Source organism: Dicentrarchus labrax, unplaced genomic scaffold (genome assembly GCF_905237075.1).
Source record: "Dicentrarchus labrax unplaced genomic scaffold, dlabrax2021, whole genome shotgun sequence".
Lineage (NCBI taxonomy): Eukaryota > Metazoa > Chordata > Actinopteri > Moronidae > Dicentrarchus > Dicentrarchus labrax.
This window is the reverse complement of record NW_026136714.1, coordinates 29712370-29782723: the sequence shown is the minus strand read 5'-3', so window position 1 is coordinate 29782723 and position 70354 is coordinate 29712370. Positions and strand designations below refer to the sequence as shown.

The window sequence follows — 70354 nt, the reverse complement described above, 5'->3', positions numbered from 1 at the left end:
CAGTGCTGCAAGGTTTTGGCAGACAGATTTTTTTCTTGAACAAATTTCCAAAGTAAAATGTCGGACCAAATAAGTTGTGATCTTTAAGTTTTATTCCAACTACTCGGAGAGCAGGTCAGACAAGCTATGCAACTTTCATGGGTTATTAAAAAATGAAATGTGTCAGGGATGTATGAGAGGAGAACAATATGAAGGTTTAGTAGTACTGACGAGAACTTCAATCTACTTTCCGCCCTGATTCAGAGTAATCATGGCTTAGGGAGTCTCTTCTAGGAGCTAACCTTTTCACCAACTTTTGTCTTTTTAACAAAAACAAAACAAACTGGACGCAGTAATGGTGACCAAACTCACTGTGATAACATCAGTCCTGCTCTTTGATTGGCTGTAGGCCGGGGAGGATGCAGCAGACCACAGCGGAGGGTCTGAAGATTGTTCTCTGGAAGGGAAACATTCAGGACCAGACTGTGAGTACTCACCCTGTGGTGCTTTTGAAATGAATATTTTGAATAAGGTTTATAATACACTGCCTGTATCTCCCCTTCTTTTACATCATTGTTTGTCACATATGAGAGCACCACATACTCCAAATACAGTTGGGTCCTTGCTTTTCTTACTGTAATTTAGAAGAAGTTGTTCATGACTTGATTTGCGTACACGGTAACACAAGCATAATTAAGAGATTTAAATATTATTGACAAACAGTGTGTGTGACCAAGTACCAAGACAGTCAGTCATACAATCACATTATTTTATATTGCTTTTCTCCCTGCGCAGACTCAATCAGTCAACAATAAAAGCAACCTTCTTCAGTTATTCTGAAGCTGTAAGCAGCATATATTTGAACTTGAGACATTAAAAGAATAATCAGTTGTCTTAAATTCCATCCGAAAGTGTACGATGCTATGACTTTGCTCCACAGATTGACGTCATCGTCAACACCATCGCAGAGGACATGAATCTGAGCCAAGGCGCGGTCTCCAATGCGATCCTGGCGGCGGCTGGGCCCAGCCTGCAGGCGTCTGTTCGGTATGAAGCCGGGGTGGCCACGCTGCGGTACGGCGATGTCATCGTCACCGACGGCTTCAACCTCAAGTGTCGGAAGATCTTTCATGCTGTTTGCCCTCATTGGGACAACGGAAGGGGCAAAGCAGAGGAGGTGAGACTTTTGTGATAATGACTTTTTAGTTCGGGTTACACAGTCCAAAGAAACTTATGTGAAGTAACTACAGTAGTGGGACAAACCTCATCATATACTCACCTGCATCTGTAGTCTAACAGAGAGTCTAATCTAATATTGTTTATTCAATATTTCAGGTTTTAGTAGCCTTAAATGAACACCATTTCCCATAAGCCCAGACTGTCTACTGGTCAGCAGCTTGTTTACTCGTCTTGTTTGTTGTCTTTCTTTCTCAGGAGTTAATATCCATCATCAGATATTGTCTGGAGGAGGCTGAGAAGTTAAACATGACGTCACTGTCCTTCCCGGCCCTCGGTACGGGCAACCTGAGCTTCCCTAGAGACGTGGTGTCTAGAGTCCTGCTGAGGGAGATCCACTCATTCAGCCGCACCAGAACTCCTCGCCACCTGAGAGAGGTTGCCATTGTCGTTCACCCGACTGACAGCCAAACTGTGGATGTGAGTTTTCGTGAGAGAGGTTACCTCTAGCGTCTGTTTTAAAAGTGCTCTATAGATAAAGATCATTATTATGACTATAACTATTATTAGTCATGTAAACAGCTCTAATATTATTTTTCAGAATAAGGAATGAATAAAATCTGTTGGTGTGAAGTTAGAAAGAAGTGAGATCTCTGTAGCTGCTCCTCATCTCTGCTGCAGGCTACGTTAGCCACTGCTAGCACAACACACTGCAGTGTCACACCGAGCTGTCGGTAGTTGAGACGCTTATGAAAAACACAACGTGTACTGCCAGAAAAATAACATTAAATTCCAATGTATTGTTTGTCAGTGTTTCACCAGGGAGTTCAAAGGTCAGACTGGTCAAAGGAACATCCAGCATGAAGCACGAGAGTTTAATGAGTCACCAGTTGGACAGTCACTCAGCCAATCACAGCAGTCCTCAGGTAAGAAACTCCAACACCTTTCATTGAAACCTTCATTAACTCCTGGGTGATCTGATCACACGTGGACAGCTCTAAGTCCAGTGTGCAGTCACTGTGCTCTCCCTCAGTTTCTCAGAGCTTCGGCTGCAGTTACTGCGGCTTCACTGTCTGTAAATCCTGAACTCTGGACAATTTCAGGACAATGTGGACATTAAAACAAAGGGAATCTTCATGTTCTCCACTGGGAACACATGGGAGCTGATTGTAGCAGATGGAGATAATAGTTCATATTACTGTGCTAGGACCTGACAGGACCTGAGAGTACACTGACATTAGTTTACAGACTGACAGCTCCCACTTCTCTCACTCTCTCAGATATGTTTGTGGTTACAGGGAACAGATAGTAGAGCCATTATCAGATACACAATTGTTATTTATATAACTCCCATTTGTAATCTATACAGCAAGAATTGCAACCATTCTAATGTTGATTAACCTAAATTTGATATGTATACTCTTTCTAAAAGCAGGTTTATACACATTTTACAATTAAAATAAAAGTCAAGCAATCCTCACAAAATAATACTTAAATTTCTTAATTATTCATCTGTTTCAACTGTTTACACATGAAACAATAAGAAATACAGATTTAATGTAATAAATTAGATGTTGTCAGGAAGAAGACAGTCAGACTGTAGTTGATGCACTCTGTCTTTGTGCTACCTATATATCCGTTTATGGGTCAAATGTCATATAACTGGTTGTGAATAGCTGTTCAACCTAAAACACTTTTGTAGCAATTCTTCTCTGTTTCGTTGTTAGTGTAGTTGCTGCGATTAGCCTCTGGAGGGCAGTACAGCTCACAGCTTACTGGTTTCATTTACTTACTTCTGTCCTCTGCTGTGTCAGAGTTTAACAATCACCAGTTGGTTAAAATGATTTAAAGCATCTGCATCTGAATTAGAAAGTTTGTAATCAACATAATACCTCATCACACATCGTGTGTGTGTGTGTGTGTGTGTGTGTGTGTGTGTGTGTGTGTGTGTGTGTGTGTGTGTGTGTGTGTGTGTGTTTCAGCCTCCTTCAGTCAGGTGTCGTCCCCCTCCCTCGGTGTGTATCGGATGCAGATGGGCCGCCTCACCCTCGAGGTGTTGTCTGGAGACATCACCAAGGAGGCCTGTGATGTCATCATCAACTCCTCCAACCAGGATTTTAGCCTTCGATCAGGTGACTATCCGTCTGTTAGTCTGTCTATCATAATACAGTTGTTCAATGTCCCTTCTGACTTATTGGACCTGTTGCTCTCCTTTTATTTCTCAGGAGTTTCCAAAGCGATCTTAGACAGCGCTGGAGCAGGAGTTCAGATGGAGTGCTCACAGATCGGTACGTTCAGTCGTTACACTACTAGTAACTGGAGAAAGTAATATTATTACTGTAATATTATTACTAGTAATGAACACTGGTCACATTACAACTCACAGAGATGATTGTTGCTTCTTTAACAGATATTGCAAACACTCTAACTTGAGGTTTATAAAGGTTTAGAGTCTCTGTTAATCGTCAGCCGCACTGTATCTGTATTGTAAAATGTGACTTCCTATATCAGTTATTTATGTGTTGCTCTCTGTAGTGAATTCTCCGGGTTACCAGCCTCGTCCGATGATCATGACCTCAGCTGGTTCCCTGCCCAGCAGACGGATCATCCACGTCGCCGGCCAGAACGACCCCACAAAGATCAAGGACATTGTTTACTCAGTGCTGAAGTTATGCGAGGAGAATAAGTTCAACTCCGTCGCCTTCCCCGCCCTGGGAACAGGTCTGTGCAGACAGAAACTATATATACTGTATACACTGTTATTTGAACCTGACACCTGAATTATTTAAGAGAACTTAAATGAGGTTTAAAGTCTGATTTCTCTCAAACATTTCCTTATTCATCTTTGTGTTTTATTTATTTGTTCATTTAGTCATTTCACTGTTTCCGACCTGTGTGAGAATAGAGAGATTTCCTGTCTGTTGACTTTAACCTATATATATAAACAGGATTTCCATCTTGTCGCTGTTAAACTGTAGAAAATGAATGGACATCCAGTTCTCAATATCCTTGATGCATTCTGATTGTTCACGTCAAGGGACAGGGAAATATATAATTGCATGTCGTCAGCATAATTATGATAACACACATTGTGTTTCTTGATAAATTATGTAGAAAATAGATTCAAACCAACAGCAGTCCCTCCAGGATTTCACAGGCTTTGTTTGGGATTGTTACGGCCTAAGATACCTGATTTTACACCAGCTTTTCTAAAACATTGCGATGCAATTAATGGACAGAGCTTCCTGGTCTGTGAAGTGAAGTGTCTTAAACTTCTATTCTATGTAATGGCCAGCAGGGGGCAGCTCCATTGGCTGCATTATAAATACTTGCAGTATAATAGAAAAAAGCAGACTTCTGACATGATTTATTATCTCAGTAAACCGTTTCCTAATGAGTTTATAGTCTCAGTCTCTAGTTTCAGCCTTCGTCCATACAGCATGATGTTCATTCAGTAAATGATGGTCCCATTTAGAGTAAAACAGACCATAAAGCAGGGTATGCTTTACTTTCATATTGTGGCTGTAATGAACACTGCAGCCTGCAGGGGGCGCCACAAGAACTTTAGACTGTTAGACTGTCTGTAGTGTACCACCAGGTTTCACAGACCCTACCAATCAATTGTTCCATCTTCACTGCATCATCATCATCATCATCATCATCATCATCATCATCATCCTCATCCTTGTCTGCCTGTTAGGTCTGGGAGGGGCCAGCCCGTCGGCGGTGGCGGACGCCATGGTGGACGCGGTGGTGGAGTTTGTGAGGAAGAAGCATCCGAAGTTTGTTTGCAGCGTGAAGATCCTGATCTTCCAGGCGGTCATGATGACGGAGTTTCACAAGAGCATGAAGAAGAAAGAGGGAGAGGAGGTGGAGGAGAAGAGCATCCTCACCAAGATCAAAAGTATGTTAACAATTACTTTAGTTGAAAACGCCACCTGCTGTTATTTTTATTCTTTCTTCCTGCTCATCTTGAATGAGGTTAATATCTTATTTATATTTTTCTTACATGTTCCTGTGAATGAATGTGTGGTACAATAAAATGTTCCACTAAAGCACAAACTCACACTTGATGTTGTTTCAGGCTCTATTACTTCATTATTTGGCTTTGGGGAGGAGCGGCCCAGCACTAGTGGATTGGTTCTGGAGAAGGAGGAGTTTGAGCCCACAGTGTTTCAGCTGTGTGCTGACAACGAGAAGGTGAATTTATTAACTTTATATTTTACCTCTTTACTTTAAAAGGATCCAAGCTTTCTGGATGTGAGTCAGCACTGATCAGCATTTCATTGAGCTGAGTTATATTTGAATGTGATTTGCAGGAATGTTCAACATTGTCTGCTTTACCTCCCAATTCTGAATTAAGATCATTTCAAGAAATATTTCAAAATTTTGAGAAATTGTGTTGAGTACAGTCCTGATGAAGAAAGTGGTTAGCCTAGCTTAGCATAAAGGCTGAAAGTAGTTGGAAACAGATAATGCAGCTCAGTCCAGAGTTCAGAAATCTGCCTCCCAACTCCTCCAAATATCAGTAATTAATAAGATTTGTTTTTCCTTAACTTTATTTTTGTTTATTTATTTATTTTTGACAAAAATGAACAACGGTAAGATGAAATGTTTGACATTATATAGAAATAAAATAAAAACGAGACTATTTAAATGTCAGCGAGTCCTTTAGCTCATCATTGTCAGTTGAAATCATCAAGGTTCTTATGATCTGTGGTTTTAGCTCATGCAAAGCCGAGGTGTTTTTAAGGGGGTCTAAGGTCTTTTACTCATTCATAACCAAAGGTTATTGTGTTGGTCTTAGTACAGTAATAATAACACAAAGTTCTCCAAATAAATATAAAGTAACACAATCACTTAAGATTCAAATAAGATTTCCAGTATTTATAAATTTTTTTGGTGGCAGGTCTCAGGGAAAAAGTCAGTTGTTCCAACTAACATAACATAAATTTCCTGAATTATTTCTGTCCATCCATTCCGTTTTTTTCAGTCTTTTCTACCTGCTAGTACTATTTGTAACAAATATCTGTCCTGCTTTTTCAGCCCTCTATCTTGTTTTTCCATTTGCTGGTGTCAGTAAAATTCTTGTTTTTACTGATGGATGAAGTTTTTATGAATAAAACTGAGCAGAACAGAAAGACATACAGTATGTAGAGTTTGTGGGTGTTAATAATGCAAATATTCTAATTAACGGAGGCTCACCTCCTCATGGACAGGTCATATTCATCAGGTCGAAACAAACAATTTATGACGAGTTTATACAGTTCAAAGGGTTAAATCTGAATCTTCAAATGTCCCCCCCCCCCGCAGGCTGTGAGTCAGGCAAAGAACAGGATCAAGGAGCTGATTGTGGCTGAGCAGGCGGAGAAAACCATCACAGACCAGTATATCACACAGCTGTCACAGGCTGACGTGGACCAACTGAGGGACCTGCAGAGGAAGCTGACCGTTAGCATCCGTCTGGACAAAGGGCAGGGGGGACAGGAACCCAAAATCCACATAGAGGGTCTGACCAGGGACGTCTTCACCGCTGAGTCTGCGGTCAGGTCAGCAAATTAATTCATGGTGCATTAAAGCTTGAGTCCAGATAAACAAATGTTAAAGCGTATTCCTTTAAATGTTTCTGTTGCTGACCATCAGGGACATCATCCGAAAGGTGGAGAGGATGGAGCACCAGAGGAGCAAGGCCTTGCTGGTGAGTGGACTGGTGGAATGGCAGTTCCAGATCCACAGTGGAGTGATAGTGCCCTTTGACATGTACACCAACCTCAGCCTGGAGGAGGCTCTGGAGAGAAAACAAATGGTGACGATCAGTATCAGCAATGAAAGATACGATGCAGACGCAATGCTGAGGAAAGCAGTGTCAGTGAATGGGCGTAAACAGGTGGAGCTTCTGAGAAAAGACTTGAAAGGTGAGTGATTGTGTTTAGTTATCATTCAACATGTCTAAATGAAAGTATGTTCTTATGTTGAGTAGTGACCAGTCCATACAATCCCCCAATGTTTTAGTTCAACTGACTGAATGGTTCTTTTGGGCTTATTTTTTGGAGTTGGTTAAAAGAATTTAAATCTTATTTCTTTGTGCACTTAGAATATAATCTGATTATATTCTAAGTCTACATTTAAATCATCACCAAACACTAAATGCATTTTTCTAGAAATAAAACTTTAAAAAAAACATATATTTTTGACTTGATGCAGTCTGTCCAAGGTTTCTGCCTCTTAAGAGAGTTTTCCTTTGCTGCTGTCACCAAGTGCTTGCTCATGGTGGGAACTGTTGGGTCTCTGTAAATCAAATCATTTTATAAGGACCTACTCTGTTTGAAAAGTATACCTTTTGTTATAACTTGGTGCTATACAAATAAAACTGAATTGACATTGCTGTGAAATCAGGTATTTTAGGCGGCAACAATCCTTCAAAAAACCCACAAAATCATGGAGGGAGTCATTACAGATGGGATATTTCATTTTTGCAAGACATGAAAACCAAAGTGTAAACACTAATATGAATGAATTATGGCCAAAAGTATAAAATAAGATCCAGGTTGGAAAACTGTACCTTACCTCTAAAACAATCATTCTCTATGCAGAAGATACCGCTCTGCCGTCACATTGGGATGACATGAAAGGCGACATCCTCAAACTGTTTCCTTTGGCTGCGAGATCCAAAGAATACAACGATGTGGAGACAGAACTTCAAAAGACCGGCCTTTCTGCAAACATCATCAGTGTACGTTTAATCTCTCATAATCAGAAGTTGGCGTTTAGCCACAAGATCGGTTTGAGTTTGAGTGTGTTTTAACTGTGTTGGCAGATTGAACGGGTCCAAAATACGACTTTGTGGCAGAGCTACCAGCTGCTGAAGAAACAGCTGGAGGTGAAGAACAAACACACAAACAACGAAAAGCGTCTCTTCCACGGCACCCCTGCCAAATCCATTGACCTCATCAACAAACAAGGCTTCAACCGCAGTTACGCAGGAACACAAGGTAACCACGCACTCTTAAAAGAACACGAATATTTACCAGTGTGGGATTAAACACTAGTTATGACTGCATGGGACAGTGCGTCTATTATTTTCTATTTTTAACCCCCACATAGACGCGCTGACCTCTGTCACGTCACGCCACTGTCGTATTTCGAGCGTCACCATGCCTGAAAAAACTCTCCCTGCTTGTACATTCTGGCCTCTTCTCTGCTTTTGTGACAGCTCTACTCTCCACTTGCTATCGCTTGTGTGTACAACAACAGATGAGGAGAGATTAGTTGTTAAGACTGAGAAATATCCTGAGCTATACGACCCACAATGCCATTATTATAAAAACAATGGCAAAAAAGAGCCGTAGCTCTGGAGATTGGCTCTTCGGTGAGTTAAAAATAATAAAACACATGATTTAAGGTTAATGTCTTATGGCTGACATTTTATTAGTGCCGGTGTGCCAAAACTGAAACATAATGGTGGGTCACAGGCCACCTATTGTATTGGCCTGACTTCGGGCAGCCTTGGTATAGTGTGATCAAATTTAGTATGAAAAAAGTGAACAGTGAAAAGATTCATGTTACATCCTGATAAATGGGACAACACTGCCACCTGCTGTTGTAAATGTGTAACAACATTGGGCACAAGCCTGACCAGCTCTGGGAGGATACACGTCCTTTCTGTGCTAGAAGCAACAATGACGCCCTTATGATGCGCCACGTTGCAGTGGTGGTGTGTTAATACATTTTTTTCTCTTCTCTCTTAATACACTGCTCACAAGTAGTATTAACGTCTGTGAGCAGTATGTAGTTTTCTTGCCTCGTGTCTACCAGCAACAGGCTGCGTTTTCACTCTGCTGTTGTCTGTCTGAACATTTAACTGTAATTATTTTTTTCTTCAGTAGGTGCAGCGTACGGCAATGGCTCTTACTTTGCTGTGGATCCCGCCTACTCAGCGCAGGGCTACGCCAAGCCTGATGTCAGAGGGCACAAGCGCATGTACCTTGCGAGGGTCCTGGTCGGAGACTTCACCCAGGGAAGCCGTGGTATGATCGTCCCTCCTGCCAAGGGCTCTGGGAGTGCTTCAGACCTGTATGACAGTGTGGTTGATAACACCGGCAATCCAACCATGTTCATCATCTTCAGTGACATCCAGGCATACCCAGAATACCTGATCACATTTACATGAACTGCCATGATCCCTTTGAGCAACAGTTCTGATAGAGTACCTCTATTGTTCATGTTTAAATCCATAGTCTACAATCATTTTAAATGATATAAGATCTTTCTTTAAGTGACTGTACGTTCCTGTTAGGTTCCCAAACACTGAAAGCTTCACACTGAATGAGTTTGAGATTTCAGTCAGCTTCCTTCATCTGGCATTGGTCACATTGTATTTACTGTTTTGCTTTGCACTATAGTCTGAAATACTGTTAATTAAAGGAGCACTGCAAATATTTTGTGAAAGTTTCATTAACTGTTTGATTCAGAGTCAGATTGGAGTTGAATATTCCTCCCAGTTTCAGCCCTGTACAGAGAGAGTCAATAACCTGTTCTGCCAACTGAGATCACGTGTGGTTTTCTGTGGTGTATTCTGTTTCATACAATAGACATGAACATTTGACAACACTTAAACAGATTTAAGGAAAGGGAGCTGCTGTATGTGTTTAATAGAGTGAGAAAACACTGCAAGGACATGAAGGACGTATGATGTCCCTGGAGATTCAGGTCTCTGTTGTAGTGTGTGTTCTATCATCTGCTGACACTTTGTAGTTTTTATAGTGAAAAGCTGATCACAGAGAAGCAACAGTATCAACAGTATGTGTAAGTATATTTCCTTATATAATGATAAAGTTAGTGCCTTACATGGGATTAAAACATTTCAGGAGGCAAATCATTTAAACATGAAAATATACAAGTTAAAGAATAAAATAGCCATTGCTAACATATGATACGAACAATAATACTAATCAAATATGAGACATTAAACAGAGTGCTAGAAGACATAATGTGATTTAAAAGATGAAACTGACTCAGAAAAACCTCTTACCTGCTGCTGCTGCTGCTGATGATGATGATGATGGAGATCAGAGCTGTATGCACCTTGAAAGCTATGACAAATACTAACATATTCATGGTTTCATATCCAGGTGAGCTCCACATTGATGGTTTTTTTTTGATGGCTTGTACTGTCTCATCCAGGTCTTCCCAGAATAACAGAACGTAAATAAAGATTCTCATATGATGGTTTCTGTTTGAACTCTCTTTCAGTTGGAACATTGGGCTTCAAAATTACAAAGTAATTAAAAACATGAGTAATTTGCTAATTAACCAGGCGTCAAAATAATGAGTCACTTTCTCAATATTTGACTTATATCATATTATTGAGAGAAAGTTTCTCATTATACTGACTTAAAGAATCCTTTTTTTCTGCCACATTGGCAGAAATGGGCTTCCAAAGGTGTCCCACGCTTTTTACGCACAATTTAAATAAAAAAAAAAAAAAGGAAAAACTTTTGTGAAGCGTTACTTTCACTTTTGACGTTGGCTGGAAACGACGCAAGAACTTCGGGTGAGCAAATAAAAATATGATCAAATAAGAAATTGGAGGAAGAGTGGAGGAGGAATGCGGAGAAGGGTTCGAGAGAGAGAGAGAGAGTTGATGTACTTCCTAACGGCTGGAACGACCTGTTGGTTTATTATATGATTATGGTTGTGGGGCAGTTGGGACGGTGGTCTGATCCCCCACACGCTTTCACTTTCCTTTAGGAGGGTTGTTCTCGCAAATCAGTCAGTTGGGCTCCTCGTAATGAGACCTGAGCTCCCCTGAAAACATGATTTGTGAAATTTGGCGGGGGGTGGGGGGGTCTTTAATTTTGCCTATATGCTGTTTCTCCCTTGCATTTGAGAAGCTCTTAACTTTAGGAAGCAGATGTAATTGTCCATAAGCATGTTAGTATTAAAATGCCAGATTTTTAAATGGAGTTTGGTCTTGTTGTTGATGTTTTAGTTTTAGTTTTTTGTTTTTTTTAAAAAAAAAAGAATAACTCGCTTTTTTATATTTCTGTATCTTCATCATCTTGGGTCATAAAGTTAGGCTATTATTGATGAATGGTTCAGTATTGCAGACAGGCTAACCAGCCCTGGTTACTGGTTTTCTCCCTTTATGTGTTGTATGCAACTTGCTCTTGTCATATAGCAACCTCTGTTTCCATTGGTAATCACAGCCCATCTCATTACTGCTTTTTGTTTTACTTCCTCCAACATGTGGACATGAATGTTTTCTTCCTGATTTCCTCAACAATCTATTCTGCATGCTATACCACTGAAGCAATGCAGCACAATATAATGAACTCACTCACTTTAACTCAGATATCAGAAAAAAACTAACTTAAGTCCCACTCACCATAATATATATACACTTTGGAGTCAGCCACCTCATTTTACAATCTGTAATCTATAGAGGAGAGACAGCAGCAGGTGGTGGAGATGTGCAGCACTGAATGACACATGAACTGTCTGAAAACAGTGTGTGTGAGTGAAAGTAAACTAACAATAACACAAATAAACTGATAAATAATAATAAAATGAATATCTGGTTTTAACTCATATGAAGTAGCGGGATGAGTATTGTAGTTGTAAAAGTGGGAAAAGGACTTCTTTCTTTTTCTAGAAACAGAAAAAGTAAAAACATTCACTCATAAAGCACATAATACATTAAACAAATTCATCATCATCAGAAATCAGTCAGGGCAAATAAATTCATCATAAAGGTGTTATTTATGAATTTATTGTAATATGTTGCAGTGTGATGGCGGCTCAGATGAAGAACTGGAGGACACTGAGGCTCCTCATCCTCTTCAGCCTCCTCAGCCTCACTGAACTCTTTGGTAACTCTTCGATGTCTTTACATTTATAACCCTTTAAGATTCCGTCCAGTTTAATTTGTTGATACCTGTGGTTACCATGGCAATGTTACACCTCTGAAAAGAGGAAGACGCCACTTCAGTGAAATCAATACAGCAACTGTCTTCCTGAGTGCTCCCCTACAGGCTGATTACCAGGAATCGCTTTTACTCATTTAAGTACAGAATTTCCCCTATTTGTTTGAACCAAAAAACATTAATGTATGTTTTATCCCAGATAGCAAAATGTGATTGAATCAACATTGAGATATTGTCAGGCTGAAGGTTCAACATTGATGTCAGATATTGAAATATACATTGAAAGTGCTGGCTATGATCAACATTGAAATAACGTTGAATTTCCAATCAATTCTGACAATCAATCAACCTTGATTCAACTATATATATGCACTGCATTACAAGGTTATTATTAAAGGGCCATTTCAACACTTTTCCACCTTCCTTTGTATGTTTTTAATATGCCTCATTAAAAACCCCATTAGATTGGCTATTTCAATTCTTTTTAATAAACCAAGGTTGAGAACAGCTGCTTTACTGCATGCTCTATGAACAAAACAGACCATTATTCAATAAGTTATTTATTAAATATTCAAAAGCAATTACACTGTTGTACTTTTTTTTTTTAGCACACACCTTTTCATCTTGTAAGGTTTCCTGCCTGGCTTGGGTGGAGAATTATCTATTTGCCCTGAAACTCCAGGGGACACAAACATGGCAAATGTCCTTCAGAAATAGGACCACAGTTCAACATGAACTGAACATAAAAGCATAGTAGCTTTAAAGATTCAACTCATTGCCTTTTCTTTTCTTGGTACCCCGCCACTCCTCTCAGGTGCACCCCTGCAGTGCACTCCTGTATTGCAATTCTGTCAACTTGCGATCAAATTGATGAGCAGCTGCTGTCACAAAAAGAAAGAAAAAAAGTGTTGTAAAGTTGTAAAATAAAAAATAGGATAGCTGCAGTTCTGCATTGCTAATACAAGCAACACACTCCGGACTAAGTTGCCACGGAACAATAATTCACCAAGTTAACATTGAGTCAAAGGATGACAGCCATATGATGGTATCTGAATGGGGCAATAAATGATATTCCAGAAGGATTTACCAGTTAGTCTCACACGCAGAAGGACGAAGTTTATCTGCCGTTCTGCGCCCACTTGCCTCCCGCAAATGCCCAAATTCCCGCCACAGTTTGAGCTCAAGTCCTGTGAGATCTCGCTGGTCTCGTAAGCCCCCCTGTTCCCCCCTCTCCTCCCCGCACCCCATCAGCACCATTGAAACGATGTGGATTCATTGTAGGGCATTTCAACATTGAAAAATCATCATCTATACTACATTGATTCAACAACAGGTTTTCAAACGTTGAAATGGTAACTATAATTAAACATTGAATCAACATAGATTTTTCAACCTCAGCCAAAAATAACCAATCTGACCAAAATCCAACACTGAATTAATGTCTTTTGCTATCTGGCATGTTTCATATTATCCACTACAGTAACAGCAAGTGTGGTTTGATACTACAGGAAACACTCACTGAGCAGAAACTGAACAGAAGAGCAACCAAACTCACATTTTAACAAAGATGTCAGTCAATAAGCATGAGCATAAGGAACACCTAATACATTTGTGTCATGTGTGACTCTACTCACTTCAAATCCAGCACAATTATTTAAGCTCATGAATGAGTTTGGCATCTTTTCAGGATATAAAGTAAATTGGAGTCACAGTGAAGACTCCATGTTGCCACAACAAATCAGAAAAAAAGAGAGACGTAAATATCTTCGTATGAATGTAATTTCAGAGCAGAGATTATCATTTTATGAATTTGGGAAGTGAGGAAATCCAATTGTTTTTTGTTTTAAACTGACTAAACAGTAATATCAAATAATATTAGTAATAATAATAATCATGATTATGATATTAATAATAATGAAATGTTTCACAGAGGTGAGAGAGGATGAGTGGGAGGAGCTCAGACCTGATATCGCTGCACTGCACCGCCTCAGAGGACTTCCTGAACACATGTTCCACGAAAGGCTCAAGAACTCAAACCAAAGGTATCTTAATAAATGTTTGGTGTCTTCATCTGTTATGGTATTGGTACATGCATATATGTATATTTTAGGAAATATATTCATATCATAGGGACCCCCTGGTGCATTATTTTCAGTAATTAAAGAATTCATTAAGACGTCACCAAAGAAATGTGCACTGAACATGTAACATGGACTTTACTCCATCTTAGGCACGCATCCATCCATGGGGCCAGAGGTAAAAGATCCAGTACCAGGTAATGAAGTATTTACTCTGCTCTCAACTGAGATTGTTGGTGCCATCATGGTGAGAGTACTTTCATTAGTTAGACAATTAGTTGGACAAAACAAGACATTTATTAGCTACAGCTCTGAGGAATTGTGATGGACAGTTTTCTTATGTCCATTGATTGATAAACTGAAAGAATGATCTCAGATTAAGTGATAGGAAAAAAAGAAAGAGGTACTGACCATGGTATTGATTTGGCTACTTCAGCCATTTATTCTGGTACAGGAAGGTCTTCAAATGTCACATTACTTAAAGATAATGAAAATGAAGACATGTATGAGTGACCTTTCACCTGGAATAAGCCCATAAAGATTAAGTCTCAATGTGGATTTACAGTTTTATACAAATAGAAGCAAAATCTGTTCTGGCTGTCCTTGAGGTCTTGCTACAGCTTTGCAAAATAGTCAGATTAACTTTTCATGTGGTCTTTATCAGGTTTTACTAGATGTGTGTTGTTTTTGTGATAAACATGTTAATGTTTATGTAATCTTCTAATCTTTTAGGGCGGACATTTACCAAAACCCACTGAGTCTGTTGAATGATTTGCAGGAGTGTGAGAAGAATTTCACAATGTGTGTCATTGAGATGGGACAGGTTGGTGGATTTTAGAAAATCAGAAGCAGTGCTTAGTTTAGAAGAACTGAACTCAATGTAACTGGACCCAAAACCTGTCCAAAGAATTCACACATCAGAATACACAGATTGAAATACACCGTCCTGCATAGACAGTTATCTTGATATAATTGCTCTCTGATTATCTGTTGTATTTTTGTATGTTAATTTTATTTTCAATTGCTTTCCAGGATTTCAACAGCTTCTTGGGAGCTGTTGATGAACACAAGATACAAGATTGGCTGCTCAGTGCTTCAGAGCTCTCTCACAGCTACAGCCAAAGACTTCTGGTCATGACTGACAAAGAAAAGTCAACAAATGAAAGAGTCCAACAGGAATACAGCATGGATCCTCATTACTCAGTAATAGTCAGCCTAGAATGCCTGCACAATGCTTCGTGTGTACCAGAAGCAGACGGCTACACTGTAGTGAAAATATTTGGAAGTGTTTCAGAAGATGGACAATCTGTGTCTGGACTTTCTGGCTCATCGCTTGCAGAGCTGATGTTGAAACATTCCCTGGAAGCCGTACCGGTGTTCTCCTTCGATGGAAACACAACCACAGACTTCCAACATAACTTCATTCGGGTTTTTGTGGTCCGTGGCATCAAAGCAGTCTTAGAAACAACCCAGGAGAATCACCAGATTTACCAGGTCATGAACCAACTTGACTCCGTTTCACACTACGAAATTCCACAAAGACCGGTTGATCACAGCACACAGTATGACCACCAGCAGATCCTCATCATGGAGGACGACCCTGTTGTCAGAAAAGCTGCTGTTTATCTGTATGAGAAACATCCAGCCGTTAGCTCTGTCTACGTTCTTGATAAAAACCAAAAACCAAAACTGATTCACGGTGACTCTGTGCCTCTGACAGAGGACAGCAGACTGGTGCTGGTAGGCCATGGTGTGACAGACAACTCAGGAGAGACGAAACTGGCAGGATTCAGCGCACAAGAAGTCTCCAAAATCATTCAGCAAACCCCCAGGCTTTCTGATAAAATCAAAACAACGAGTGTGGTGGCCTGTGAGGTCGGAGCAGATAAAGCTTTTGTTGAAACCCTCCTGAGGGACCTCCATGAGACCGCCGGCATCAAGACAGAGTTACACCTCAGGGATGCTGTGCTCCAGGTCAGACACACAGGGGAGAAAATCACCCAAGACATCTCTACAGAAGGGCTGCAATGGCGACATAAAGATGACAGCAAGAAAGTGGTGGCGACCCTTGATAGTAATGGAGACGTTGTTATTAGAAACGAGCCTGGCAGTAAAGGAAAGGCAATTTTTACTAATGAAAGAAACCTTCTAATGCATCCGAGAAAACGTTTTCTGACCTATAGAGACAGTTGGCCACAGGAGCCTAAGAGACATATTAGCCAGAATGTTTTGGAGAAGTTGAAGCATTCTGACCAAAATAAGTTTAATCAGATACATTCTGCTTTTGATGAACTTGAGGCTGTGTCCTGGGGATTCTTCCATGGAGACCTGCCCCTTCCACAAAAGATTAACACCAATAACTTGCAGCAAAAAGAACAGCATTATGTAATAATGAAAAAAGAAACTGGCAAATCTAATAATAAGATAGAGTATATAGCAGATGAACAGATACCACAGGATGTTCTGTCTAAGTGTTATGAGATTAAATCAGGAGACGATATCAGAAATGTCATCCGTCACTATGCAAAGACCGGGGAGAATGAGGACACATACCTGATGGTCAAAGACTGGATATACCTTGTTGATCATAAAAGTCTGTATGTGTATCCAGTTGGAAAAAAGCTTGACAACAATCAAATTGGAAATGAGGACAAAATTAATGAAATTAAAGCCTGCATTTTTAAACAGATAGGCAAAGAAAAATATCCAGACATGCGAAAACAAATTCTTGATAAAAATATAAATAACCCAAAAGAACAATATGTTAAATATGTGAAAGATATTTTTCTTGGAGAGCACACAACTTACCTACCACTACCCACTGAGGCCTGGTACACCACATATTTCACTGCATCAGTTATATCTGAATCTGCTAGAAACTTCCGGACATTTCCTCTGACTCTCATGGCCCTGGATATGGTTGAAAGCAAAAACAACAATATCCGAGAGAAAGGACTGAGGTTTTTTTTTGAAGACCATCCAATGGCAAGGGGAGGTAGTTGGGTTGACCCAAGCAGGCGAGGATTTAGTGGCTCAGCAACACCTGAAGGTTCTAGCAAATTACAAAATCGATACCCTCCGACAGAACATGATTTAAATTTGGCACTCAAAGAAGTCCTAATAAAAGAATTCAACCATTACAAATTATGGGTTGGAGAGAATAAAAAAGATTCTCTGTCTCAAATATTGAATGTTGTGGAAAAATACAAGATATCTGAAAGTAAGGAAACCATTATTAAAGATTACGAATTGTTCAAAACACAAGATAGCAGTGAACCGCAAGCATCCGGCGCATTAGGAGGCTACAATGATGGCCACACAACATCCCAAGACCTAAAATCTGCCAGAGAGTTGGAGAATTCCTTCAAACTTGAATCATATTTCTCCAGGGCAAGAGCATTATCTGCTGAACAAATCCACAGTCAGATAAAGGCAAAGTATGGAGAAAGTCTGGCAGGGTTGCACATTCAGGAGAGCAGTGCCATGATGGAGAATGGACAGTTCATATGTAACGTTGTGTCTGAGGGTGCTGATGTTGAACCTGTTGAGTTTAGGGTTGCGTTATCTCCAGAGAGTCAACACTACAATGAAAAGATGTTGAAGGGCATTGACACAGCAATCCATGATCTGGAGAGTCACGGTTCAGTCTCCTCCCATAAGGTCAACAAGTTTGTAGAGCACAGTGGGAGTGCTGTTGGGGTGTTGGGTCTCATGCTGGGGATGAAAGGAGCTGTTCGTGCTTTTGAACAGGGTGATGTTAAAGATGGTGTGATGGGAACGTTGCAAACGGCTCATGGAGTGACAGCAATGACAACGTCTGTTATTGCGAGACAAACTCTGTCCTCAGAGGCAAGAATCGCCAGAGCTGCAACCCCTGTAATGAAGGGCACAATGACTGTCATACCAATAGTGGGGATTGGATTTGGGTTATACAATTTAAAACAAGATTTGGAGAGAGGTGACACACTGGGATACATTGATGCTGCCTTAGATGGTGTTATGCTTGAACTGGATGTTATTGAAATTGTTCAGCCTGAACTGGCACCATTTATAATGCCTATAAACCTCGCTTTATCAGTAGTCCGGATGGTCATTGATGATTTTTATATGAGTATACAGAATGAACTAAACAGCCTCCCAAAGGATGCTGGAGTTGCACAAAAACTGCTGGCTGTTTTTCGTGGCTTTGGGAAGGGGATTTTGCACTTTGTAATTAATGTGGCAAGTTTCTTTTACGATTGGCATTACGATGAAATTGAGGAGGGACACCGACTTGTTGCACAGATATCAGACTACCAAAAATATTACAAAGTTACAAAGGAACAGGATGGAACCAATGCCATTGATTTTAGTGGTGGTGGCTCTTCTTGGAATGGTGGAGGTATTAACTTCTGCCTGGCTGACCAGGGTCAGTCTGAGCTCTGCATGGACTATTTTGTTTCTAGCGAGTATAGTTTTGGAAGGAGGTGTTGGAAGATTGATACACATGGAAGCCAAGATATTATTCTTGGCCTGGGGGAATCACATCAGTTAGAGTACAAGACACTACAGAAGAAAGTACTCATGTTCATACCTGCCGGCTCTGTGACAGTGGTTTCAGGTTATGAAGCTGTATCTAATTCCAGATATGGGATATACAAAGGAAATAGAGATTCTAATCGTTTCTTTGCTATTCAGAAATCAGACGACCAACATATGATTGAAGTGATGTTAAGTTACTATTACGAGCTTTACGGTGAACCAGGTGATGACATATTCTTCCTCGGTCCACAGAGAAGTTACGTTAAAGGCTCTGGTGGGAAAGACACATACGTCATTCCTGAAAATGGAGGGAAAACCATTATTAACAACTACGATCCTTCCAAAGCAGTGGACACTCTTCACTTCAGTGTTGATTACACTCACATTTCTGTGTCTAAATCTGGAGATGATGTTGTGTTAATGTATGAGGGCAGTCATACGGTGACCATAGAAGGATGGTTTTTAGGGGAACTGTATCGTCACATGAACATGATGTCAGGAGACGGAGTTTTATTTGAGATTTCCTCCACTGTGGTTTCTTCTGTTCGGCTGGTGGCCACAGGAATTAACATGATGTTTAAGACACGTGGTGAAATTGTGAATGCATCACAACCACTTTTAAGTACAGTTACAAATATCTTTGGGTCTCGATATGATGACGTGCTCATTGGGAATGGAGAGAAGAATCTGATGGATGGAGGAGGAGGTAGAGATCGTCTGACTGGGGGTGAAGGAGAAGACATGTACATAGTGAAAGACAGACAACAGTCCTCAGTGTTGATTGAAAATTTCTCCAGGGACAATAAAACAGACCTGGTCATAATAGAAGCAAATCTTCATACTTTTAATGTCAAGGTAGAAGGTGATAATGTTGTTCTGAACGCTTTCCATATGAATATAGCCATCCATGTGACTTTAGTGAGGTGGTTCAGATCACCAGCAGACAGACACTTGCTTGTTGTGACAAAAGATCTGATCACTTACACAATCTCGGATAACAAGGCTGACTGCCAGCAGAAGGACCCCTTCACCAAGTGCATAAAAAGTCGCAGCATTGACTACAGCAGCTCTCCATCTCATCTGGTGGTGGACCTTCAGGAGGATGAGGCTTTTCACAGTGTGACAGAGGTCCGCGGGTCAGCATTCGATGATGACATCAGAGGGAATAAAGAACACAATGTTTTTGTCCCGGGAAGTGGAAATGATTTTATGCAAGGTAGAGGAGGAGAGGACTGGTACATTATCACACCAGGACAAGGAATTAAAACCATCAACAATCAATCCCCAGATCTAGCCGTGGACATTATCTTCCTGAAAGAAGAATATCAGCACATCACATGTACGTGTGAAGGACAGAGCATCATAATGTCAGTATACGGCAGAAAATATGTTATTTTACAGAACTGGTTTAACTCAAAGAATCATCAGCACCTGCAGATCAAGACCAGTGACGGAATAACAGCTGGACTGATGTCCAACCGCAGCAGCTGTGACAAGTCTTTATTGGAACCCTTAACTGTTGACTATAGAAACCAGAAACCTGAACCACTTCAAAAAATTGAGACATCAGATGAGTTATTTTTATCTATATATGATGAGTGTTTCAGATATAGAAGAACACATACAGAAGACAGACTCTTCTGCGACTTTAAAGGCAAAGTGATGATGATGAATAATATGGATTCAGTGAAAGAAATGTATGGCTCCACAGGTTTTGACATCATGGTTGGGAACAGCAATGCCAACCTGCTTGATCCTTACACCGGGGGTGCACTGATGTTTGGAGGTGAAGGAAAAGACACTTACATAATCAAACATGGATATGGTACCAACTTAAAGATTGATAACTTTGCAGAAGATCAGAATATTGATACTGTGATGATTGGTATGGATTTCCTTGCTGGCAGTCAAATCGCACTGGATTCAAAAACGCGAGATCTTGATGTGCTGATCACAACAAAAGAGGAACAATTAAAATTCAGTTTGCTCAACTACAATAACGGTGACCAACATCAGCACCTAGAATTCCAGAGCTCTGACGGAGTGAATTTTAAATTGAAATCAGTAAACTCAGCTGGAGACGACTCTTTCTTTAACGTTGAAGCTTTCAAAGTGACTCTGAAACAATCGCATGTTGACTGCCGTTTGGACCTCAGCTCTCAGAGGAATCTGTCCAAGGTCCATACAGTGCATGGCTGTTCCTCACAGTCCAATGACATACTGGGTAATGCTCAAGACAATGCTCTAATTGGTGGATGGAAGGATGACGTGTTGGAAGGAGGCGAAGGAGATGACACATTGATAGGAGGGAACGGAGATGACGTCCTCGTTGGTGACTTGGGAGACGACACTCTTTATGGTGAGGATGGAAATGACACTATGATGGGAAACTCTGGCCGGGACATCTTCATTCCTGGACCTGGGGCCGATCTACTGGACGGAGGTCCTGGCAGAGACACTGTTCTGTACCGGGGTGATCATGACACGGGTGAAGGGGTTTATGTTAACCTGCTGACTGGACAAGGCCGCTATGCTGATGCTGAGGGGGACGTGTTGAAGGATGTGGAGACGGTCATTGGCACCATCTATTCTGATATCTTGGTGTCTGGTTATGAAAGTTCTCTTCTCAAAGGCTCAGACGGCAGCGACATCTTGGTGTCCACTGGTGGTGATTACCTGGAAGGAGGTGAAGGAAATGACATTTACATGGTGGCTTTTAACCACGGTGCAGTCACCATAAACAACTGTGCAAAGGACAACGCCACAGACGTCCTGTACTTGAGCTCACGGTCAACACCATTATTTGACTGCCAACTGTTATCTGACAGAGTTCTTCTGATTTTCTTTGGACAAAACCAAACTACTGTTAAAATTAAACTTGAAGGCTGGACCAGTGATGATAATGAATGTGGTCATTTGAAGTTGGTTTTCAGAGACGTGGAGGTGTCAGTGGACCGGCTGCTACAAGAGTGTCAGTTAAGACACAAGGAAGCAGTTTGGTCTTCAGCCATAAGTTGGATTATCTGCATCAGTCTCGTCCTCTTCCACTGTGTTATCATTTTACTGACATGCAGAAAATCACTTTTAAGGAGAGAACAAGAAACACAGCAGAAACCAACAGAAACAAATGTTGAAGGAGAATCAGATTCTATGATGGCAGATGCAATGTAGAGTTCTGTGAGGCTGCAGTTGAAATTTATCTCTGAACACAAGGAGACAGTATCTGAATTTCACTGAACATTGGTCATTTTATCTTTTTGTGGTTTGCAGTCGATTGTAGTTGAGTTTACTTTTAAAGCTCATGACAGGTCAGGGCATTTTGTGCATCATTGACAAACATCATTTTTTTTAGTTAGAAGCATGGTGTCTGAATGGATCATATTTAGTAATCAATCAACTACATATTGAGGAAAGACTGACTTATATCATTATAATAATATAATTCATCCTGGCTCTTAGCTTGGGGACATATAGATTATCATAACATTGGATTCATCGCTGACATTGTAGAGATTTTGGACACGATCAGACTTTATGTATTGAATGAAAGTAAAGGAAATTTCTACTTTAACAGCAACCTGTATTTATTATTACAATATTATTAATTACTTCACATTGTGCTTTGATTTAAATGTTTTGGACATTTTTAACTCATCTAACTGTTACTGTACTCAAATGTTTCATAATCATATCAAATCATATGTGTCATTTATTTTAATTCCTTTCTCATTTATTCTTGGAAATAAAATCATTCAAATTATTATGTGTGCTGAAGATTCATTTTAAATGTCCTTTCTTCTTTAATTCTTACTAATAGTTTGGGTAAAGTAAAAATACAGCTGCATGAAGAGAAAAACTCTTCAGTTTTTTAATGCAAATAATAACATCTGCCTCCAAAAAACCCACACCTACATGAATTATTTGATATCACAAAATCACAAAATTAATTTAATTGCCACTATGCAGAACCTGCTTGATTAACAATATCATGAGGAGGAATCAGTGTTAAGCTGACTTAAAGGACCCGAATTACTCTTGTTGAATTAATAATACATATTGTAAATAATTCCCATACTAACAAGAACACTGAGCAGCAACAGGTGAATGTTGGTTAGCTTTGAAACCTGCACTATAGAACTGATTTTACTGTTTAAGATTTTATCATTTCGTCAGCCTCTGCTTGGCGTCTGGAAATGTGCACATGCCTCTGTGATTATCTGACACAACGAAAGTAACATCACATTTCTGCTCCAGGTCGCCGGAGTAGGTCACTACTCACAAATCAACATCCACCATTTGGCTCCAAGGATGAAATCAATCTTTTATGTTCATGTGGTTGAAAAAGCAGGAACAGAAACATGAGCAATCAGTGGCAGATTACGGGAGTCATGGGCTCCTAGGCTACCGTTGGTGTGTGACAGCTTTTGTTTTTCTGGCAGAGAAGTATGGAGCCAAACAGCAAAACCTGTATTGATTTGCAAATGTATAGAAATGTGTAAATGTGTCAACAAATCTGTAAATGAAGCCAACATTAATGTCAACACCTGCAGTGAAAACTGTGAGACTGCTGATGGTTCATTTCAAGCAGATAGGAGTTGGTATCACCTTCCGCCTTCACTCCACCTCTCTGGGGTAAATATTAAATATATAAAATAGTATATATTAAATATGAATAAGTTTTACTAATCTCAATCAAGCATTACTTCATATTAAATTAACCACAGAATTGTTTTATTATTTTTCCTAAAGGATGTGGAGATAGTTCAGATGAATCTTGATTATAAATTAGATTTATCGAGCTTGTTCAATAACTAAGGAATTAAATATAAGCGATTTAAAATCTGGATGCATTGATGATGATGAATGAAATATATGTTTATCACTAACACATGGCTTCTTTCCAGATTGAGCTCTTTAAAACCCAAAACTGTGAGTGAAGAGATGCCTCAAAGCTCTGCAGCGGTTGTGACAATATTTTTATTTCTAATGTTAAAATTTGAAATGTTGAATTTTACAGAATACTCAGCCAACATTTGAGAATTAACTGTTAGTTAAAGCCGACCTTACAGAGTTAAAAGACTCTACTGAACTTAAAACTGAAAATAAAGAGAACACAAACGTTTCAAGATCCTGGTGCTTTATTTTGCTCAATTCTGACATTAACATGAGTGAGAAGCAAAGAGAGAAGGAATAAAAAACAAAAGATGATGATTTCTGATACAGAAAATACTGTTTATGTATTTTATGGAATGAGGATGAACATCAAACAGATTTACTCACCAGTGTTCTGACTTGCTTCTGAAAATATAATGAGGTGAATATTGACATTGTTGTGTTCAGCAGAAACAGCACGAGCAGTTGGTGGTTTAGTCTGACTTTGAAGTTTTAGGCCGTATGGGCTAAAACTACCTGGAAATATGTCCCATCATCTGAAAACAGTATACACTGAAACAAATAATAGCTGGAGAAACCAAAACAATGCCACCGTTTCTCTTAATCATCATTTTCATCCACACTGGGTAAATACGGTCAGAAAATGGAAATATGTTTAATCAAAATAAATATTTATGAGCCACAGATGCTGCATCATGAAAGCAAAACCATTACATTTCAAAAACTGCCTGAAATTAATCCAACATCATATTAAAAAGAATGCAACCATGCAAAAACTGTATCTTGACAGGAGTTTACTCAGAATGTACTTTTACTTTCAGGCCAGAAAGTAATTCAGAAAATAAATTCTCTTGTCAGTTTGTAAGAAAAAACAAAGACGAATAAGCTCAAACATCCTAAGAATCCAGTTTAATAACCATGGAATGATTTTTAAACCTGCAATGAGTCGACCTCAGTTTGTTACATACAAGCAGATCAGTTCCGATATTTGAGACTTTTGCACTAATTATCATTTAAAACCGAGAATGAAACCAAGAACAAACTGAAGAGAAACATAAATCAGTCGGTTCTAAATGGAGGAGTTCCTCAGGGCTCAGTATCAGGCCCATTTTTTTATTGTTTTTTACATAAATTAAACATTTATTTCATTCACTCTTTTCATTAATATTGTTTGTTTGTGTTGTTTTTGTTGGGAATAATTGTATTTCCATTGTTCTTTCCAAACATTTTATGTAATTATTTACAGATCAAAATTCATTACATGTCAAATATAGTTGGTCTTTCCTGCATCCATAAAATATAACGTTTTACTGTTACTGTAGTTGAAAGAGAAAATTCATCATAATTACACTTGTAATTTCTTCTAAAAAATGGCTCAAAATACAAACAAACTTGGTACGTTGTCAAACAAAGAGCTGAAGTAATTCGATTCATCTTTAAGGGATTTTTCAGAAAATTTGCAGCTTTTCTTTTGACGTGAACTCAATATGTTTTGAGTTTTGGAGTCACGTTCGAACACAACAAGCAGTCTGATATCATTTTTGACAAGAAACTAATTGACTTACTAGAATTAGAATTACTGATAACGAAAAATCATTGCCTGTTGTGGTTCTACTGAATATCTTTTGGACTGTAGTTTGGATAAAAAAAAACTTGAGAAGAAGTCCCTCAGGATCTCACAGGCTGCAAAAATTGTGTTTAATGTTGCAATGTTTTTAGGGATTATTTTGCAATGAAAACTGAAATGAGTGAAGTGAAACTTGCAAAAATAGTGAGAATAAAAATCAAATCTATTCTCAATCTCAATTTGCTACAACAACTACAAGGATCAGTCAGAAAAGTTGTGGTGATTGGACGAGATTGTGCAGAATTCACAGGGATTGGTTAAATCTGTAACTGTTGTGCTCGCAACTTCCTGGAGGGACTGAAATTTGCCTCAACTAAGTGATTAAATTAAAGAATCGAGGGATAATCAAAGAAAACAATCTTTAGTTGCAGCTGCATTCAGAGGATGCGTTGTTTTAATTTGATCAAATTTTGACAAAAAGAGGCCTTAAATGTAATCGTCAGTGCACAAATCTCAAATATGAAAATGTCTACATGCGACTCAAAGTGAGGAAGGTAATGAATGTCTAACACACACAAACACACAAACACACACACACACACATCAGCTATTAATTACAGTTCACTGGAGAAATAAAAGATGTCTGTGGATGAATACTTGTCTTTTCACCTCCAGGTTTCCGCTGATTCTGGAGATTATTTAAACAAAATGGAGACAAAATGTTTCTCGCAGTATAAAAAAGAATTCAAACCAACCGTTTTATTAATCGGAGCTCCTAAACAATGAACAGTTCCTGACTCGTTGTCGTCTAAATATTAGCGGTTTCTCTTTGTGTTCGCTGGATTAACGTCAGAAAGGAAACAAACTGGACTTTTACGAAATAAGTAAAATAAGAGCTTGAAAAATTCAGGACATTTCCAAACACGTTGCAACCGATCCAGGAGTGGAAAAAGTCACCAGGAGGTTACCATGACAACAGATGAAATACCTGGGAGTCCCTCAACATCCATACAGACCGTTTCATCTCCTGTACCTGGTTTCTCTTAATGCACCAAAAGGGGGAAAAAATAATCCATCACTTTCCGTTTGTTTACAGGCTGCGCTCAGTCCACGAAGCTCGGCTGAAAATCCTTCGAGCAGATCCAGAAAGTTCTCGTCTGTCACAGTTTCTAATCCAGAAAATCTTTGTGGACGTTTTAAGCAAAAGAATACCAGAGTCGTCCGTCTGCTCAGCAAAATGAAAACATTCTCGGGCGGTAAACGAGACAGACCTGAAGAACCGGGACGCTGCTGATGGGAGGGTCCAGGGGAGGCGGTGCTGGGGGGGTTGAGTCTTTGGATGATGCAGGTTGTTTATTTCTCCTGATATGAAAATTGCCCTCATGTTAAACCTCGTTCGGAGTCCCTCACAGTGTTCGCATAAAAGTCTCTCTAGATTGTCCGCCGTTTTGCCTTTGACATCATCATCAGTTTGTTTTAGTCTCATTGGTCTTTCCCACCAACAGGGAACCGGCTCTGTTCCGGTTTGAAGCACCTAGTTCTGAACCGTTGGGAACATTGAACATGGAACCTGAAAAGTTGGTTCCTAGCTGGCACCAAAATACAGCCGGTTTACCTCGGGAACTGGAGTGGGCGCGTCGTATTCTACAGGTGGTCGTGCAGCGCCCTTCGTTGATGATGCATCCTTGATTACAATGGTTCCCCTCAAAACTGGTGGATCACGAGATAGCACCGAGGTTCCAAGAGTCCAAGAACCGGTTCAAGAACCAGAGCTATCTTGGTGGAAGAACACCATCAGAGTCCGGTCCAGTTGGGGTTCTGCTGAAGCGTTCTGGATCAGCAGTTCATGATTAATGGAGACGACTCAGCTCCAGACCAGTTCTGACCTCCACAAGCCGAAAGGAAGCGACAGTTCAGTTCCTCGTTTCGCCACAGACAGGAAATGGAGAGTGAAGTCGTGATCACACAGGAAGCCTTCCTGTTCATTAGGTTATCAAACGTTAGTGGTAAGTGAACCTGATTGGGTATTAGACATACAGTTATCCTCTCTTGTCGCACCTGAGTGGTTTATCGTTATGCTCTGACAGCACGTACAGTAAATGGACATTAAACTCGCTGTAAGCAGCACAACAAGTCTAGCTGCAGAAAATGTTTAAAGTCTGAATTTAGGAATTCTTTTTGTTTCACTTTTCTAATTTTCCAGATGAAATGAAGAATGCCTTTTTAACCCTTTAAGAACCCTCCAAACGCTCTTTCATTGTAGCGACGCTCAAATCCGCCAGAAAAATGAACAATAAGGTTCCTGTGTGATCCCGACCTCGAGTATCTGATCTCTGATGAGAGTAAATCACAATGTATGTTGATGTTGCATAACTGAACTATATTTTCACTGCAGAGTTTTTTTAAATCAGGTGGAGCTGCTGACAGGAAGTAAGAGCTCCATGTAAGGACTTTAACCTTTGTGATCTGCAGCACCAGGACTGTTTATAGTCTTTGAGACAGACTCCTGATGTCCGTCCCGGACGTCACTATTGTGCTATCTAATCACAGAGCTTTGAATGTGTCGTGTGGCCCAACCGGCTTGTGTTCTTGGGGAGGGGGGTCGAGTGTGTAAACGAGGTCTCCTGCTGGTCCACGGTGCCAGTGTGGATCAGGAGGCGGGTCACCGTCTCTGCTGGCTGTAGACGGGGAAGGCCAGCGTGACGTTGAGCGAGTCGTTGTGTTGGACCAGCGATGTGTGCTGGTAGTGAAGCACCAGCTCCTTCAGAGAGCCGTACAGGTTGTAAGGCTCCGCGAAACCGAACCCGGTGCTCGTCTTGTTGATGACGCAGTGTTTCACCTCTCCGTCCACACTGAGGAAGAGACAGAAGAGAGATTAGATAAAGAGACAACTACAGGACATTTTCAAAACAAAAGCATCAACTGATCAGTCAGCAGGTAGAGGAGCAGATGAGTCTTACACCACGGAGCAGGCGTAGCAGCCCGGCTTGCTGCTGTCCCGGACCAGAAAGGTCCCGTCTCTCTTCCCGCGGAGCAGGGACTCGGCCTGGTTGCGGTTGATGTTTCCCAGACGCCACAGACGCTCGTCATGGTGAGGAAGGTCCTCCTCATCCTCCACCATGCTGTACTCACTGAGGACGGAGGGGACACACACAGAGCATGTTAGCAGGGTATCACACTCACACACTGGGATTACTGATGATTACTAAGAGCCTGGTTCTCTGTTGTGGAGCTGCTCTGTGTTTACAGGTTGAAAGAGCAGACCAGTATCAGAAAAAACCCAACCCCTTCCACTGGGGGGGCAGCGTAGAGCGGATCAGACTTACTCCTCTGTGGTTTCGTTCTTCAGGCCGAGCCACTCGTTCAGTTTCCTCTGACGAACTCCCTTCTGAGTCAACCACCTGCCACACAAACACAGCAGTTAGCGTGGAACCGCACAGCTTTGATTCCATCTGTGTGTGTGTTTCTGAGTGTGTGTCTTACATGAGGTACTGGTCCCTGGTCTTACGGAGCTGGATCAGGTCTGGTTTGATGCTGTTCATCTTCTTGTCGATCTCTCTGTAGTCGGCCGCCTGTTTCTTCAGGTCGACCTCCAGGTGGCGCTTGCTGTCCACGATCTCGCTGATCCGAGACTTCAGCTTGTCGTAGTTCTCCATGATCCTGAGAACAGAGGATCAGGTCTTTATTTGAACACAGTGATGTGTATTTCTTGTTTTGGTGTTGTAGTTATTGTAGGTTATTGGTTGTGTCACATTAACTCTTTAAACCATGTTTCCTCTCGGTTTCTGAACACAATAGTAAAGGGTCGTCCACACCAATACGGATAACTCCAACTCTGTGATGTGTAACGTCTTTTTTTTTTTTTGGTTATATAAATATAATAATCAGTATGTTTCATGCAGTGAACTGTTGTGCATTACATTAAAACAAAAGCCTAAAGACTTATTATGGTTGCGTGTATTTACAATTAGCTTAAAATAGAATTTGCAAATGAACAATATTACTGCACAGCTTTGGTGCACATAAATACCAAGAGGACTGTAAACCCCACCACAGTGACACACACTGTGGTTGTTTTTAATCCTGTTAGTTAAACACTGTATATTCACATACTGTTGAGTAATCTTCCTGCCAATCTGTGTGACTTTGTGCTGAACGCTGCTCCCTGCTGACCAACCACTGAATTACAACAATTCCTGAACACAAATGACTTTTTTCAGCTTCACACTAAATTTACCAGCAGGTGCTTTTCCTCCCACAGCCTCTGGTACCATGGCAACAAGGGCTCCTTCATATTTCTGTGTGTATTTTTTTTTTTTTTTTTTTAAAAGGTCTCCCTCACAGTTTCCGTGGCAACAGCCTACCTCTGGATCTCCTTCTCGTTGCCCTCTCGACGAAACTTCTCAATGTACTCTTTGCTGAAGCGCTCCTGAGTCTGACACTGCTCCTCGAAGATCTTGATGGTCTCGTTGAACGCCTCGATGGCCGTCCTCTTCATCTGGATCTCCTGAGGGACGAAGAGGAGGGGGGAGGAAGGGTGTGAGGGTAGAGAGGAGGAGGAGGAAGAGGAGGAGAAAGGGGACAGGTGAACAAAATCAGAGGAGGGATTGAAGAAAAACAAGCATGCATGCTGCATCCCAACATGCTGCTCAGTGAGTGGCGCCACCTTGTGTTGTCTGTCTGTTACTACAACAGTGTTAACAATAAAAACTGCACCTGTGCTGAAACCATCTGTGTTAATAAGGACGCTCGAGGTTACAGTGGACACTTTGTTTCTCATTTCACTCTCAGAAATCTGCTCTGTGTTCTCTGTTTTTCTTCTGAAAGTTTGACGTGTTGTTGAGGCAGTTTACAGCCAGCTGATGATATTACTGATCCACAAACTAACAGTGGTTGTTTTTAATTTGACCTAATTCAGGCTTTTTACTATGAGTAAAGTCTCATCAGCCACTTTATACTTTTACTCCACTACTCAGAGGCATATATTGTACTTTTTAGTTCAGTACATTTATTTAATAACTTCAGTTACTTCGCAGATTTGGATTAATGACACAAAATATAACTAATAATTAATGACATTTTATTAAAGATTAAATTGAAATTGTATTGATCCAAAGTAGGAAATCCACAAGTGAATTAATTTACGTGGAACTATCAGGACATTATAAGGAATATGGTCTAGATCTTTTATGATTCGGTGCTGAATCAAACTGTTTTGAATGAATTAGAATCCAATATTAGAAATATATATTATTCAGCATAATAAGAAGTTTTACTTTTGGTACTTTAAGTATATTTTGATGCCAATACTAATATTTTACTTAAGTACAATATGTGAGGTTCTCTTCCACCACGGCTGGTTTTAAAGACTTTTATAAAATGGCTTCTTTATTTTAATTTCTTTACTCTTTTGATTTACCTGTTAGTGTTTTATCTTTATTATGTATCCAGCCAAAGTGTACCTGAGAGGTCCTGGTGTACTCCTCATACAGTCTGTCGTACTCTCGGTTCTTCTCCTGGTACTGCAGGTGGTACTCGTGGAGCTTCTTCCCCACAGCTTCGATGCTGTCCTCCTTCACCACCTGGTCCTGAACACAACGACAACACGTCCAATGAGACGACTCAACAACAGACAAACAGACACCGTCAGACCACCATCAGACGGTCTACAGACCTGCTGGTGTTTGGAGACGGGGTAGAGCAGCTTGACGTCCAGTTTGGGGTTGTACTGGGCGAGGGACTCGTGGCGGTAATGGTTGATGAGCTCCACCACTGAGCTGAAGGTCAGAGGGTCGGAGAAGCCGTACTTTCCCTCCCGATGGAAGATCTTTATCAATTTGTTGTTGCCTCCTTTCCTGAAGGGGGTCAGAGAACATACGACCATTAAACCAAACTGGTGTCAGACATTTTACACAGTTATCACACTGGGACCAGAACCACAGAGCCAGTAGTACCACAGACAAACTACTACTGGATCACTCTCTTCTGTTTGCACACAACAACTAATCATGAAAGATCTCCTAATAATTAGGTGTTTGCAGTGATGGATGATGTACTCATATAGTTAACTGAAACATAAACAGAGTAAAGATACACAATTAAATATTAACATATGTATTATCAGTGACATTTAACTAAAGCATTAAAAGTAAAAACAGGGTTTCTGCTGGTTTCAACAGGTTAAATTGAAGTATTGTACTTTAAAGATGGACACAGATTACATATAATAAGTAATATATTATAAATATAATATCAAACCAATATGTCAATAAATGAATGATTATTAAATCCATACATGAGCAGACAGGAGGTTTATGTTGATTGAGCAACATTTATAAAAGTTCACTGTAATCAAGACCATTCAAAGACGTAAATTTCGACAGAAAAGACTCAACTGTTGGGACCGGATCTATAAAACTGATGTGCTTTTGATTTATTTTTGGTTGAAATAAATGTTGTCATTTCTATGTGATGAATTTAAAGCTCAAGCCCGAGCAAGCGCTGTGTTGTGTGTTTTAGGAGTCGGTGCTGAACGTTGATTACTGGTGTTTAACGGTGTTTACTGGTTTACCTCAGAGTCAGGGTGTAATCTCCATGCATCTTTGTGGAGGCGTCTCGAACCAGGAACGTACCGTCAGCTGTGTCCCTCAGCTTCTCATTCACCTCCTCTCTACAAACATAAAGCACATCAAAGGTCATCTCGCTGTCCTACAACAGCGTTCTTCATCTGTCATCTGCACCAAGGTTCTCGCTGCACCAGTTTCAAACATTGATACAGTGCTAGTATAAAAACACGATACTTATGATCCCATGGCAAAGAGACAAAAAACTAATTAAATAATAAAACAAATTTCACAGAGCTCTGTGGTTTTAATAACATTTTAGTACTTTGAATATAATGGAAAGATAGTATCATATTAAATGTGGTGCTACTGAAAAAGTATCAATACTTCTGACAACAGAACTTAAAGTGGATCCTGACTGGGATCATTTTCAACTGTCAGTGTATGAACTGATTAATGTACTGATGGTTTCTGCTGTATAAACGGTTGGTAAGTTCATTAATGACAGAACATCAGATGTTAGAAACTCTTCATGTGTTTGTGTGTACAAATCTTCATTCATAGAAAACTGTCAGACAAATGTGATGCAGTAAAAAGTACAATATTTTCACGTAGAGGAGTACAAGTAAAATACTAGTTGAAGTACCTCAAACATGTACTTTAATGAAGTACTTCTTGTTCTGTGTGTATATCACTGTTGAGTGCAAACTTGTTCATGCTATAAACTCTGTGCTATGCTTGATTCATGTTATATAACATTAAATCAAATAAATGACAGTATGTAATGAACCCAAACTGGCTGCTGGGATTATAAACTCATCATTAATTCTTTGTAAATGTAGTTCTTGAAATGTGTCTTTGTCTATAAACCCAGTTTGAACCAAAGACTCGCAACAAGACATGTTGAAAATAAAGCTGAAATATAAAATGAGGATAGTGAGAGCGAGTTACTGTCTACAGCTGCATTTTATTGATGAAATTAGTGTCCGAATTTGTGCAGTGCAATTTTAAGGTTCATGTTGGACAAATTCATTACGTGATGCTCTCTTTCTCTGTCTATAACTCTGCCATTCAGACCAGCTGACTTCGCAAAGAGCCGATTGGCTGTTAAAGGGTGACAATGGAGATTTGATAAGCTGAGTCACAGCAACGCAGCCAGATGAGTGAGTCGAGCTGAGACGACGCTGCTGCATCGTGTGAATCTTTGATCTGAACTCATATTTATTTCATCACTTTTACATGTTTTTTGTTCATTGTCTTTTTTTTGCTGTTTACTTTTAGCCTGGATGTGTGCTTGTGTGTGCGTGTGCGTGTGCGTGTGCGTGTGCGTGTTTTACCTGGAAATGTCTCCCCAGTACCACTCGGCGTCCTGCAGGGAGATGCTGTTGTTAAAACTACTGGGAGCTGCTGGAGTCGAAGACTTGACCGGTTTAGGAGGCAACGCTGCAACAAAGAGAACATCATTCAATCAAATGAGGAACTTCTATTTATTGAATTATCCTCCGTAATCTTAGAGAGATACATTATCACTTACGATTAAAAATACTCCCAGGAGAAAGAGACAAACATGCGACAACCTGATGTGACCGTGAGTGACCTAATAATCTGAATATAAATTTATTTCACACTTGCTTTTGCAATGTAAAACGTTTCCCACACCAATAACGCCTCTTTAAACTTAATTTACAGAGTTCTCTACATCAGTGTCAGCTTCTGCTCCATCAATTACTAAAAACAGAGGTTTTAATTCTCTACACAATCACCCTGGAAGTCTTTAAGGCTAACTATTTACATCAGGTGGGCCGATATATCGCTATGTGTCTGAGTATTTGAGGACATTTAGAAACAGTTTGTCCATCAGCACACGGGTCGATTTTTCACTGTTAAATATCAAAACTCCATTTAATGTTCATAATAAAAGCTCGCCTACACTAAAGCCTGACTGGTGCTGGATTTTTGAGATTACAGCGATTTGCATCCAATACATTTGTCCTGCTGTGTGCTGAGAGCAGGTAGTGTTCAATGGCTTTTTACAGCCTCTCCTCTTTAAAACGACGCTCTGTAAAGCCGGGAGGAGTTGCAGAATCAGCTGATAATTCTCTGTTGCTTCATCGCTACCAGAGAGCCAACACAGTGTCAGTCTTTCAATAAAAATACTGATTATAGCTTTAATGTGAGCTGCCAACTGTGTCACAAACACAGATCAGGCTGTATCTTCCACAGACTGCTGAGCCGAGGCGGAGGGAAATGTCTTCATGGTTACATACCGACAACAAACCTACACACAACCGACAGGTGAACATCTACACCTGGTCACCATGTACTACAGATATTGTAGTATGTTGCATGATTAGTGAGAATGATTATATTATTGGTGACATTATTACATCACAATTTTAATTTTCACTTCAAAAAAACAACAACCAAAAAAGTCCTTAAACAAACACGTTATTCTTAAATCTGGAGAAGACGACCTGTAGTCCACAGCATCTCTGCACGTCATTATAATGCTGTTGTTGCATTTTACCTTTATGAAAAAAATCCAGCTTCTGCAATTTGCATTTTGTAGACATTAACATTTTTAATAATATTTTGATGAATTGTGCAGCTCAACCTGATACTTGCATATGCTAACTCAGGTCTAGGGGAGCTGCTAGTGCAACAAACGTCCCGCAAATGAAAAGCCAACAAGAGCAATTTATTCACGCAATCCACGGAAAAGATGTACAGATGAGGAAAATAAACACTGCTCATACAGGTAACTCAGGGAAAGGCTGCACTGAAGCAAAGAACTCTGCAGGACACTTTTATAGAGAGAAATCCCACCCAGACAGCAACAAGACCAAAAAAAGATTACAGGGAGTTTGTTAGGCTGTTTTTTGGTTATTTAGAATTTTTCTTTTTAAAAATATCTGTAGATTAATTTTAATATATTATGTATAAAAAACATTAAGGAACAGCTAGGTTGCAGACAGGCAATAAAGTACTGGATCAGGACTCGGTGTCAGCAGATATTAAATGGGGATCGGGGACATTTTTTACCGTGGTATCAAACTGGTATTGAGAATCGTAGAATTTCACTGGCACTGGTATCAACGACTACATTTCTGATATCGTGACATCCATACTCCGGTGATACACACCTGAAAGCAATCAGTTCCATGTTCATCCAACCACCATGTAAAATAAAAATGAAATCAGTGAACAGATATCGATTCTCCGTTCGGCGACTCGAGCGAACAAACCACAACGACTGTGTGGATTTATGAGTGTAAACGGACGGGACGACGATATCAAGAGAAAGTAGTTCCCTCCGCTCTGAGAGAAGATTACTGTGTACGATGCTGCAATGTAAAAAGGACTTTGGATCAACCAATCAGCTCCGTTGACGCGCAGCTCCGCATGACGTGTTGCTGATATTTGGTTCGAGAGCGTCGATTCCTCTGCAACCGACTTTTACCCACAACGCCCTTCTCTGTCCACAGACATCTTTATCCCAGCTCAATACAAAGATCTCCATCAGGTTTTATAAAATATGGAAAATAAAGTCATAACCCCATTTTAGGATATTAATCAGGACTCCTACAGCAGCCGTGTTAAACTGCCACCAGGTGTCGGCCCCCCTCTGAACAGCTCCAGGTTCAGGTCTGAGCTCCTACCTGGACTCTGCATGTTAATGTAGCAGAGGATCTTGTCTCGTCCTCTCACCGGCTCGGCCTCGGCCCTGCCCCCCTCCTCTCGCTCCATGTCGGCCTTTAAACCTTCACCCACCTCCACGACGCCTCACAGGGGAAACCAAACACGGATTTTCTGGATCTCATGATGTCCTGCCTACAGCCGAGCGCTCCGATCCTGCCTCGAAAAAAAACTGACGTCATCTGGCAGGAACCAGGTCCGGACTACGTTCTCCCCTCTGAGCTCCACTGTTCGGTCTTTTTAGGTTGTCACTTGTAAATTTAAAGATGCACTTCACTGCACTGATAACTGAAATCTGCAGGATATCCTCTTTCACTGCTCCCCCTCTGCACCTGCAGGCTGATCTTTCACATTTTCACCTTTGCCGAGACTCACAGAGAAACTAACAACCACTTCTGTTGGTTTTTTTGGCATTAATCCGAAAGCTGCAGTCGTCTTCAGTGTTGAAGATTTAAAACGACGCAACTTTCTCTCCGTCTGTCTCCCTCCCCGAGCCTCAGTTCAAAGCTCAGGAGAGCAGCTTGGAGATGTGTGACATCACCGTTGCCCCCAGCCAATCCTGCGATGGCAGTGATATCACCGAGGCAACACCCCCCTCCCCTCCCCCCCCTCCTCTCCTCTGCTGCATCTTTCACTCTGTGGATAGATGATGTCATCGTTTCAGCTGCCGCTCAGTGTGAGCGACTGAGTGATCGACGCACTGACTCAGAGGAAACGGATGAATGAATGAATGAAAGACAATCCGACTGAATGATTCATTCAAACAATCCATAAATTGAATTAGTTTATTTTGTCTATAAAATGTCAACAGTTTACTTCCATGCTAGCAATGCTAACACGCTGATGTTTATATTGTTTATCATGTTATCCATCTTAGCATGCTAACAATAGCTAAGGAGCAGTAAACACAGCTGATGTTTTTAAAACCACTCTCGAGATGTGATGTCACATGTATCGAAGAGCTGATTGGTGGATTCATTTTTAGGGTTTAAGATCCTGGAGAAAGTTGTCCTGGACAAATTCCAGTCAGATTTTAGGACAGTTACAACATCTGCATTGAAATGTCTCCAAGCGACCAATCAGCAACCTCTGTGGCTGCAAATGAAGCAAAGCAATTCCTCTAACAGCCACTAGAAGCTGGTTCCAGCAGTGAGTCAGTCTCCATAAGGCCCCATATTAAAAAGCACAACTTTACAGCAGAAGTAAACACGTTTACAGGCTGGTACACATCAGAGAGTGACGAAGGAAGGAAGTCGGCCAAATGCCACTAAATGTAACCTTAAACCTAAACATTACCTCATCCGTGAACAACGTGTATCTGCATCACGTCTAATAGATTCTCATCAGCAATGTTATTTAACAATGAGAGACAACAACTCCCATGATCCAATGCTACTTCACAACGATATCAAACTACATCTGCATTGTTCTGGTGTTAAAGACCCCCGATTACATACACAAAAACCTCAGAGGATCAGCACTCAGTTCTCAAATCCATCAGGCTAAAACTGGCTATGTTCTGGGTATCTGATCAATCAATCAACCAGCTGATAAATCTGCCTCAGCACTATTTCTGATCACATGTGCTACGATGACAAATGACAATGTCCGGCTTCAATTAGACAGCCTGTCCATCCATAATCTCATCTGGATGGAAAATGTGACAAACATCTGACCCTTCAGATTGAGCAACAGCTGTGACTTGTGACAGTGACAGAGATCCAGCGTGACGCCGCTTCACTGCCGTTAGAGGAAGTGAGAGCGATAATCGAAGACCCCGTGAAGGTTGAGGCTTCTTAAGTTGTGTTTGTGAAGGAGCTTTGATTCTTTAACTCCTCGGCTGACAGGATGAATTAACAGTTTAATCAACACTAACATGTTCACATTAAAGTGTCTTTAACAGCGATATATGTCAACCTAACCCTGCAGTCAAACATGTGATTCCTAATGATACAACTAAACAATTACATTCTCCTCCATTAACCACTAACCCTTAAAAGGCAGCACTTCACTGCACCATGCAGAGGTAAGTGACTCTAATATAAACTAAACTCTGACGGTAATGAAGCTTTTATCTCTGCTCTCTCGTTCGCAAACATCAGCGAATCAAACATTCAGAACAGAGTCTCTGACGTCAACGTCATCGGATAACAGCAGCAGACACTCAATCAGAGTTCAACCTCCTTAAAAAATCATTCATCATCATCATCAGTGTCTCAGGTTCATTACAGTAGGTGGTCAGTGTTTGAGACTCTCCACTATGTACTCTCCAGTGAACGGATCACGTTTTACTTGTAACAAGATCAAACTAAGTTGAGGTTATTTTATATGACAGAAAATGGATCTTCTCACCTCTTAGGCTATTAAAAGAAGTAGAAAATGTTATTTTCTTGTACAATTAACATTTATTTGGGTGTTAACCACAACAAGAAGACGTCTTGCCACTGAGCTTTTGTCAGAATTCAGCTCACAGCTCAAAATAAAAAAGGACTCAATGCCAAAAAGTTCATCCCGTGTTTAACACTGTGCTGGTTCCCCAACCAACAGTCGAGGTTCAAACTAAATGTGCAAACTACAGAGATTATTTCCAGAATATTTGGTCATTGTAATCCATTTCCAGGTGTTTCCATGATTGGAAATCTAAATTACCAGGTTTTTTTAGGGTGCATGAGGACCCTGTCAATCTTAAAGGACTTGGATTGGGACACACGCAGATACACGCAGATACACGCAGATACACACAGATACACACATATACACACATATACACACATATACACACACATACCTGGTGCAGCCTGGTTCATGTTGAGCTCACTGGTTATCAGAACCTCCAGGACCTGGACCAGAGGATCCAGACTGGACTCGGGCCTGAACAGGAACAGAGACTCACAGTCAGCTTCCACATCATCACACACAGAATTCAGATTGTTTTAATGTTTAAAGACAATAAAAAGACACAAGATTAAGATTAAATTATGCATTACTTTCACGTTCTGACTTTCTGTGAGTTCTTGAAAATGTCCCACAGACAAAGTGATTTATTGCACAGTAACACAAATTGGCTTTTAGCAATCCATAGAGACGTAATCATTAACATATAGGAAGTTCACAATCTGTGCAGTGAATGATTCATTAAGCCAACAAACAATCATCCAATAATTAGACATAATAATATAATATAAATCAATTATAATAAGTTAATTAATTTACAGTGCTGTACGACCATTGCTGCTGTAAACTCTGTGTGTGTCTTGCTATCTTGTGAGGACTAATTTGTGGAGGTTTAGGTTTGGGTCAGGTTTGGGTCGGGAGCCACAGAATGAATCCAACGTGTGTGTTTCTCACTGACCCTGCAGTCTGTCTGAACAGCAGCGGGCTGAAGCTCTCTGCCAGGTTCCGGGGGCTCAGCTGGTTTCTGGAGCCGTGCAGACAGAGCCGGGCCAGGTGTCGGACCACGCTGAGCAGGGTCAGGCCGTACTGGGCCGGGCAGGTCGGCGAGCTGGCTATCCCCCGCAGCACCTGGGCGCAGTCCTCCAGGTCGCGGACCTCTGCAGACGGAAAGAGGAACTGTTGAACCCCGACTCCACCGACATCAACCCAACTGATCTCTGCCTGCCAGAGGGGGGTTTAATCTCACCTTGCACCGCGTGAATCATGTCTGCCTGCAGCGAGGAGGGCAGGACGGGACCGGGCAGATCCTGCAGGTACCGGACCACCCCGTCACACAGCGGCGACACCTCCAGCTGCTCCAGGTCTGAAAACAAACACACCTCAGTTTCAGGGATTCAGTTATTCACAGCAGAAACGCGGACGCAGAAACAATCTTAAACACCTGTGTGTGTATCGACTCTCGCTCCACCTGGTGTGAAATACCCAAACCAAAAGATAACCAAAGATTTAACACACATACACCAACACCTCTTTTCTCTCTGTGTCTGCACGCGCACAGTAAGGATGACCTTACGTCTTCATCGCGATATGAACACGCCAAAAACAGCTTGAAACTTAATGAATAAGAAAAATCATTTTATGTAAGGATGGGTGCAGAAATCCGGTATTAAACGGGCCCTGGAGCTAAAGACCGGAGTAATTATTGTGTGCAGCAGCCTGTCTGTTTGCTACACACACACACACACACACACACACACACACACACACACACACACACACACACACACACACACACACACACACACACACACACACACACACACACACACACACACAGACACACAGACACAGTGAAGTAAACTCGTAAATAACTCGAGTAGATGAGAACTACGCTGGTTACTGGAAGTTAGTGCAATAAAACTGCTGCTAGTAAAAAGCAAACACTTCACGTCTGGTTGACCCACACTCAGTCTTAAGTATTGTATCGTGCAGACAAGTGTTAAGTTTCAAACATTTTCCAGGATATTTGGTCATTTTAATAAATTACCAGGTGTTTCCGTGATGCGTTGCACATTGTTCTCTTATGTTTATGTTTAGTAAAAGATGCACAGACCGTTGATACATCAGGTTTCAGGACTACGGGTACAGTTAGTTGGAAAATATTCCTGTATAGTCGTGTTTTACTATAATCAACCTTCTGCTTTCTAGTCAAACATATCTGACAGCGGAAGAAGATAGAAAGAAAAGGGACCTCACCGGTGTCGGCCAGCTGCCGGGTATCGAGACCTGCTCCACTCAGACTGCGATACACACCGGGACTGTCCAAACCTGCAGCAACACAATAACAACAACACACATTAACAACACAACACAAAGCAAGCACACATCTCAATCATATACAGATTAACAACTGGAAGAATTCAACGACAGGAAACAACAAACCTCATCTTTACACAGAGATGGAGATAGAGGGCAGCTCATGCTATCAGGTATGTTTCATTTATTTATGTTTGTATATATATATATATATTATTTATATATATGTGTGTGTGTGTGTTTGGTACCTTTGGTCTCTATGGCCTCCATCAGTCTGCTGAGGAGGGGAGGGGCTGAGTCCGGGGGTCCAAACTGATCCGGGAGGTCTGGCAACATGAAGCCTGAAGACAAAACACAATGAAAACAATGTGGTCAACTGTCGCTCAGTGTGTGAAGAAACTTCAGATGAACTCACACGCTGGATATTCATTTATTCATCATGTGGTTGGAATGAACACTGGAAATGATTATTGATGATTATTACTGTCAGTGTGACCGTTTTTTGACTCACTGATTTGTTACAGGTGACTGGAAGACTGATGTACTGTATTGATAATGGTGATAATGACCTATTTTCTATTAGTTTACATTACGGTATAATTACTCAATTCAAAGGAGGAAGCTGTTCAAACACCTGGAGCAGCTGGAGGAATTATTTTACTCTGCACACTTTACTCAATCTGCATAATTAGAATACAATGATTAAATAGTCCACAGAGGAAGAAGACGTTGGTGGTAGTGGGTAATAGCGTCAGAGTGAGACCTCTTACTGTCTCACAGAGAACAGCTTTGGGTCCGCTGTGTTTCTCTCCTCTTACCTGTCGGTCTTTGATGAGTTTTACACCGTTGACAATTCGGTGCCATTAAATTATCTTAACTTCAGTTCAGTTCAGTATGTAAAACATAAAGGGTCGGAAGGGGCTCTCTCTTACTGATCATTAACGTTTCCCCCCTTCAGATTAAAAACGCCATTAAAATGAGAATTTAGTCGGTGAAACAACTTTTAATATGAAAGGGTGAACGCTGCAGGAGGCAGAGAGGATTCTGCATGTGAAACAGACAGGTAACAACAGCAACCCGAGCACTGCTGCCAACCCACTCACTCTCTCACACACACGCGAGCGCACACACACGCGAGCGCACACACACACACACACACACACACACACACACACACTTCCTGTGTTCTCTGAAGGCTGGTGGCAGCAGAACAGAGCTGAGATCTGTTCAGTCAGCAACCACAACCCTGACTAAACACCAGCTCTGTGTGTGTGTGTGTGTGTGTGTGTGTGGGTGTGTGTGTGTGTGTGTGGTTTTCTATAATGCGTTTTCCGTCTTGTGGTGAAATGCCACTTATTTCACTTAAATTGTAGCTGTTGCTTGTGTGTGTGTGTGTGTGTGTGTGTGTGTGGTTGGCATGTGTGTGTTATGGTGCATAAAGCTGCTGCAGAGGAAGCAGCTGAAGGAAACACAAGTATGTGAGTCACACGGAGACAGTTTTCAGGTTGAAGCTATTTCAATAAGAAAGAATCTGGAGAAACATGAGTAACCCAACAGGTAGAGGTCTGTTGAATTTAGTATGAATCTATTATGAGTTAATTTTGTCACCAGAGATTTTCTCCATTCTCCAAAAATCTTAAAGTTACAAACATATGAGATATTAAACATTATATTCTCTATATACAGAGTCACATGGTGTCTCTCTCCCTCTGCCTGTGTTGTATCGCAGCCTCTCTGTGGTTTGTTTGTTTGTTTGTTGGTTTTTATCATCTACGTCGGTGAATTAAGGATTTATTTCCACCAAACCAGAGTTGGTGATTGTTGGAAACACTAACAGAGACGCTTTTAATCAGTTTTATTCTGTTTCTGTCCACTTTGAATTAAGTTACGATGATCTGAAGGTAAAATTAGTGTTTTTGTCTCTGGAGTCTGGTGGAGAGTGATAGTGATATTACGGCTGTTTGTGGTTAAACTAAAAGTCTATCTCTGTAGGGATCCTTTCCATAATGCTGTCAGACACTGACAATAACAACCTGAGTCTGTCAGTGGAACAAACAACGACTACTGTCAGTGGAACAAACAACAACTACTGTTAGTGGAACAAACAACAACTACTGTTAGTGGAACAAACAACAACTACTGTCAGTGGAACAAACAACTACTGTTAGTGGAACAAACAACAACTACTGTTAGTGGAACAAACAACAACTACTGTTAGTGGAACAAACAACAACTACTGTTAGTGGAACAAACAACAACTACTGTTAGTGGAACAAACAACAACTACTGTTAGTGGAACAAACAACAACTACTGTTAGTGGAACAAACAACAACTACTGTTAGTGGAACAAACAACAACTACTGTCAGTGGAACAAACAACTACTGTTAGTGGACGCACTTTGACAAACTCTGCTAACAGACTGAAGAAGATGTGATTCATCTGGTTTTAATTGGAAACACAGCTGCCTGTAATCAATAATAACGTATGTTGTGACTCCAGCGGAAGCAAATATAACACAAATAAAATAGGACCTAAACTGGAACCTTGTGGTACGCCACAAGAGACAGCAGCCAGAAAGGATGACAAATGATCAATTCTAACTCTGTCTGGAAAATAAGAAACAAATCCCTTTCTTCTGGGAACACCAGATTTGAAACACCAGTTTAGCCATCCGTTTTTTAAGTACCATGTAAAATGTAGTTTTAAATATTCCCCTTTAGGTCTGATCACCTGTTGGGTTATCAGCTGGATTGATCTTTATCGTACTCACCCTCAGACTCGGAGTCGGTCCTCACTGATGCTGCAGACGGCGGTCTGGGTGGGCGGGGCTTCGGAGTGGGAGGTGACATCCTCTTTCTGCCAATAAACTCCACATACGTCCCCGGGAAGTCGCCCTTTTCCTGTCGGCCAGAGACAGACGAGTGTGAGGTGCAGAGATGAGCACGAAACGCAGGTAGATTTTAGGTTTGCTGGTAAAAAATACATAAGTTGGGGCCGCGTTCACGTGTTCTTTTATGTGTACCGGCTGAGACTAATGTGACCCTCACTGTCCACCGTACCATATTGTGACGTCAACATGGATCTCACTACTATTCAGTACTTTCTACACAATGTCTGTTCATAGCCGTAAGAAAAAATGTGTTACCGGTTATTAGAGACAAAGAGATATTTTTTGTAAAATAAAGCAGATTTACCTGCAGTTTTATGGTCAGTTTGGCTGGTAAATTCTCAGTTTACCTGCCATTTGCTGAGGAGTTAAAGTGAATTTTGTTCCCTGCGTAGAGATATCTGATGATATATATCACTAATACGTAGTTATCATTAAAATGTTTATTCATACACTGTAAAATAAACAGGATGTAGTGTATATTAGTCTCTATTCCTTCATTATTTTTTATCTTCAAAGTTTGTTCAGGATACGTTTTTGTTACAAAAAAAAAATCAACCAACAGATGCTTGTCAGATTAAAATAAGAGTATTGATCGGGCTGTACTGTAAATATTCTGACAACTTCTGGACTCTCAGCTGAGGATACGACAGAGAATTTCACACATTTGACTTATTGTTTAATTTGCACTGAAACCGGATCAATGGATAAATAACTGAGAAACACAAAAATTCTTTCTAGTTTGGATAAATAAAAAACGTAAAGTAAAATAACCAAACAACAGCTGCTCTTCTTTACTGGAGCATCCAACGTTACCTCAGCTTTTCTCTCAGCTCCACTGTGATGGTTTAAATGTCACCACAGAGCTCGGTCTGAGGGTGTTGATCAGTGAAGGGCGCGTTTCCTCTCAGCAGGTAAATGGAAACTTTTAGCAACTTGAACCAGAGTTGTTTGTTTAGCTGTTTGTGTAACAGAAACTCAGCAGGGGCGACTCAAAATGGCTGCAGCAGAATTCAAAAGAATTTCATGTTTTAAAGTCAAGATTTTAATCTTTAATGTGGAACATTTAAATCAATGATCTATCATCATTAAACAGTGTATAAACTCTAGAGCTATGTTTTATATGTAGTTGTCATATCCCCTTTGTGCCTGCGTCAGCGTTGTGGTTGTCTGCCAGAAGCTGTCATACATTGACTGTTGATCCAGTCTGAAGCCACATTGTTACCATCCACTGTTTAGATCTTGGTGCTTTTTAACTCTAGATTTGAACCGGATGAAGGATTTTAGTCATCGGACGTCTGGATCTCAAGTTATCAGAGAAACAAGCTGAGCTAACGTTAGCGTAAATAAAAACGTCTCATTCTAAGGCGACAAAAACACTTTGATTCTGATTTTCAGGTGATTATACACAAATGAAAACATACCTATTAATTTATTATATCCCATTTCTGGCAATAGATCCTCCTAAACGTTAACCACTGGACCTTTAACACAATGTACAGATTACAGAGAGAACGGTGCCGTGGTACCTGCGTGGTCTCATTGAAGCCCGGCAGCCAGCCGATCTCTGAGGGTCGTTCTTCGGCTCCGTTGCTGCAGCCGAGCGCCAGCAGCGCCCCTTTAGTGACCAGCAGCATGTCTCCAACGTGCAGGTCGATGTCCTCCTCCCTCTCCTTCTTGTAGTCGTACAGCGCTCGGTACTGAAAGCCCTCGGAGCTCATCGTGACGTCTGGCGACTGAATATGGCTTCACAATAACTAAGAAAAGCAGCTCTCAATAAAAAATATATAAAAATAGGAGTTTCTGTTATCCTGAGTGGATCTAATGTGGAGAATGTAGACTGAGTAAATGCGGCGTCTCCAGCTGTCTGTGTGTCTCCCCTGTCTCCATGTCTGCTAAAGTCCTGTCATCCCTCCAGGCCGAGCCACAGCCACTCGATCAGAGCATCCTCGCCGTTCATGAACAGGAGTCTCAGCAGAGGTAGAGGCCACATCTGTGGAGGTAGCGACCTGCGAGAGGAGAGGAGAGGAGAGGAGAGGAGAGGAGGACAAAGTTTAACGATGAGTGGGAGGAAACAGGGCTGGTGACACCTGACGACTGAACTGACCAGAATACTCCCAACAGTGATCTGATCTCAGTGTTTAAGAGCTTATTAAACAACAAACCGCCAGGTAGGTCGCAGGTCTGTGAATCTCTGCTCACACATCCTTCTCACCTTTAATTTATCCAGCAAAAACACCAACAACTGTCTGACTCCGGCTTCTACAGTGTCTCAGATTTTCAGTTTTATAACGAGACATCTGAAGGCGTCACATTGGACGTTTCTCCGTATTGTGTGACCTGTTTAGACTCAGTGATTAATCAAAAAGATCATCAGATTATTCACCAACGCCGCTAGTTGCTCTCGTATAGTTGTGGAAAGTCCCTGATGACAAAGTTTTAATGTCCGACATTAAGAACTATTAGAATAAAAGTATCACTATTCATTGTTCATCTCACAAATTTCAATCTTGAGATTCGTATCACTATTTAACTGTCTCTCCATATTGTTAAACTACCAACGTCCCCAGCATGATGCTAGAATACACAGCAGGGTTTTCCCTACCGTTATAAGACTCGGGCGCCGTGCCTAAGCATCTTTTCACAGCAACTAAGATGCTGAATAAACAGAAAAAACTATGCTGAGACGGTGTTTGTTCCACACATCAATGTCTGAACATTGTCAGGGATTAAAGGCTGTACTTACATTACCACGCTGCTACCACCAGTGGCATAAAATGCTGTTAAAATCACAATAATATTGTTTATTGTAATTATTTCTGGGACAGTACATCTTCCAACACCAAGTAGTTAAAGTGAGAAGTCTACTGACAGCTGCACACGATGCTAACAGCCAGATGTTCACTCACTTACAGCCAGTTTATAAATACCTAAAGTGCAATAAAAGGTCAACTGAATGTATATTTTATAGTCAACCTCTCAAATATGGAAGCAATGATTTCATGTTTCTTTATTCGTCTGTTAAAAACAGTACTTCATACAGGGTTTCCCCCCCAGAAGCTGCTCAGGCGAGGCAGTAAAACACCCAGATACCCAGATCCTGATGTATTAGATGAGGGCCTGATCACACCGATCAATTATGTAAAGTTTGTGTTGTAACAATTCTAATTTTCTAATAATAGATTAATTAATAACATGGAAAGAAAATGGAAAGTAGTCTAAAAATAGTCCAGTTGCAATGACATTAAAACCAAAGATGAAACGGATATATGATTAATCCATTAGTCAACCAACAGGAAGTTATTTCTTTAAAGATTAATGACAAATTCTTCCTTCAATGGGGAGAATTTCTCACTTTTCCACTTTAGGATAGTTTTTTAATATTTTCTGCCATTTTATAAAACCACACAATTAATCGAGAAAAAAGATAAATATATAGTTTAAATACTCGTTTGGTGATACCCAATTAATAACTAGAAAATGATCAAAAAATTCACATTTTTAGGAGCTGAAATCATAAAATAATTTATTTTTTTACCTGATAAGTGACTTAAAAACAGTCATTGAAAATAAAAATAGATAGAAATTAATTTTCGTGACCAAAACTGATTGATTTATATCTGCTGTGGACATTAGACAGGCATTATGAGCATAAACAATAGGTCCTTTTTAACATTAAACTGGTATTTCCCCCATCAGTTCCTGTCAGAAGATCTAATCTAAAGGAATTTAAGACAACATTAATGAAGCCGAAAGGAAAACAACAAAGTTCCTAACACCTAACACGGTTTGTATTTTTAAAAACATACATATTTCACACATATAAAGCTAAATGCACAGAAAATATGCAGAGTTTTAAAGGGACTTACGTTAAGTAAACAGTAGAGAACGAGAATAAACGCTTCAGGTACTTTCCCCAACCAAAAAAAGAAAGTAAGAGTTAATATGAAATCTTTATCTACACACAATCAGCTCCCCATCATGCCAACACTCATTAAATGATTAAATGAAGTAAACCGGTGCCATAAAGAGCTCAGACAGCCTGAATCCCTCCAGGAAACGGGAAACGACAATGCATGCCAGCGCTAGCTTAGCATGTTAGCTTTGTGTCAGTCGCTTGGAGTCGCTCACCTTTTTTTAAGTTTTTCACCGGTTAAAACCTCCAGCAGAGCAAACAGCGGACGCCATTATGGAGCAGCGAGCAGACACGACGACCAGATGTATTTCAGAACTGATATAATCCGCTTTTTTATCGATTATTTCCAAGATGAAGACACTCGTGTTTCTGCCGTCTGAATGTTAGCTGCTAACAGTGACGTCAAGTTAGAGTCAATTAGAAGCGTTTCCGGTACGGGCTGTCAAAATAAAAGGCGTTAGAGCGTTAATATACCAAAAACCTTCAAATCAAAGTTCACATTTAAGGTAAGACGTTAATTCGTTAAAATAAGTATCCAATTTACACAAAGTTTCTCCTAAAGTCTGCTTTAACAAACATATTTACTCGTTAAGATGTGTTATATAACAGAGTAAAGCGAAGAGAATTTACAAGTTCCGGGTGGCTTTCAAACTAAAATACTCCAGGCGAGCATGTGTTGCAAAATGAATGTGTGTTTCACAGCACCAGCGGCAAAATATGGGACATTTCTGAGTACTAGTGTTTTAAATTCTGAACCTACTTTAGTATTTTTCCACAATTTTCCTTTCAGGTCTTGTATCCGGTGCGTTCAGGGGCCATAAACACGGATTTAAGAGATTACAGCTGGGCAGGGAGGCAGGGCACCGACGTCACATCCGGTAACCTAGATTTTAATGCAGTGTGCAGGGCTGTCATGACAGGGGACCATGGCAACAAAAGAGTGTGTGTGTGTGTGTGTGTGTGTGTGATGGGGGTGTACTGTATTCATGCTGTCCTCATTTATCCAGCTCTTACACAAGCACCAGTGTGTGTGTGTGTGTGTGTGTGTGTGTGTGTGTGTGTGTGTGTGTGTGTGTGTGTGTGTGTGTGTGTGTGAGATGGAGGACCAGATATTTTTCGGTGTCAGTGGAAAGCAGGGTGACTCCCGTATCATGTGACTGCTGCTGCGGCTTTTCCAGAACAAAGTGCACACATCACATGCAGCAGGGCCGTACATTCAGTCATCCATCACAGGTTAAACACAATATCAAACCTTTATTTACACCAGAGAGCGCCGACACCATCAGTATGAAAAATACAATCTGTTAAATTCATAAATATACAATATAGAGTGGCGTTCTGCTCCAGGGTTCAACCCCCCCTCAGTTGTTATTTAATGAAGTAGATTTATATAAAATATTCATGAAGTTCTGCACTTGAGGATTGTTTCTGCATATTTCATAGAGTCTGGCATTTTTAAAAGGAGGTAGAAGGAGAAGATGCCTTATTAAGGGTTGTATATCAGACACACATTATTATTCCATATGTTTGTGTGCCCATCCCCCTCTTCCTGTCTCCCCCTCCGGCTCTCTAACTAATAAAAACTGATAACTGAGTGTGTTTACATCAGCTCCAGTATCCTGGTTATGTGTCGCACATGTAAACATCGTACACATCCTGGTATTCCTTATGGTACCAGTATACAGCCCAGTAGTCAGAACACAGTCTATTTAATGGGAATCTGATGGAACTGGGGTAAAATATCGAGTAAAAAGACCTTTTTTACAGCAGCTATTTTGACATGAAACAGTAGGGTAAACACAGTGATACTAATTAAGGCTCCGTCTGCTGCAGTGTATTTTCTTTCTGTTAATCATGTGACCCCTGAGAGCGCTGCCAATACACTACACTGCGGTGTCATCGGTGTCGAATGCTGCTGCTGTGAAAAAGGTCTCTTACACAATGAAGATGAAGTGTAAATCTTAGTGTGATCCAAACATCTGGAGCTGTAAACACATCTGTACAGTCCGTCTACATGCTGAAGATGTTTCCCAGCCTGTGAGCAGACAGGCCGATCCTCCCCGACAGCCGCAGCTCGTCCTTCAGGAACCGCCCCGCCTGCTCGCAGTGCAGAACGTCACAGAACACCCAGATCTCCGCCCGCTCCCTCTGGATGTTGGCGTTGCACGTCGGCAACCTGGAGCACCGGATGGACCGGCTCAGAGTCTGCCACACCTGCAGAGGAAGATTAGAGAGGAAGATTAGAGAGGAAGGGGTGATTTTTCTTTTTCTGAATACCTTTAACATCTCACGAGGATTCAACACAACAAAATCCATCTCTTAACAATCACTGCTTCTCCCACGCTGTCGGACAGACAAAGGACGACCCGGAGGGGCTGCGGGCCGAGCTGCTGCTAACGTTAGCTCGGACTGTTTCTCTGATAACTTAAGATCCAGACGTCCGATGATACTTATTTAATCAACAAAGACATTTTCTGTCAGTCGAATAATCTTTGCAGCTCTATAAACTCTATAAAACATCTGGTGAGTTGACGCTGAGCTCAGTATAAACCTGTGTTGGCACTAAGCACAGTGGGAAAAGCAACTGAAGGATGGAGGTACAGATAAAGATCCACAGTGCACTGACACATGAACAGAAACTGTAAGGGCAGCTTTTATAGAACAGCTGATCTGTTCCCAGGGCCAACCATGACCCAGCAGATCTTCATGGTCACACATTGAAAGGTTATACAGTATATGAGATTAGGAACATTAACCCAGAGTCACATGGTGTCTCTCTCCCTCTGCCTGTGTTGTATCGCAGCCTCTCTGTGGTTTGTTTCCATAGCCGGTCTGCTCCGACTGAAACTGCTGTTTTTATCATCTACGTCGGTGAATTAAGGATTTATTTCCACCAAACCAGAGTTGGTGATTGTTGGAAACACTAACAGAGACGCTTTTAATGAGTTTGATTCTGTTTCTGTCTCATTGTTTTGGTCTGAGATGCTGCTGCTCCGGTGTAACATCCAGTAGTGAATCTCGTATATAAAACCTTTAAGATCTAAAGCTGAAGAGGTTTAATAAAAGAGACACTGTACAGGTGGATCCACAGTGACAGCACACAGACAGTAACCTGTGCTGTTAGCGTGGCTGTAATAATCTACTGACCTGCTCGATGTCCCTGGCCGGCCCACAGTGGTGCTGACTGATGACCCATTTGACCCTCTGGCGGAGGTGGAGCTTGTGGACCGACACCACGTGATGGAACTGTTTGGACAGCGACTGGGCGCTCTGCAGCAGAACTCCTTTCTGTGTGAAGACGCTCCAGGACCGCTTGATCGGGGAGTCTGTGACGGGACCGCCATCTTTGTGTCTGTCAGGAGACGACCTGCTGATCTCGCTCTCCGGTTTGTTAAAGAGCGACGCCGGGGGGGGATGGGTCGGGGTTTCTGAGACGTCACGTTTGCGTTTCTGTGGAGTTCTGGTCGTCTCATGAGGTCTCTCAGCTACAGGTTCAGGTCTCTGTAGCGTGTTCAGGTCTGTGTCAGTGCGCGGTAGATCCCCCGAGCAGCTGATGACGGGAGCCGGTTTGGCGGGTCTGATGGGCGGGTGGCGGTCGGCGGCGGACGGGAACCAGGGCGTGAAGACCGGAAGAGTCCGGCAGGGGAACGGCTCCAGAAGCTTCTCCGTCCTCTCCAGCAGAGAGCTGAGTCCAGCAGCTGATCCAGGCTGGTAGTGCAGAACCACATCCTCCATACAGACGGACGGAGATCAGAGGACGGACTGCACCGCCTTCCTCTTCCTCCTCCTCACCCTCCTCATGATGTCAGCTTCAGGGGCTGATGGGAAGAGGCAGCACAGATTAGTCCAATATTCTGATAACGTGAACAATAGAAGATCTGAGCGAACATCAAACTGCTGATTAAATATTCTATTACAGTTTGGACTCCAGCAGCTTTATCTTTAATTAATTATCAGTTCACATTCATTAGATTTTAAGTTGCCTAAAATGTAAAACAATGACCTCTGAGGATTTCAGTCACATCCTGTCAGTTTTATAAGGAAACGGGTTTACACAGTTTTTAATTATAGAACAGTTGAATTATTCTTTATCCAGATGTTTAGTTGGGTTGTTGATGTTGTTGTTGGTCTTTATAGGTTGTCAGGACAACTGGACTCTGGTTTAAAAACTGTTGAGTATCTAAAAACTGAACTGCTGCCACCTTGAGCCAAAGACCACGCAGTGAAATCTTCTTCTGCTCTGGATCTAAAGGCAGATTACAAACTCCTTTTAAAAAGGTGCACACCGCCGCCTACTGTACAAGACTGTGTACCATCCTGTTTTATTTAACCTTCCTGGCGGCTCTTATTCCCTCTCCTCCTCTTCCCAGAATTCCCTTTTTCCTCTTTCTGCTTCACAACCTGGAAAACTGTGTTCAACATGTTCTCCACAGTTTCCCACATTAACCCATTTAATCCTGTGTGGTTCCCAAAATATACACCCAGAACATTCCCACAGTAGACCCACAGTAGACCCACAGTAGGTCCACAGTATCTGAGCATTCATTATTAAAGTTTAGAAGATTATTGTCTTTAGAAAAAGGCCAAACATCAGAATAAAACACTGATTTTGTCTAAAAAAAAAAGGCCGATTAAGTAATTCAGATTGTTAGATAAAAAATACATAATTGAGTCAGAGAATTGTATAAAACTTCTCTATAATAATAATAATAATAATAATATTAAATAATCTGTTTCAGCAGCATTAATGTGAAATCTTTAATCACATTAAACACAACGTTAAATGCACATTTTAAACTGCAGCTAACGTTTGATATTAAATATTAAATATATAATTTAATATTAATAATCGTTAATATTAAATATTGAATATATAATTTAATATTAATAATAATATAAATCCTCTCTTCTGGAAGCTAGCTCTTGTTTTTAGCCTGTTAGCGGCTAGCTGTCGTTAGCTGAACACAGCTAGCTCGGAAACACCGTTCGTCGGAAGGTGTGACAGGTAGAAAGATCCAGCAGGTAATAAACTCACCTGTACAGTCCAGAAACACAAACACAACCTTTAAATGGACGGTTAATGTCCTCTCTCTGTTTACTGATATCAACCGCAAACTAACATGGCGACGTTGTGCGCCTCCCGGGAACTCTCGCGATACTTGAGGGAACTCTCGTCTTTATTGAGAGAACATGACAAAGAAAATCTACCATCAAAAACTTTATTTTATAAGAGTATTTATTTATTTATTTACACTTATTTTAAATGTATTTATTTTATAAGAGTATTTATTTATTTATTTACACTTATTTTAAATGTATTTATTTTATAAGAGTATTTATTTATTTATTTACTTATTTTTTTATAAATATTTATTTATTTATTTACACTTATTTAAATTTTTTATTTTATAAGAGTATTTATTTATTTATTTACACTTATTTTAAATGTATTTATTTTATATACTATATATTTTTATTTTATTGTATTCTCCCTCTGCTGCTGTCACAATTTCCTCTGCAGAGGATCAATAAGTTCTTATCATATTAATATTTTGTAATTTAGGTACTGGAGTTTTATCTGAGTGGTTGGTGAGTTATTAGAATCAGTGCCACTTTTTTTGTTTCACCTTCTTTTCATTTTTCATGGAACAATCCAAATGATATTTATTGCTAATCCATAACTCCTCCAGTTTATTTATAGAATAAAATAACAATAAATGCACAAACACACCAAAACTACTGAGCAGGGGACGAGAAGATGTTATACTCAGACATTAGTGTACAAAGTTATCTGGCAGGTGCATTTTTGACTGTCCTTATACATTTATTCAACACATTTTACAGTGTCTGTCACTGGAATCAATTTATTAATTTAAATAGTTTATTTTTAAAGATTGCCCCAATTTGAATAAATTAGTAGGAAAGTAAATCTATATTTATGGATTTGGAAGTCAATCATGCAAGGACCCCCATATACTTTGTATTTTATATATTTATGTCCACCAGAAAACTACTCTTTAAATTAAAAAAAAAATTCTTATTGAAATCGTAATTATATTTCCTCTCAGCTATGTCTTCTTTATTGTTTTGTGTAACCACAGTATAGACCAAACCCCAGCCAAATGATCACTCATTACATTAAATATATATTCTTCTGCAACAAAAACATCAACATGCATCACGACTGTGTAGAAAGAAATCAGACATTTTAGGCTGCAACAAAACGTAGCAGAAATATTTCTGGAGTTTGTTGCACTGTTGTTGTTTTATGCCTGTTAAAGCTTTCTAACTGGAGCCTGGACGTAACTCTCTACTGGAGCTCTGTGAACAATGTTTCTGGAGGTCGAACCTGGAGTACGAACCCAAATGTCTTCACCACAACAGCTGAACAAAGTCTGAATCAAGCTGAAGAAAAGACACAGACGCAGCCCGCTAGTTTGTCAATAGGACATTTTTATTTCATACGTCTGTTGTCTTTATTCAAATTACAGTAATATACTTGCTGAGATGACCACCGGCTGCAGCCTGGACAGCTAAAACTCACAGCTGTACTACTTGAAGCAAACTTTTTTCTTTTTTTTTTTCTCCTTTTTTAAAATTATCTTGCAACAGAAAAAAGCACATATGCCATGAGATGTGTGGTGTGGTGGTGACGTCGTCGTCAGGTAGGTAGGGTTATAATAGTGCTGGTCTAAAAAAACAAAAACAAAAATAGGAAAACAAAAAGAAAGAAACATTGCGCGTTGTACATGTTGTAAAAGGATCAGAATATGGCACATTTGGTCCACGTTGGTAGTTTTATTATCTCGTTTTCAAACATGTAATAAACAAAAAAAATAAAGAAAACAGATCATAGTTGTACGTGTTGTTTTTCCCCAGAAGCACAGCATTAATGACAGCATATTGAAAACAAGACTGTAGAGGGGGCCGCTCTTTAAGTTTCTCTTTTTGTTAAAATCTTGGTTCATCAGCCAATCGTTTGTTTCTATTCTCCCTGGTACAGTAATATCATAATTATTAATATCTTTCCAACCAAAATGAGGGGGAGTGGGGGGGGTGGGCAGGGGGAGAAAGGGGGTGGAGCTTCGTGGATGATCGACAGGGATGGCTTTGGACATTCACAGGAAGTAGTCAGGAGTGCGTCTGGTCACATGGGGCTCGCCGCGGCGGGGGGCGGGGTCAAACTGAAGGCTGAGGAGGAAGAAAGGGTTCGTTATTGACGAGTTAGAGAGCAGAACAGTTCCAATGTTTATATAATATATCTTTATATAAGTATAAAGGTTCCCTGTATTCACTCAGAGCTCCGCCACCAACATGTGACCTGATAAAGGGCTGTGAGATAACGTCTATCATCTCACTCACTCAGAAATGCGAGCTCTGAAGGAGTCGATGAGGCAGCGTATACTCACTAACTACTTTGATTCTATCTCTCTTCTCTCTCTGCACAATGTATCCAAACATTATCAAAAAAAGTGCAATATGCAACTCGCAAAACCTGAATTTGTTTGATAAAAAGGTTCATTTTCTTATAAGATGCCCAAAAAACAACTCGCACTTTGGATTTTTCACCCAAGAGTCACAGAAGCAGGAGAGTGAAACGATCCAAAGTGAAACTAAGGTGCTTATATATTACATTTATCATTTTATTGGGTGGGTAGATAGTTCAAAATGTAATAAGATTTCCATGTCCGGATATGAGTCAACTCCCTCTCCTCGTTCTCCAAAGGACATGTACTGGAAGGTAGCGTTATACTCTCGTGTTCACACAGGAAGAGAATTACAGTTTTCCTGCGAGCAGTCAACTCAGAGTCACAATCTGCTCAGATCTTGTTGTGAGGAGGAGGAGCAGAGAGACAGCAGAGGATCAGTGCCTGACATCAGGGCTGAGGCAACAGGGTCAAATAATCTTTTGTTCAAGACTGGAAATAATTTATAACTTCACTCTTTTATCCTGCAGAAATATTTGGCACACAGTGTGGACTGTCTGCAACGTAGCCAACTATCACCTGTGTCCCTCAGACTGGAAATAACTGACTGGTGCAGGCGGTGAGAACACATGTAGACATTTTACTGAACGCTCTCCCTCCTCTGCCCTGAATGTGACAGAAACATGAAGGTGTGTGTACTTACAAAGAGTATTTCAGAGTGTCATCCAGTTCCATGATGGCTGCCTGGTTTCCACAGCGGTAGCAGTAGTTTGGAGCACTAAAGATGGTCACCACATTCTTATCATGGCCCCAATTATAGCCCTGAAAGGTACAAGAACACATTAGTTAGGCTGGGAAAGGTCTCAAACGTCACACATGTATTCATCTGCAGAGGAATAATCAGACCTGATCTGATTTTTAAATTCAATTCATCAAAGAAATTCAGCAACAACTTGTTGACTTTTCTTTATGTAAAAGATTCTTGTTCTCTCTTTTGATCACGTTTACTAAATGACATCAACTTTAAATCCTCAGGTTGTTGCAGCTGCTGACTGAATCTCCTTTAAACACAAAGTGTGTGTGTGTGTGTGTGTGTGTGTGTGTGTGTGTGTTTCAGGTGGAGAGACTCAGTGGGAGTGAAACTGGTACAGAACAGGGGTGGAGGAGCACTGCACTCTCAAAAGGTTCATTATATATTACGTTGCCATGGATACACGAGGATTTTTTTAGGATTCTTCAGTTCCACTTGTGTTTGAAAACTGTGTGCCAACCCGACTGAAACACACTCAGAGTAATGCTGCAGTCATTCAGGTGGACTCAGGTAGAACGCAAACTGGAGGTCATTTTACCGGACGAGAGCAGGACGGTAGAAACGCAAGGTGTGGCGCAGCGAGAAGACACCGTTTGTTGAACAACAATGGCAGCTGCTAAAGAAGTTAGCGTAGCTGCTGCTAGCATCAGTTCTATCAGAAGAGAGTATTTCTTTAAACATCGTGGTTATAATTCAAACGTGTCAAATAGATTCTCACCTCTGAGCATTTGCTGCTTTTTTTAGTCATACGTGATACTAAATGAAATACTGGCACTGGGTTTAGCGCTGTGTGTGTGTGTGTGTGTGTGTGTGTGTGTGGTTTACCTCCATGACCAGCTGATGGGCGCGGGACACCAGGGTGAGGCCGTTGGCGTGGTTGAAGGTTTCAGAGATGTCCTGTCCGAAGGTGTAGCCAGCACCTCGGGGAGAGATACCCCACCCACCGCGATCATCAGGGTCCGACCACAGCAGGTCACACATCGGGCCCTGAGAGAGAGAGAGAGAGAGAGAGAGAGAGAGAGAGAGAGAGAGAGAGAGAGAGAGAGAGAGAGAGAGAGAGAGAGAGAGAGAGACAGAGAGAGACAGAGAGACAGATTATTGATACACTGTCCTTATCAATACAGCTCCAACTGTGGATTCATCTGCAGCTGAAGAAAGTGTGTGTGTGTTTACCTCATGTGGGACTTCTTGCAGGCGGTCCAGAGCTCGTATGTGATCCAGAGTGTCTATGGAGGGAGACAGACCTCCGTGGAGACAGAAGATCTGAAACAAAAACAAAAGAAATCATTTATTTTAAAGCTACCTGGAAGTAAAACATAAGAATATATAATACTAAGCAAAAGGTCTTCTATCACACACACACACACACACACACACACATCTAAAATCAATAACTCTAAGAAACAGCCTCTTTCTCTGAGCAGTGACCACGTGCTGTTACATCCTGCAGGTCAGAGGAAGCAGCTGATTCACTGCTACTGCGCTGTCCGAGGGTCCCACCTGTCCGTCAACCAGTGCGGTGAGTGGCAGGTAGTCGAACAGGTCTGTGAAGTACTTCCACACGTTGGCGTTGCCATACTTCCTCAGGCACTCGTCGTAGAAGCCGTAGACCTGCGTGATCTGCCGCGACTCGTGGTTCCCTCGCAGGATGGTGATTCGCTCCTGGAAACGAACCTGAAAGAAAGAATTAAACAATATTAATTACTGGGCTGCAATTAAAGATTCATTGTTTAACCTGTTGAACATTTTCTGGATTAATTGAGTTGCTTGATCCATAAAATGTCACAAAATTGCGTAAAGGGTTGATCGTTGTTTCTCAAGGTTTAAGGTGACGCCCTTAAAGTCTTTTGTCCACAACCCAGAGATATTTAGTTTACGGTTTCCATCCAAATGTGTCGCAAATTTGAACAGAACTTCAAGTAAATTAGCAGAATAAAATGTGACTGAATGCTCGTGTCCATCCACTACCACTATGTGATTAATAGGGTTATTATTAAGCAGCAGGTGGCGTTAATTCTCCTGTCAGAAAACCAGAAGAACAGGTCGCCACAAGATGATGCAATTAAAAGAAATTTAATTTAACCCCATGACCCTCTGAACTGAAATTACATTTGTTATTACAGGAAGAGTCATAGTACCACGTTCCAGTACCTTGGTTTTATAAATCAACGGTACCCAACTTTAACACATCTAAACTGTGAAGTTGATTAAAGTTTGACGAGCTGTACAAACGTGTTTATGATACAATAATAATGATCAACGGAGACAGTGAATACAGTGAGTCTGCTGAGGTTGAGGCTGGTGAGTTTGTGTTCGGTCACTTTTAAGAACAACAAATAAAGTTCACAGTAACTGGAGGTTATTTTTAGATCTATCCAGATCGACAGGTTTAGTCTCTTACAGACTCGTCACCATTGACGATAACACGTCAGCAGCTTTCAGCCTCACAGAACAGACTTAAAATCAACCCTCTGTGAGATTTGGTATTCATTGTGATCCCACAGCTGTACTTTAGTTCTGATGGATACGAACAGCAGACAGAAGAAGCAGCTAATATTGCAGACTAGGTTAAGAAGGCCAGCTCGCCGTTTTATTTCACCAAGCTCTCTTTAGCCAGCCACTAAAAGCCAGTCCCACATTCACTCTCTCCTGTCCTCTCCCTCAGCGTCTCTCTGACTTTAGCTACGTCCAGAGAAGCTGCTGAGCCTGGTTGTGTTGACCGCTCGCCCTCTCCACGTCCAGAGCTCCCGGGCTGGCGGTGTAAACATCACTCACCCAGTCCGGGTGTACAGGGAAGTATAGCTAAGCTAACAAGCTAATGGCAGCTCAATTTGGCATTAGTTACTTTACTTACCCGAGACCAGTTACACAGTGTGATAACAGGAGTACAGAGGGAACTGTTCACCCTGTGTAGCATCAACACGATGAAGCGGTTTATTTTAAGGTAGAAAAGTTACATAATGTTGCTTTAAACAGAGAGTTCAGTTTGATCTTGTTTGGAAACCTCCAGAGAACGAGATGAGCTCACTGCGTCGAGTGGTTGGATGATCAACTGACTCACTGCTGCTCAAAACACCTGGAACTTAATAACCAACGCTTACTCTTTATTCTGAAAGCAGCAACAGCCCCGGTGTTCACACGAGCCGCTGAGACTCACCAGACCTCAACGACTGAAGACTGTGAGGATAGTGACCATTCAAAAAACATAAGTGGTGCATTCAGGAGATCTTCCAGCCAGAACAGATCATATTCTATTACAATCAATGGAGCTGTCGACGCAGTACAGAAGTATATTTAATTGGGGTCTTTGTCTGAGCTGTGGAGATACGCAGTAGTAAGAGCGTATCAAACAGCAGCAGGAGGTTTAAACGTCAGCACAGAAACTACAGCAGCTTTTCTATATTTGTTCATTAGAGTTCATTAACCTGTAGAAACCAGCAGTGAGCCGGGTCCTGGTTTGGGACACACCCAGTAGTCACTGGTTTAACCTCTCACATGACTCTAGAAAAGAAGGAAAAAAAGCCCTAAAGGACGTAAATAACTGTCCTCTGTTCTTCTCAGCAGCCGGGAGTCTAGATCAGTTGAAGACCAGGATTCACTGACACGTTTCTAACCCGCTGAGTCTGAATGTGCTCGTTCTGGTCTCTTTAGGTTAGAGGAACTTTATTTTACAGTTTACATCGGCTGTGTGGTTCATGGGTTCTAAAGTTGGGGAAATAACGCCTAAAATTATCTATTTAACCCTGAAGCTTTAGGTTGATTTGTTGTCTATTCTTATAATCAATTCATAGTTTTGAGGCATTTCTTAAAGAAAAAATTGATTCCCCTTTCAGCTTCTTTAGATTCCTGGTTTCTTTAGTCCTCTATGAGACGGTTGTGGACAAAAGACATTGAGGAGTTTAATGTGAAACACTGATCAACATTTCTCACCCCTTTCTGATATTTTATGGACCAAACTACTAAAATTACAATTATTTTGACAGATATTACAAATGCAATATTATTCATGAGTTGAGGGAATAATCCTTTCTGCATCAATTTTTCTTTTGACTGAAAAAAGAAAATTAAAATTGTGATTCTCTTACATCAGGAGAAGATTGACTACAGTACTTTATTATATAATCACATTTTATCTTTATCAGCTTCTGAGATTTGCACATTGCTCTTTGCCATATTGCAGTTTGGATAATATTGTGCAGCCCTGAATGACTTCTAACATTACCGTCTACAGGCAGGAACAAATACTGAAGATGTTTTATGACCTTTCTGTTGTTCAACCAGCAGATACCCCGACAACACTGTCTGTTAGCTCTGCATTAGCACGCCTCCGTAACCGACAGCGCGGCGTTTTACCTTTAACGTGACGAGCAGCGTGACCGTCTCCACGGAGTAGTAGCCTCTGTCGACGTAGTCTCCCATGAACAGATAGTTGGTGTCGGGAGACTTGCCTCCGATCTTAAACAGCTCCATCAGGTCGTGGAACTGACCGTGGACGTCGCCGCACACTGTCACCGGGCATCGCACCTGAGGACACAGGGAGCATCGTCACTGGATCAACCAAAGCCGATAGAATCACACTGATTGAACTGCATTTCTATTGATTAACAAACACTTTCATCAGACGGCAGATTTGCTTTGGAAAAGAAGCTCCAGTTCTTTAGTTGAGGGTCATTCTGGACTCTGGGAAACATCTGGGATATCAATGAATCAGCTTTTTATGTTAAACGTCTCCTGATCAATGCTGATTAATACCGTTCAGTGCTATCTGCTGATGAGATTACGTATCAGTAGCTATGTTAATGAGTGCAGATATACCAAGTATGTAAATGTTTAACAGCCTCGTTTCTTTACGTATTACAACTCAAGGTCCACTTACTGGTGTTTATAGTCTGTAACTGCATCTCAGGGCCTCTTTGTGGGGTCAAAGTTCAATTTTGAGGGACAGGAATGAACTTTTTTTTGTCATGTCTGTAGTTCTTTGCAGTAGCACTAATGCTTAAGTTAAAGTCTTCCTTCAAACCTTTGCTCATTTTCTTATAAACTATGAAGTCGTTTCACTGCTTTTACTACCCAAAATGTTTGGAACCACTGATGTACAATGTTTAATGTCCACTCTACATTCTTCCATATTTATATTTATTATATTTATTTGGGAGATGCTGAAAATGTCAATGTGCAAAGCAAATATTAGTATTATTCTTAAATCATAGCTACAAAACTTCAGGCCAGGAGTTAGGAATATCAAACTCTGCATCATGAACGTTGTTGAGAAAGTGTCCTTTGTAAACGTGTTGACAATGTGCACTTCCTCGTCAGCCTTCGGTAGATCAGCACTATTAATACGCTGTACAAAAAGACCCTTTGACTAAAAAGCTTCCACCCGTCACTGAATAAACACAGAGCAGTTTCCTCTAATGGTTTTCCATTTCCTCATCAGATAAAATACAGCTGACAAGTAAACAGACAACAGTGAAAAAGAGGATGTTGTACGACAGAATAAAAAGTTAAACCTGGGGAACTAAACCCATCTCAAACCTGCTGTGAACACAGGATCATATATTCTTATGTTTATTGAAGAATTTAATGGATACGATGCTTTTATGTGTTTGCTGTTCGACTCTTGTTCCTAAAAAGACTGCGGGTGCGTGTTTCTTTTTAAATGCCACAGTGTGTGTGAGCCTGCAGCTCGGCAGAGACACGGTTTGTGGTGCAAACAAGGTGCGATATTGTTCCCGACACCGGAGGCTCGGTCATATTCTGCTCCAAACACACCGGAGGGAACGACACCGAGAGTCACCATCCACACAACACTGGTTCTATTCTCAAAGAAATCCATTAGAAACACTCAAACTTCAGTCAAACAACAACTTCTATTCAATGTAGAAACTGTAAAAATGCAGTTTGGTCTCATCTGAAGGCGTAAATCTCAATCAGGATCAACTCAATCTCACTTACACAGCCTTGAAACTGACTTCAACACCTGTCTGAACAGCCTGTTGTTCTTTAACGTCGTCTCTCTGCCTGTTTTTGATTTCATAATTTACTCATCAGCCAACTGAAGCACCAGGTTTTGCTGTTTGGGGTCCCTCTTCTTATCATTTAGGTTTTTAAAGCTGTGTAATAAGTGCTGGTCCACCCTGAAGGGCCTGCAGGGCGCCCAGTATCTGACAGCCATGTTATACAGGAAATCAATGAGTGAGGGTTTTGAGTTTTTCCTCTCTGGCATTGTGGGAAATCTCACCTCCTGAACGTTGGACTCCTTGGTCAGGATCTCCTTGGCCTGGAGAGGAGACAAACACACAGATTATTAATTTAATTTATCCACTTTTTCTTTAAAAACACGCTGTGAGCAGACAGACGGTTAAATAAAACTCTTCAGACGGACACACAAACAGTAATTCATGTCACACGTCCACGTTTAGCCGTAATGACAGGCTGACGGGTTATTTTGAGGCGTGACCTCACAGGACACCGTAGAGTTTGTAATAAAGTGGACAAAGGTAGAAAAGCGAAGCAATTTCTGATAAAAAATGATTGTAAAAATGCTAAACTATATATTTGTAATGCTCTTCTGTGGACGACAGTGATTTCTAATATGTATAAATGTCATTTTATTGACGTGTTTCAAGCTGAGAGGACTTAACTCCCCGCAGAGATAATAACGCTCAGCTGATTCAAACTGAAAATATATGAATAAAAAACTGTACGTATGTCAAATTGGATTTTATTTGTCTATTAGAGTTTAAAGCGATTGGTTAATTGAACACCAACTAATCCAATATTCATCATTTTGAGTCATTTTCGGAGAAAAAAAAAACCAATGTGAATATTTTCCGTTATTCAGTCCTTTAAGAGCGTTAAACGGGAAACATTTTTAAATCACGTTCTGACATTTTATGGAACAAAACAAGAAGTCGATTAATCAAGAAAGTGATTCTTTTTTTTAAACAGTTGAAAGTATAAAAACAGGGAGAAATCCTCTCGGTTGAGGACGATCTGCTCGTGTGTCTGAAATCAAATTGTCCAATATCAGAGTGTTTACCAGCAGAACAACACAGCTGCTGTTTTACTGAACAAACCAACGTTTCATTCATTCAACTTCAACTTATTCCAACGTGGATATTTCCTGGTTTCTGTAAATCCTCTGAGACAGTAAACTGAACACATTTGTGGACAAAACAAGACATTAGAGGACGTTCAACCTTCGGCTTTAACGGCAAACAACGAGCCACATTTTCTTACAGTTTACGGACCGAATAACTAATAGATTAAAATGAGCTACAGATTAATCGATAATAAAAATAACAAAGGAAATAATATTTTTTTAACCAGGCAAAGACTTTCTGTCCAACCAACTTATATTATATAACACAGAAAAATGTGATAAAACACAAAGATTTCTTGTTTTTCTGTCGACAGATTAAATGAGTAATCCTTAAGAGTTTAAATAAGTATTTTTATTTTACACTTTAAATGAGCTCTGGACTCCATTATCTACTTCTACTGTCCAACCAACAGCTGAAACTCACTGTTAGGATAAGATATATAATATAAAAATACAGAAAAGAGGCACATTTTTCTACTTATTAAGTAAATGAGTAATCCACAACGAGTTAACTGAGTTTTATATATTGTCCTTCATTCATTGAGTCCCATTATTCCTCACACACTCAGCAGATAATGGCCTGAAGCCTCTCAGTGATCAGATTTAAGCCTATTGTTGGATAATGTGTCCTGATTAACACTAAAAGCTCTCTGATGCAGAAATAAAAGAGTTGTTTTATGATGCAACGGAGCTGACGTCTGAAGCTGACGGTTGATCGATAAAGACAGGGCGCGGTGCTGATCGATAACACCACCTATAGATTATTAATAGACACAACCAACATGCAGACAATAGCACACAACTCCACATTTAAACATATGAAGCTGAGTTTTAGCGCTCAAAGCAGCCCCGGTCATAAACTGGCAGTAAAAAATGGGCTCCGTCTACTTGTTGGTAATGATGTAAAAAGATGTGGCCCGTGTGTCATGAGTCGACGGCTGATCGATTTCCGTTCACATTAACACACTTTTATCGGGTTTTATCGGCGGACTTGTCGACAGAGTGGTGCTGGGAATCATATTTAGCTGTGAAACACCGACAAACTCGCGATGACTGGCGGAAAAGGGCGATAATAGCCGCCTCCGCCGTGACTTCATTCCAGGAATTAGTCAGAGCCGCCGTTGCCACTGTAGGCCCCGCTGTGGAAGCGAGGCCGACGGAGGCGGACTCGAACCCGGGTCGCTGTGGCCCAACTTACCTTCTCGCAGAGTGTCCGGACCTGGTTTTCCGATAGCTGCTTACACTCGTTTAGCTGTTCGATCCATTGGTCTAATTCTTTAGTGAAAGATTTGTCCTCCATGACAGCCGCGGTAGCCTGCTCAGCTAGCTGCGTTAGCTTCCCCGTTAAAACAACCTGGCCTGCTGCTCAGTGAAAGCTAGCTGCGTTAGCCGTTAGCTCCTCGTATTGTCAGCCCGATCTAGTCCCGCCAAATCGGATGGAAAATCAACGATAACACCTAAAATTAACGATCCTCTCAGTCAACTTCTAGCATGATAACGCGTCGATGTTGAGTTACCAACGTTAAACAGCAGTTAGTATTGGCCGCGGGAGTCTGGAGGGTCGAGTGTCCCCGATGCGACGGACCGAAGCGGCAAGAGGCAGCGGCGTCGCAGCGGCTAGCCGAGTTGCTAAAAGAGCTAGCTACAATAACATCCGGGCATTTCAGCAGCGCGCAGACTCAGTGCACCAGCGACACCACGCGGACAGACGGTGAACTACAAGAGGATTTCTTCACTTCAGAAATACTTTAAATAATCTCAGGGGAATTAATTTGTTACAAACAACATATATTAAGAACAATATATAAATATATATATATATAAAAGATCAAACATACGGTTTAATAATGTGCAAAAAGTGCAAAAAAAATGATTGTCCGTGTTTGAGTCAGATTACAGAGAGCTACAATAACATCCGGGCATTAATAATACAATGTCCATGTTGTTATTATTATTATTCTATGATATTTCCTTTCCTCGTTTCTCATTCTCATATTTTTGTATCACCTTAAGGGCCTGAAATAAAAATGGGAAAATTCAGAAGTCCATGTTTTCAGTATAAAATGACAAAGCTGTGTATAAAGTTCACAAATAAAAAAGAAAACACAGACAGAAAATAAATGAAACCCAAAAGGTTCATTTAATCAGGCAGAAACATTAAAGAGTTTACATTGTTAACAGTTTTAGTTACTGTTTGCTCCAGGTTTGTGAAAATGTTTGAAGACATATATTCAGATCTGTTTATTGTAAAATAACTTCAAACTTCTTATGTTTCAAGAAAACAGCCCAACATACTGCACACATCTACACAGTGATGTTCTAATGTCTGACTCTCTGAGGGAGGCGTTGTCGGTATCAGGGTGGATAGCAAAGAAAGAATTTCATTGCACAGAGGAAACTTGCTTTCTTTTGTTTCATATGACAATAAAACATCTTGAATCTTGAATCTTGTAGAGTTTGATGACCACAGACAGGAATGATGTCCTGTGGCGCTCTGTGGTGCATCTGGGTGAGAGTCTTCTGCTGAAGGTGCTCCTCTGCTGGGCCAGTGTGTCGTAGAGAGAGTGAGAGACATTGAAGCCTGGACAGCATCCTCCTTATTCCAAAAACAATCTTGTCTCATAAATAAATTGACTAAACCTAGCTCAGAGCATGCAATGGTATATTTACTCCCCTCTACAAATATGTGTTGCCAAACTAAATTAAATAACTATTATTTATCCGATAAACTCCCTGATTTAATGCTCTTGCTGTAATGATATGGTAGAAACATTAGAACATCACTGTGTAGATGTGTGCAGTATGTTGGGCTGTTTTTCTTGAAACACAAGAAGTTTGAAGTTATTTTACTATAAACAGATCTGAATATATGTCTTCAAACATTTTCACAAACCTGGAGCAAACAATAACTCAAACTGTTAACAATGTAAACTCTTTAATGTTTCTGCCTGATTAAATGAACCTTTTGGGTTTCATTTATTTTCTTTCTGTGTTTTCTTTTTTATTTGTGAACTTTATACACAGCTTTGTCATTTTATACTGAAAACATGGACTTCTGAATTTTCCCATTTTTATTTCAGGCCCTTAAGGTGATACAAAAATATGAGAATGAGAAACGAGGAAAGGAAATATAATAGAATAATAATAATAACAACATGGACATTTTATTATTTATCATTATTTCATAATTTTGTATGAGTCCTCACACATACATAAAACTCCTACAAAATTAAAAGATGTAAAATAAAGACATGACTTCTGACCAAATCATTCCCCCATAATAAAACAACATCTCTTTTAGTCCCACATATCAAACACATTAGTTTTGAACTGATGACTTTTCTGTTCAGCACCAACTCTCCCAATTTATATTTCATTAGTTTCAGAATCACAATCTCTTTTATTGGCCAGCTATGTGCACACACAGGGAATTACACTCACATTTGTTTACATTGCTCTCAGTATACAAACAGACTAACAGCATAAATAAACAGCAAACAAACAACAAGCTCGATGTGTATATGTACAGATATACAAATATATATAAACAATAACATTTGCAGACAATAGTGCTGAAATAAATACTTATGTGCATGTTTCTTTATGTACACGATGAAGGTGATATGAGTGATAAAACTGAATTTGACCAATGAAAACATTTATATGAAACAGATTAAAGATGAATGGAGTCCCAGTGTTATTGTACAGAGGCTGTTTCTGACTCTGTGTGTCTGAAGTTAAACTTAATCAGAATTATCTTTATTGCCAAGTGAATGTGTCCTGGTGCAATTGGTGCATAAAATATATAAAAACAAATATACAAATCACACAGAAAAATAAAGAATAAGTGAAGATAAGAAAGATAACAGATACTGTATGGATCAAAGAGTCAGTGACAAAGGGATAATCACAGATTCAGTAACAGTAATGTGGAACAGTTTGTTCATTAAAGGTTTAGTAGTTATATATAATAATAATAATAATAATAATAATAATAATAATAATAATAATAATAATAACCTCCAGGTAAACCAGATGACGGAATACAGTGTAACTCCGCACCGGCCCGCTCGGTGCAGTGAATCGAGCCCCCGGTCGGTTGTCAACAGACGGTCAGTGAGCATGTGCAGCGGCCGTGTGGCTGCGTGGTTTACGGCACAAATCAAACCCTGCCGTTAGTCTCTTTAACCTACCGAGAGTCTGCCCGACGGTGTGCAGTCAGACCGAGAACCGGACGGACGAACAATGGCTCACCTCACGGAAAACCCCGCCGACAAAGAGAGGTGAGCTCTTCTGTTAGCCTAGCTCCAGCTAACAGCGCGCACTGTGGAACTCCTTTAGAGGATTTCTGGATTTAAGGAGAACTTGGATTTCAGAGAGTCTAACTAGATTATTAATTGTTAGTGTACCAAATGTTTAGACTGTGAAGGGCAACTCTTTAATTCGGCTAACATTTAATTCGAGTTTTAGCTTTTTAAAACAACAAAAAACGACTTTTTGTTGTCCACAGCTAGCTGCAAGCCTCGACGGTGTAAGTTAGCTCATATCCGGTAAACCGAGTAAAGATATTTAACTTAATAAATGTACCACCACAGAATTACCCTTTTCTTTATTAGTTAATATAATATAAATATATAAATATAAAGTCACGTTTTACACAATAAAACCAACAGAAACGAGAACATTTTAAAATGGCTCAGTTTTTACATGAAGTTTGGCCTGTGGTTCTCTCCGTAGTATCCCTTTAGCATGACGTGTATAAAAGGTCTTTAACTTTAATATTCGGCCGATAAATATCGATCCCATCGACCATATATCGGTTTTTATTAGTGAAGGACAAACTTTATGGAGGATCAAACAGTGAATGTAAAGAGATAACATCAACGAGCTTTACTCAGTTTAAATAATAAGGTTGAATTGTAAAACAAACTAATAAAAACTGCTTAATCCAGAATGTTTTTTTAACTTACACACTTGAGTTTGTGTAATTTAAAATGTTTCGACAAGTTAAAATACCTTTACAATAATCACACTACAGTTTAATATCTACACACTGATGAGCTGTATTATTACAACGATGGCCAAATATCAGGGAGAAGAAAAGTCTATATGATTGTAGAAACATCTCTCTGATCAACATTCACAGTAAATAATCTAAACAAATGCGTCTAAATCACTCATTTAACACAAACTGAGGCTGACAGGTGAAGCACAGGTCTTTATATTGTGTATTAAGTCCAACTAAAAGCCCAAAACCAATAAATATTCAGTGAAAACCAGCAGATATTTACATTAATAAAGCTGGAGTCTGGACACACTCAGGATGTCTACAGTATATTTATATTCTGTATTTATATTCAGTGTCACGTCCAAAACTTAAAGTCTCCAAACTCTACTTACAAGCTGTTTAAGACCGAGCTTTATTTATCTAGAGGAGGATTGTTGTGCAGCAGTTTCAGTACAAAAGAGTGCAAATATAAACAACTGATCCTGTGTGTGTGTGTGTGTGTGTGTGTGTGTGTGTGTGTGTGTGTGTGTGTGTGTGTGTGTGTGTGTGTGTTTCAGGTTCATCTGCATCTATCCGATCTACATCAACAGTAAGAAGACTCTGGCTGAAGGACGAAGGATTCCCACAGAGAAGGTGACGTTTGCAGTCAGAAAACGGGGGGGGTTGTTGTCGACCCCCACCGGGATGAGATCGGGGCTTGAGATCTGGATTTTCTCCCATGATTCTTAGCGACACAAACAATCAGAGAGTTGACGACTTCATGCAGACAGTGTGATCATTAACTACCTTTTTAAATATTTAACCAGTGTTTACTTCTCTTTAAAACACTGATCACTATAGGTAGCTCACCTGTTAGTCACCTGCTCACCTGTCTGCAGGGGCCCGGGTTACATTCGTCCCCTCTCTCTGTCCCCCATCACTGTCCGATAAAGCCACAGAAAAAGTTCAGGTGTAACTTTATATTTCTACACAGAGATCCTGAAACATCAGCGTAAAGAACGACCGCCATCACGCCGCCTTCGCTCTTTCACACTGAACCAAACAACTGTGGATCACTGGAACCAAAAACTACCCCAAAGAGTCACACATTGACTGTTGATCCAGTGTGAAGCCACATTGTTACCATCCACTGTTTAGATCTTGGTGCTTTTTAACTCTAGATTTGAACCGGATGAAGGATTTTAGTCATCGGACGTCTGGATCTTAAGTTATCAGAGAAACAAGCTGAGCTAACGTTAGCAGCAGCTCGGCTCGCAGCCCCTCCGGGACGTCCTCTGTCTGTCCAACAGCGTGGGAGAAGCAGTGATTGTTAAGGTGTACGTAGAGCGTAACATGTAGTGTGTAAAGCAAAGACGAGGCTAACAGCTGCTGTTGTGTCTGCAGGCTGTGGAGAATCCGTCCTGCGCTGAGATCAGAGACGTCCTGACGGCTGCTGGACTCAACGTCTACGTGGAGGTAACAAATAAAAACGACTTTATTGTTGTTTACTTTATTGATGGCAACCAATATGACCTGTGTGTGTGTGTGTGTGTGTTACAGAACAAAATGCACCCCAGGGAGTGGAACAGGGACGTCCAGTTCAGAGGTCGTGTCAGAGTTCAGGTGAAGCAGACCGACGGCAGCTTCTGTCAGGACAAGTTCACCTCCCGTAAGTCCCGAACTCAAAGTCCCAGAAACCACTAATGTTTGAGTATCAGTGATACAGAGTCAGTGTGTGTGAGCAGAGAGTGAACGGGTTGTAGTGTAGCTTTGTTCCTCTGCTGCCTGCGAGGGTCAAAGGTTGTGACCTTTATGCTCTCTCCGCTTCCCTACAGTGCCAACAGTGAGCAACACTATCTAACGGACCGACACCCAACAGTTTAATGACAGTTACCTATAGAAGCTTCCAGGCTGATTGAGCGTTTCCTTTTTATTCCCTCAGGTAAAGACGTGATGTTTTACGTAGCGGAGATGATCCCTAAACTGAAGACTCGGACCCAGAAGGTCGGAGGAGGAGACCCCAGCTCTCAGCAGGGAGAGGGAGGAAAGAAGAGCAAGAAAAAGAAGAAGTAGACACAGAAATGACCTGTTTTTTTTATTTCCTTTTAAATTAATTTTAAATTTGAGGTCATTGTTGATGGTTTAGAGTGTCGGGGAGAATCGAACCCTGAACTTTTTGTTTCTACGGTCTTTCTGTTGTCATTGTGACCTCAGACACTCGCTCAGCTTCCACACTGAGAAATATTCTTTTCACACCGAACATTTGTGAGCCGTGAAACCTCGTCTAGTTTCAGAAACACAGGCAGGAGCAGAGAGGAACTCATTCCTGTGTTATATGTGGAAGGAGAAGAGCTGTCGTCCTTCATTCTGTTCACCTCGTCTCTTTCAATAAAGACTTCATTTTCTCACCTTTGTGTTGGGTGACTGAGTAAATTACTGTTGGTTATAGAAGATTCACACTGCAGAAGCCTGTTGGGATAAATGATCGGCAGTTTAGATCCACTCAAACTAATCAGAGTGTAAGTGGTAATATTCAAGCAGCTGGAGTGAAAATAACTCATAAAGAAATACAGTTTTAAGCTTTAATTTGACATAAAATCTAATTAACTTTGGAGTGTTTTAATATTTAAAGATATTTCCACTGTAAAAAGCATGAAATGATCTATAAATGCAGGCAAACGCTGCTATAATACAAATAATCAGGCTTAAATCTACAGCAGTGCTGTTATTGTATTTTTATTATTTTAATCTAAATTTTAACAGAACTGTAATAAAGTCATTATCTGTGTAATTACAGTAATTATTGCTGTTTTCACCAATGCTTATACACTGATAAACAACATTTATTCAATGTTTTTGTTGTGAAAACTTATATAATTATAAAAGATACTCGTCAATTAACTAATTAATCCATGTAAAATAACAAATACTGTTTTTACTGTTGTCTCTAATTTACAACAGTAAATATCTGCAAAAAATATGGGTTATTGTCACATTTGTTTGAGCTTTCTTCCTATTTTCTGCCTTTATTTTCACTCCAACTGTCAGCTGCAGTTCCATAAAGTCACCAGCAGGTGTCAGCCTATGAGCAGTGTATGGAGGAGGGCCTGT

At 40.5% G+C, this 70354-nt stretch overlaps 6 protein-coding genes across 14 annotated transcripts in view; 3 read left to right on the top strand and 3 right to left on the bottom strand.

Moving 5' to 3' along the window:
• Positions 1-9593, top strand: part of LOC127375881 (protein mono-ADP-ribosyltransferase PARP14) — a 49304-nt gene extending 39711 nt beyond the window's left edge. For all 7 annotated transcript variants that reach the window (XM_051422252.1, XM_051422253.1, XM_051422249.1 and 4 more), the window contains 14 exons: positions 389-464; positions 920-1156; positions 1414-1635; positions 1967-2081; positions 3138-3287; positions 3381-3443; positions 3691-3876; positions 4856-5059; positions 5240-5355; positions 6469-6704; positions 6799-7070; positions 7749-7888; positions 7973-8147; positions 9039-9593. In XM_051422252.1, coding sequence (XP_051278212.1) covers positions 389-464; positions 920-1156; positions 1414-1635; positions 1967-2081; positions 3138-3287; positions 3381-3443; positions 3691-3876; positions 4856-5059; positions 5240-5355; positions 6469-6704; positions 6799-7070; positions 7749-7888; positions 7973-8147; positions 9039-9325 — 2479 coding nt within the window. In that variant the 3' untranslated portion in view covers positions 9326-9593. The remainder of the gene's footprint in view (positions 1-388; positions 465-919; positions 1157-1413; positions 1636-1966; positions 2082-3137; positions 3288-3380; positions 3444-3690; positions 3877-4855; positions 5060-5239; positions 5356-6468; positions 6705-6798; positions 7071-7748; positions 7889-7972; positions 8148-9038) is intronic.
• An 891-nt stretch (positions 9594-10484) lies between these two features.
• LOC127375880 (uncharacterized) lies at positions 10485-22440 on the top strand. The gene is made up of 6 exons (XM_051422245.1): positions 10485-10708; positions 11944-12026; positions 14011-14122; positions 14311-14355; positions 14891-14981; positions 15191-22440. The coding sequence occupies exons 2-6, from the start codon at positions 11948-11950 to the stop codon at positions 21848-21850; spliced, it is 6987 nt and encodes a 2328-aa protein (XP_051278205.1). The 5' UTR covers positions 10485-10708; positions 11944-11947; the 3' UTR covers positions 21851-22440.
• Positions 22441-23799: 1359 nt separating this feature from the next.
• Positions 23800-47335, bottom strand: LOC127375898 (phosphatidylinositol 3-kinase regulatory subunit alpha). Of its 3 annotated transcripts, none has more exons than XM_051422299.1 (17): positions 47129-47335; positions 44527-45006; positions 42881-43010; positions 40357-40449; positions 40049-40120; positions 39039-39155; positions 38751-38949; positions 38187-38269; positions 33040-33145; positions 31711-31809; positions 30814-30994; positions 30602-30727; positions 29504-29646; positions 28623-28799; positions 28466-28540; positions 28100-28270; positions 23800-27991 (listed from the first exon to the last, which is right to left on the bottom strand). In XM_051422299.1, the coding sequence occupies exons 2-17, from the start codon at positions 44716-44718 to the stop codon at positions 27802-27804; spliced, it is 2154 nt and encodes a 717-aa protein (XP_051278259.1). In that variant the 5' UTR covers positions 44719-45006; positions 47129-47335; the 3' UTR covers positions 23800-27801. The 3 variants fall into 3 exon arrangements, with proteins under 3 accessions (XP_051278259.1, XP_051278260.1, XP_051278261.1); XM_051422300.1 differs by lacking the exon at positions 47129-47335 and adding an exon at positions 46867-46985; XM_051422301.1 differs by lacking the exons at positions 38187-38269; positions 38751-38949; positions 39039-39155; ... (3 more) ...; positions 44527-45006; positions 47129-47335 and adding an exon at positions 35362-35896.
• Positions 47336-48147: 812 nt separating this feature from the next.
• zgc:101664 (uncharacterized protein LOC450064 homolog) lies at positions 48148-52058 on the bottom strand. Its single transcript, XM_051422382.1, has 3 exons — positions 51949-52058; positions 50061-50731; positions 48148-49127 (listed from the first exon to the last, which is right to left on the bottom strand). Exons 2-3 carry the CDS (start codon positions 50646-50648, stop codon positions 48924-48926), a joined length of 792 nt encoding a protein of 263 aa, XP_051278342.1. The 5' UTR covers positions 50649-50731; positions 51949-52058; the 3' UTR covers positions 48148-48923.
• A 1287-nt stretch (positions 52059-53345) lies between these two features.
• Positions 53346-63898, bottom strand: LOC127375937 (serine/threonine-protein phosphatase 2A catalytic subunit beta isoform). Its single transcript, XM_051422376.1, has 8 exons — positions 63455-63898; positions 61393-61431; positions 59505-59675; positions 56652-56825; positions 56325-56414; positions 55977-56138; positions 55044-55162; positions 53346-54104 (listed from the first exon to the last, which is right to left on the bottom strand). The coding sequence occupies exons 1-8, from the start codon at positions 63554-63556 to the stop codon at positions 54032-54034; spliced, it is 930 nt and encodes a 309-aa protein (XP_051278336.1). The 5' UTR covers positions 63557-63898; the 3' UTR covers positions 53346-54031.
• A 2428-nt stretch (positions 63899-66326) lies between these two features.
• On the top strand, positions 66327-69651 carry srp19 (signal recognition particle 19). The gene is made up of 5 exons (XM_051422408.1): positions 66327-66539; positions 67822-67897; positions 68648-68719; positions 68804-68912; positions 69186-69651. Exons 1-5 carry the CDS (start codon positions 66502-66504, stop codon positions 69314-69316), a joined length of 426 nt encoding a protein of 141 aa, XP_051278368.1. The 5' UTR covers positions 66327-66501; the 3' UTR covers positions 69317-69651.
• The last annotated feature ends 703 nt before the right edge of the window (positions 69652-70354 follow it).

Excerpts from the sequence above, each read along its gene's own strand:
- LOC127375880 (XM_051422245.1), top strand. The coding sequence starts at position 11,948 with ATGGCGGCTCAGATGAAGAACTGGAGGACACTGAGGCTCCTCATCCTC. Across the intron at positions 14,123-14,310 it reads CTCAAGAACTCAAACCAAAG|GCACGCATCCATCCATGGGG; the intron begins GTATCTTAATAA and ends ACTCCATCTTAG. Across the intron at positions 14,982-15,190 it reads GTGTCATTGAGATGGGACAG|GATTTCAACAGCTTCTTGGG; the intron begins GTTGGTGGATTT and ends ATTGCTTTCCAG.
- zgc:101664 (XM_051422382.1), bottom strand. The coding sequence starts at position 50,648 with ATGGAGGATGTGGTTCTGCACTACCAGCCTGGATCAGCTGCTGGACTC. Across the intron at positions 49,128-50,060 it reads CGGCCAGGGACATCGAGCAG|GTGTGGCAGACTCTGAGCCG; the intron begins GTCAGTAGATTA and ends CTTCCTCTGCAG.
- LOC127375937 (XM_051422376.1), bottom strand. The coding sequence starts at position 63,556 with ATGGAGGACAAATCTTTCACTAAAGAATTAGACCAATGGATCGAACAG. Across the intron at positions 61,432-63,454 it reads TCCGGACACTCTGCGAGAAG|GCCAAGGAGATCCTGACCAA; the intron begins GTAAGTTGGGCC and ends TCTCCTCTCCAG. Across the intron at positions 56,415-56,651 it reads CCGCACTGGTTGACGGACAG|ATCTTCTGTCTCCACGGAGG; the intron begins GTGGGACCCTCG and ends TTTTTGTTTCAG.
- srp19 (XM_051422408.1), top strand. The coding sequence starts at position 66,502 with ATGGCTCACCTCACGGAAAACCCCGCCGACAAAGAGAG. Across the intron at positions 66,540-67,821 it reads AACCCCGCCGACAAAGAGAG|GTTCATCTGCATCTATCCGA; the intron begins GTGAGCTCTTCT and ends TGTGTGTTTCAG. Across the intron at positions 67,898-68,647 it reads GAAGGATTCCCACAGAGAAG|GCTGTGGAGAATCCGTCCTG; the intron begins GTGACGTTTGCA and ends TTGTGTCTGCAG.
- LOC127375898 (XM_051422299.1), bottom strand. The coding sequence starts at position 44,718 with ATGAGCTCCGAGGGCTTTCAGTACCGAGCGCTGTACGACTACAAGAAG. Across the intron at positions 43,011-44,526 it reads GCTTCAATGAGACCACGCAG|GAAAAGGGCGACTTCCCGGG; the intron begins GTACCACGGCAC and ends TCTGGCCGACAG. Across the intron at positions 28,271-28,465 it reads AAGAACGAAACCACAGAGGA|TGAGTACAGCATGGTGGAGG; the intron begins GTAAGTCTGATC and ends CTCCGTCCTCAG.